Raw genomic sequence first — 72,089 nt, 5'->3', positions numbered from 1 at the left:
GCCAGTCGGTGACCACCATCCCCACGGTGGGCTTCAACGTGGAGACGGTGACTTACAAAAACGTCAAGTTCAACGTGTGGGACGTGGGCGGCCAGGACAAGATCCGGCCGCTCTGGCGGCACTACTACACCGGGACCCAGGGCCTGATCTTCGTGGTGGACTGCGCCGACCGCGACCGCATCGACGAGGCCCGCCAGGAGCTGCACCGCATCATCAACGACCGGGAGATGCGGGACGCCATCATCCTCATCTTCGCCAACAAGCAGGACCTGCCCGATGCCATGAAGCCCCACGAGATCCAGGAGAAACTGGGCCTGACCCGGATTCGGGACAGGAACTGGTATGTGCAGCCCTCGTGTGCCACCTCGGGGGACGGACTCTATGAGGGGCTCACATGGTTAACCTCTAACTACAAATCCTAATGAGCGTCCTCCACCCGGCCCCGGAAGGAGAGGAGCGAACCATTCATAGGATTATCGCCGCCGTCACCTCTTTCAATGGCCACTTTCTCTTCTCTTCAATTCGAACTCGGGAGTTACGGTTCTACGGTTTGGGGGCGGGTGAGGGGTTTTCTTTTTTGTTGGTTTCTTTTTCTTTTTTTTTTTTTCTTTTCCGCTTTGCGTTAGAATGCTCTGATGTGACATTTGACATGAACACAAAGTGCTAGATGCTCCTGTTGACTTCCAGCAAATGGGATGGGGGAAATATAGCAGTTCTTGGTAAAGTCCTTTATAATAATGGTTTGATTTTTTTATTTCGAGAGAATCTTTTTTTCCAGTGTATGCTTTTTTTCCTTTTTGCCCAGTTTTCTTATCACCTGCTGTAGATGGCTTATTTTGCATTCATGCAGACTGTGTTGCAAGTCTGTTTCATCTAGTAAACTGAAAATTATTGCTTAATCAAACTGCCGTTTGTCTTTTATATTTAAGGCCTTTTCTCCCTCCCTTCTGAGTTCTAACTTTAACTTAGTAATTTCGAATGTGACCTTTTATATCTAAGACCAGTATAGTAAACTTAGCCCACAGTGGCAAATAATGAGTAATATCATTGTAATATATTCCAGTTGCACATCAGTGTGTCAAACAGGTAATATAAGAAGTTCTTTGAAATGTCAGCTATTAAATTCTGAAGCATACGTCATGCATGAGTAGGGATAAAACTCAAGTTCCCCATTACATAGCTAACTTACACTGCATAAAAATATGAAAGTGTAACTCGTCGAGGACACAGATTTTTTTCACTGCGAAGTTAGCAACTTTGCTGTGTTTTCCCTCTTTTTTAACTTGAAAAATAGACACTTTCCAGGAAATGGAGCAATAACGGTGTATGCCACACACACATGAAATATTTGTAGATATCTTAAGTGACTTTTGGGCAAAACTGGAATATATACTTTTACTATGTTTCAAATGTCTAAGACCAATAGTTTTAAAATTACCAGAATGTTTACTTTGTTCATTAATAAAGCATTTAACAATTCAAATTATATGCACCCTTTACCTAGTTGGAAAAATACACGTTCCTGTTTTCACGTTGCAGCAACTGATAAAGCTGAAGGTAGAAGTCTTTTTTATAGATGAGTGATCCACATCTCCGTTAATTAGAACACTGGAAGAGATGTTTTATAAAAAGGGTATTTAATTCTGTTTGATTGTAGGATTAACTCATGCAAGTAGTAAGTCAGATATCCTGTTGGTTCAATAATACACTTTCTCCTTTAATGAAGGAAATGTGATGGATGAATGATGTGTAGACTTGAGGAATGACAATTAAAGGGGAAGTGGGAGGAAGAGAAAGAACCTACAGATGACGATGAATGTAAACTTATTTTTCTGCAAGGGTAAGCAGTGTGCTCACTGGTGATATCCAGATCCTAAGGAGATTACTTGCTTAGCTGGTTAGGACCAGTAACTAGATTATTGAGACCACTATGATAATACTTTGAACCAAATGTTAATGCTTGGTAACAGAATTGGGGAGCAGCATCTGGTTCTTATATAGCCTTAAGGATTAATTTTAGAGATCCTCAAGGAATTAAACTTAGGGAATTTCAGAAATGTAGACTGCAAAAGCAGTATGCAGGAAGAGGTGGAGTTGATTTTGTTTATGAGGGTGTGTGAAAACTAAAACTGAGCGGGATATCATGGTATCTGGTTGGACAGTATTGGTCCTTCATGCTTTGGCCATATTGTATAATGGAGCTTTTACCAAAGATGTATGAGAAGCATAAGGCTACAAAAAGTCAACTCTTCAAAGTAAAACTCTTGACAAACATTTTACTTAAAGCAGATGAGAAAAGGTGCTATGTTGTAGGCTCCTGATGGTGCAGAGGGATTTTTGAATTCAAAATGCAACTGAAGTATAAAGTTCTCAGTTTCACTTTAGTAGCATATCTCTAGAAGCTGATAGACACATCTAAGAACATTTTAGAACAGTTTAGTTGCCATCTAAGAACACATAAGAACAGTTTAGTTGCCTTTGAAATTCCCAAAGCTCCACCATAAATTTAATTCTTAGTGTTTTAAATGATTACATTTAAGGTACATAAACATGGGTTATACAAATATCAATGCTGTAGTAACATCCAGAAACAAGACAAGCACAAAGGTATAAATGCCTAAACTGGAGGAAACTTGAAACCCTCATGTTAATTCTTAAATGTAGAATTTCTAACTCGTGACAGTTAGGTTGGTAGACAGCCATTTTTTTTGTCTTAAAATAACTGGGGGCATAGTTAAAATTTTATACATCAAGTAATTGCTATTAATTGTTGCAGGTGAGATGTAGTTATTTTTAGTTTATTTGAAATGTCTAACTGAAAGTGGTGGGGGGGTGGGAAGCAAATATTTGAAGTTTGGAAAACCCTAAACCTTTTGGTTAGAAATTGTAATTTTCACTTACATTTTCTTTAAGGATAAAAAAGGTTGATAATTGATGTAGTTAAATTGAACCATAACTATTGGTGATCATGGAGCAGGTAATTACAGCCTGCAGAAAAAGTTATAATCTAAGAATTTAAAAAATAAGATCCTGAAGTTTTTGTTTAATTGCATCAATTTCTGTGTGTATGTGAATTTATAAACTGCAGTAAGTTTTGAATGAGGTCAATCTTGTCTAATATGAGTAAATGAGTCTGTAGACTGTGGTCTCCCCAAACTGAAAAGTACAGTACTTGGAATTGTGCTCTTTATGGTTGTAGTGTTGGTGAAGCACTAATATGCAGAAAATAAAGGAATTACACAGCGCAGCTTCTCACGTTATGTTACTCGTTTGAACTAGATTAAGTGGGACATGTGGTGTGTTGGGCCATGTTTTTCTCCAGGGATATACCGTATAAAGTGGCTTAATTTGGGAGTCACCTAGCTTTTATGAGAACAAAAAAGAGAATCAATTTGGTTCTTGTACTGCTGCTTGTATAAAGAGGTTTTGCCCTGATTTAGTTCCACCAAACTTGATCTGATTTTATGATAACTTAGGACACAAAAACAGTTGAAAATGGTTTTTAAAAACTAAGTTTCTATAGCAGTTTTTACTATGCCACTGTTTTTTCAAAATCACAGTCTTAGCGTTTTTAGGAGTACAGAATTATATCCGAAGAGAATTGGCCTACAGAGTCGTCTTAACCCTTGACAATTGACTTTTGGATTTTGAAGTTTGTGTTTTAGAAGCCGAAGGGCCTTGTCTGATAAGAATGGCAGAATTGTAGCCATTTAGAAAGCAGTAGATGGGGAATAACTTGTTGGATAAAAGGGTTCTTAAAACACATTTCCTTTCTTTGTAAGCATTCCCTTTTGTATCAGCAATTTTTGTGGTTTGATTTTAGAATGTCTTAGTGTGATCTCCAGTATGGTTTAACCCCCACATTAATGTTATCAATATATTTAGTACTGTGATTTTTTAATGGCTATCAAGTATCAACTTATCAGTGATAGCAGTAGAAAATATTTTACTCTTTAGTGAGGTTTTATGTTTTAATGTAAGTTTAGATGTATAGTAGACATAAGCTGAATGGTGGTGGAACTTACTAAGTTTCTGAAGTTACATCCTCAGTACCTTGCCAAGTGTATAGCAGGCTTATGGTAAGGCAAATCTTGTCTCTTTCCTCACAGGTAAAAATTGTAAAACCACATAGTATAGCAATTGAAAATAACTTTTAAGTCTGACTAATCACTGAGCATAATGTATTTGGAATATAACATTCAATAGAATCTAGCTTTTTGCTTTGTTTATATCGAATGGTCAAATAGCAAAGAAGCAAGTAGGAAAGATTACAGTATTAGGAAGTTTATAAAAAGGGAATGTTAGGAGAGGGAGCTATAGCAGAGGCACAGTAACTTTTCCCTGCTTTGCTAAACGTTAAAGTTGCCAGACTAGATTAGTGAGTTGAATGGGCAGGGAGTACCGTGCAGGTGAGATCAAAGAGGGAAAACAGGTCTGTAGAGGGGTTTAGGAATGACAATTGAAATTCGTTATTGACTGAGCTGAAGTAATGGTAAACTTTCAGGGAATTATTCCGTAAGAAACAACCTCACTGTGTGGGATAGTAAGAAAATGCTTTAATTTTGAGCATTTCCCCCCTTTGTTTAAAATGTTTTGTGACTCCATGAAACAATTTTAAAACGAGAAATTGTCAATCTTGTCCTTGAATACCTTTTCACTTGTCAGATTATTTCATTTGGATATGTGTTTCCTCCATAGTATTTGTTTTATAAGTGTGAGGGTGGAGTTATTTATTGAGGCCTACGGGTATGCTTGGCAGTGTTCCAGGTGAAGGAGAGACATCAGTGAAAAAAACAGTATCTGCCTTCATGCAACTTACAGGGGTGGTGGGGGCTGGGGAGGGATGACAAAGATCAGATGATAAATAAAAATGTGTCAGGTGATATAGTATGTTATATGTATAGGGGGACAGGTAGGAACATGTAAAGAGAAGGCCTCATTGAGAAGGTGACATTTGAGCAAATATTTGAAAGAGCAAAAATTAATCAGTGGAATTGACATAGTAACAGAAAGATAATATGTGTAGTGTAAAGCGGGGGTGGGGGAGCTGTGGCCAAGGGCAAGTCTGGCTGAGGCCTGTTTGGGACTGAGCTAAGGACAGTTTCTGCATTTTTAAAGAATGTTTAAAGACTGGATGAAAAAAACATGAATATGTGACAGAGAGAGTATTTAGCCTGAACAGCCTTAAATATTTACTGTTTCGCCCTTTACGAAAAATGTTTGCTGACCCCAGGTCTAAAGGTCAATTTTTACAACATTACCAAAACATACTGGAAATCCAGCAATAAGTAAAAGACATTTTTAAATGAATGAATGACTAATCAAAACTTTAGGAAACAGTGGCACGTGTGATTTTCCATACTTGAACATTTAGTGATCCTTGAGACGTTAATGAGTAGTCTAACCTGCATTTTTTTTCCCCTAAGTAAGTTTAAATGTGTGAAATCAGTAGTTTTTCAGTTTCAATTTTAACATTTAAAATTTTGTGAATCATTTCATTTAAAACATTTCCCTTATTTTTATGGTAGTTTTACTGGTGTTTGGATATAAGTTAAATGTGCTTCTCTGTTAAAGTGCCCTTTCCTCCGGATGACCCAGGTTCATTTGGAACAGGTTCAGGTAACATCATTGAACTCTGGCTTTTATTCAGTGGGTGTTACTGTAATCAAGTCCTGAGTCCAGTGTTTTATATTATGACACTTTGTGAGAGGAAGTGTTACTGACTTGGAAACTAATATGATGCATGATATTTGGTTTCTTCTAGTATTATTCCTCTAACCAATATAAACTAGAAAAAATAATTTACTTTACACCTAAGTTATTTCTTGCCAGGAGAGTTGTTCTACACTACTTATAGAGTAGGATGTGGAATCTGTAACTGTCTTAAATGAGAAACTAAACAAAATAATTCAGCAGGAGTTACGGGAGTAAATTTTATGGAGAACATTTACAAATGGGCTTTAAGAAATACAAACACTTGTAGTTCATGGAGAGATCTATGTGAAACTGGTTATTCATGACCATGAAAGCTGTTTCCCATTACAGCCGAATAGACAGGCCTGAGAAGGTCACAGCAGGTGAGAGGGAAAAACCAAATTTGTTAAGGGAGTTGAAGCAGAGATTTGGATCTTTAGAGTTTCTTCTAAAATGGCAAACCAAAGTGCTTTCTCTCCCTATCTTCTTGTTTCTGAAAGTTAGTTTTGTGAGTAACTCCTAGGTTGGAGCTACGCCTGAAGAGATTAAATTGGGAAACATTCTAAGAATAGTAAGTTAGCGTTTTTTGAATGTTTCCCGTGCGCCAAAGTTAGTGTTTTTTGAATGTTTCCTGTGCGCCAGGCATTGTTCTAAGCAGTTCATGCATATTAATTCTTTAATCCTCACAACGACCTTGAGAGAAGAGGCTTCCATTTCATACTTGAGAAAACTGAGGCTCGAGAGGTAGATGTGAATAAAAGGCGTAGAGCCAGCCTCTGGACTCAGGTAGGCCGCACTGTACTGTGAGTGGGACTGAAGGGAACCAGTGGTTCGTAGTGTACTTGCTATTTCGTGTGTGTGTTTGCCTGCAAAAAACTTAGCTCGAGTGAGGTCCCATAATTTTGTTATTTGATCATCAACAGATTTTGAGTCCCTATATGATGTGAGTCTTCTGTGTAATGGAGGACATGGTTATTAGACTCTGCTTAGGAAGTTTTTTTCCTGTAAAAATCACATGTGACTACTTGATAGATTGTGAGTTTTATAGATCATTATGAAAAATACGAAAAGTTAAGTTTTCACTAAGCTGATTATTTGCATGTTTATATGTAGGCTCCTTTTGATTGAAGAAAAAAGTTTTAGAAAATTTAAAATGCACAATTTGTATTGTGTCTCTAGTTGATAAATTCATAACTACTGACATTTCAGATATTGTTTAAGAAGTGAATTTCTTGCTTTTCAGATCCCATTACGGCTCACATTCTGTAGGTGAGGTTTGCTTAAAGAACACTAGGTCCTCCTGTCAGCAAGAGCCTCGAGTCTAGGGTCAGCTGGAGAGCTTTAACCATGCACTGTGGTGTTTACACCAGGACTTAAGAGTAAAGGTTGATAATTTTGGTAAAGTGCAAAATGCCTTATTTTAAAATCCTATTTTATTTGTCGGTAATGTCTATATGAGGTAGAAATTTTAGGTGAAGTAAGACATAGACATGGAATGTTCAAAGCAAGCAGTCAAGTGTTCTATCAAATTCTAGACAGAGGAGAGAGATTATACCGTGGGCCGGAGTGGGCCAGAGAAGGCCAGTGGGAGTTGAGTTGGACCCAAAAGTTCAGAGGAATGATAGTATTACTATCTACTGCATGCTTATTGTGTGCTAGACACTGTTCTAAGTGTGTTACATGCATGATCTCACTTGAAATGTGTGAGTAGGGGTCTGGCCCCATGGCTGAGTGGTTAAGTTCATGCACTCTGCTTCAGTGGCCCAGGGTTCACCAGTTTGGATCCTGGGCACAGACCTACACAACGCTCGTCAAGCCATGCTATGGCGGCATCCCACATAGAAGTAGAATGACCTCCAACTGGGATGTACAACTATGTACTGGGGCTTTGGGGAGAACAAAACAAAAGAAGAAAATTGGCAACAGATATTAGCTCAGGGCCAATCTTCCTCACCAAAAAAACAATAAAGCATAAAAAAAAATAAAATGTGTGAACAAAAGGTGCAAGGGTAGTAATCTATATGTAGTATTCGGAAGATAGAGAATAGGCTTGTCTGACTGGGGTTGCCAGATTTAGCAAATAAAAATACAGGATGCCCAGTTCAATTTCAATTTCACATAAACACTAATTTTTAGTGCACGTATCCCAAGCAATATTCTAAAACTATGTACTAAAAATTACTTATCTGAAATTCAAATTTAACTGAGTGGCCTATATCTTACCTGCAATCCTATGTCTGACTTGAGTGGTAGGAGAGGAGTAAGGTTCAAAATGGAAGTTGAAAATGACATTTTTAGGCCTCAAAAGCTAGACCAAGTAGATTTGTTTAGCGTGTAATGGGAGTCATTGAATTTTTAAAATATTTATGTAGCAGGAGAGAGTCACAATGTTTAGGACTATTAATCCAGTAGCTTTGTATAGAATCATGTATCAGGATCATGGAGAGAGGCTGGAAGGAAGAAGTCCTTTCAAGAGACTGTGAATAATTGAGGTGAGAGAATGAGGACCAAGTATATCATAGAGAAAATGAGACACGAGTGAGATGAAATAAATTGTGGACATACATTACTTGTGGAGGGAGAAGAAATTAAGGATTTTGATTCCTAATTCTTATGTACAAGATAATGATAGCACCACTGATAGAAAGAAACCAGGATACACAGCAGATTTGAATAGAGACACTTTGGTAATCAGGAGAAGTATCTTGTTTGCAATCTTGAAAAGAGGTTGACTCCCTTAGGCGTGCTCTCTTTTGTAATTATTCTGTCTTAGAGCAGTGCAGTCTGATATAAATGAGTGCAAACCACATATGTAATTTTAAATATTTTAGTGGTCACATTTTTAAAAGTAAAAAGAAACAGGTGAAAACAATTTTAAGAATATGTTTTAGTTAACTCAATATATCAAATTTATTATTTCAGTGTCATCAGTATAAAATAACTATTGAGATATTTTACATTCTTTATTTCATACAAAATCTTCAAGATCCAAGTGCATATTTTATACTTAAAGCACATCTCGATTCGGACTAGCCACATTCCAGTGCTCAATAGCCACAAGTGGTTAGTGGCTATCATACTGGACGGTTCCTTCTTAGAGGGTGGTTATTTCCTCCTAATACCATGCCTACAACTTCAGTAACTACACTGGAGGGTACCAGTTAAGATCATTGGGATATGATAAACCTTCTAGGCCAGAGATTGGCAAACTGTGGTCTATGGGCCAAATCTGGCCCACTGCCTGTTGTTGTAAGTAAAGTTTTATTGGAACATAACCATGGTCATTAATTTGTGTATTGTCTACGGCTGCTTTTGTGCAGCAACGGCAGAGTTGAGTAGTGATGATAGAGACCGTATGGCCCACAAAGCCTTAAAGCATTTACTATCTGGCCCTTTACAGAAGAAGTTTGACAACATGTTTCTAGGCCCCAAACTAAAGTTTCATGAATAAAACACATATTTTATACATTTAAATGAGTTTTCAGAAAGAAAGAATATTGAAATGGTTAAAAGATAATGCATATATCGATTCATGTATTCACCAAGCATTTATGTACTAGGGTTACAGGCACTGTACTAGGCCCCATTAGCAGGAATAAATAAATGTCCTTAATCTTCAAGAAGTTCACAGTCTAGTTGAAAAATAGAGATGTGTACACACCTAATTACAAAGGTGCTATAAGAGACGGTGCGTTGAGTGCATACCAGTGAGGCACCTTCCTATGACTGGGGAATGGGAGGTAGTGAGAAGAACAGAAGGCTTTAGAAGAAGAAATCCATCTGAAGTAAATGTAAAGGATGAGTGCAGTTACTCAGATAAAGAGGAGGTGGATGGCCTTTTAGGCGGCAAACAGTTGTGTGCAAAAGCCAGCTGTTAGCACAGCACCACCAGGAACTGACAGCTAGCTTTGCAGCGTGGACGGGTGTCAGATGAAGATGGAAGGATGGTCAGCGGCTGCATCACAAAGAGCCTTTGGTTTTTTAAGGAGCTTTGGATTTTATAATTTGGGTGCTGGAAAAACTTCATGGGATTTTTAAGCACAAAATTGCATGAGGTTTACATTTTTAGGGAGCTTACCGACTACTGTGTAAAGAATGAGTAAAGACCCCAGGCAGGAAACCTATCGTAGAGTAGGTAAGAGAGAATTCCCAACTGAAGCGACGGCTCTGGTGGCAGAGAGGAGAGAACACGTTTGAGAAATACTTGAATGGCATTTTGCAAAGTATGTTCTGTGGAAAACTGATCCTAGAAGATAATCCTCGGAAAAAAGTCTTCCAAGCTATTTGGGAAATGCTTATATTACATCAGTACGTGGGATGCATGAGATGCATTAGCAGTAGATGGAAGGTTCTTCGAAGTCCTGCTTTAACCCTGCATTTCCCAAACTCATTTGATCACGGCACTCTAATATATATTTCTTAAAACAAATACCCATCACTATCCTATGGAACAACAGTTCCAAGGACTATAGTTTTGGAAACCCTATTTTAGATGCAGAATCACCAAGTTTTGGCCAACTGAATGAGAGGGAACAAGAGGAAAAGTCGGCTTGAGTGACTGCTAATGAAGATTACATTTATAAAGGTATAAGAGAAAAGAAAAGATTTGCAAAGTGAGGTTTAGTACTTTCCATCAGTTTAAGGGGAAGAGAGAGATTACACGCCCAGTTTTGACAGCAAGTTTTAGGTGCCTATGGCATGGACATCTTTACGGAGATATCCAGTAGATAGGACAAGAGACATCTAGTCTACAGATAGAGGTTTAGGAGTTAGCTTGTAAATGGCTTTTGAAACCATAGATGCTAGTGAGATTTCCTGGGAGTGAGAAGAATAAAGGGCAGGGATGGAACACCTCCCTGGGGAACAGCAAAGTTTACGGGGTGGGTAGAATGAGAGGTGTTAACAGAGAAGACTGAGAAGAAATGGAGAGAATATCAATGATGTCGTATCCCATAGGGAGCTCAAGAAGGTTGAAACCCCAAATGAAATCTTTAGAATTGACATTGGCAAGTCATTGGGATCTTCCTTAAGTTTGAGTGAAGTGGTCAGAAATGAGTTTGCAATGAAAGACACAGGAGGCAGAAGAGAAGCTGCTCACAGAAGCATTCCAAAAAGCTGGAGACGAAGGCGTGATAGATGTTAAGGGTCTGATAGTTGGAGGGAGATGCATGTGAATGTTTATCAAGATACTTTAATATAAGAGGGTCATTTAATTTTCAGAACATTGTTCAGATAAGTATTGTGGGTGTTGATTGTGGTCGGTGGACTGGGGAATGAGGAACGGGCTCCCTACCACCAGATTCCCAGAGGTAAAGGAAAATTGAAAAAAAGAATCCATTGGAAAAATGTTAATCTTAATTCCTTTAAGCTGCTCTTTTTGCACAGTTAGGGCTCTCCTCTTGGAAATGCCTATGACGACCATGCCAGAGTAATTCTAGTCCTACTGTAATTACAGGCGCAGATGTGCATCCCCATCTCACAAGTGGAGAAAGTGTGACTTGTCCAGTAAATCACAGCAGTCAGTGGCAGAGCTGAGACTAGACTCAGACTTTCTTTGTATTTATCAGTCACCATAGCCATGGAGTGAAATTTAAGAGAATTTCTAATATCTAGGCATCATGCTAATTAACTTAATCCCTATTTAACTAAAATAGAGAGTTAACAATTTACCATGAAACTTCTCTTAAGATTTGCAAACTGAGGTTTCATACTCTCCGTCAACATCAGTTTTGAACTTTAGGATATTTTCTTCCACAGTGATTTAGGAGTAAGAGGGGAAAAGTCTTTCGGATAACAAAATGGAGTACAGAACTAAATAATAGTACACGTTATTGAATAATTATTGGGTGGCTGCTAGTGTGCTACGGGCTTTACATGTAATCCTCATAACAGAGTAGGAAAATAGGTGATATTACCTCCCATTTTACAGATAAGAAACAATGGGCAAAAATTTAAGTAATTTGTCCAGGGGACCACAGCCCTTAAATGGGACAGCTCATATTCAAACCCAAGTCTTGTTGACTCCAAAGCAATAGCCTTTAGAGAGCAAGGGTTCTAACAAACTGCAATGTGTGTGTGTGTGTATATATATAAACGCGTTTTTAACATCAAATCCAGTAAGACATGGTGGCTGCGATCCAGCAGACGTGTCTGTCATCAATCGGATTTATCAGGTGCTGGTGTGTGCTCTTGGAGACAAAGTAACATTTCGGAGGGGCAAGGACTTATTTGAAATGTGTGAAGAAGGTGCTTCACCTCCAATGACGCAAAAGAGCTGGTGATTTTAAAGAACTCCCAAGCATTCTTCTTTCCGTACCCACGAGCGCCTGAGGGCCTGGGTGAGACAGGCTCTGGGGTGGGGTGGGGCACGTGGTGAGGTGGAGGAGGGCTTCCTCTCTCCTATCCCATGTCAGATAAGTGCCATCAGGTTAGTTTGAACCTTACCTCTGGATGAGGGGATGGTTTGCAAGTTGCCCTTTGTCAACAGCAGCATGAGTACACATGATTTCTGGACTCTTGATAGCTGGCTAGATCTTGTCTTGCCCTCACTTGGAGAGGAGGAGCCAGATGTATTCTGTTTCTGTTGTGCATTTGGCCAGGAGTTAATGGGCGTGTGTAGACGTGCCTTTGGCATATTCGCGTTTATTTCCCTCCTTGTGTCTTCATGGGTCTCAACTTTGTATTAGGTAAACTCATGAACTTATTCTTAAGGAACTCAACATTTGGGGTATGTAAGTATTTAAAGAATACGAGGGAAAACAAGATGAAGCACAGACTTATTTTCATAAGTTTGTGCAGGGTGGCAGAAAAATACACATTTTAATGAAATCATCTTTGTGCCAGTGACAGTCTGACTGTTCATTTTTAAGAGGTGGAAAAAAAAAATCCCTGAATTTTTTCAATAACTTTTAGAAAAATCCATGTAGCATGTTTCAGTTTGATCTGCTGTTAATTGAATTACATAATAGGACTTCAATACCAAAAGTGTATAGAAACTAGTAGAAAGACATAGTTTATTTAAAAGATTATGATGTGGTAGCACAGGAAATCTAGCTCTCTAGTACCAGAGGCTTATTTCCCCCTGTACTGAATTAAAATTGGAAGGGGGAGGGGAGGGCAAGGCAGTGTCGAAGCCAGGAGGTTGAATCATCTAAGGAAATGAGTCAGTGCCTATGAACCATAACTTTCCTTTTTCTGAGGCCTTAACTTTGAGAGCTTAATGTTGAATTATTTTAAAAATCTTCTTGCTTTCGATCAGTAAATTAAAAATAGAAGTGTTTGTTTTTAGTTTTGTTTTAGAAATCTTTTAATATTCATATTTGGGATTCTTCATTCTTTGGAAAATATTTAGAAGAATTACAGGGATATTAAAAGCAGTAGTTATATATTTCAAACTAGGCAAATACGTAGTGATTTGGTAATATGGCTATACGTCAGTATCTTTGTATGTATATTTAGCTCTAGGTAACCAATAGTGATTCTTAACCAGGTTTTAACACAAGATTTTTGAGGTTAATAAGTGATGACTCATTTATGGACTTAAGAGGACAAACCTGGGACGCTGGTAGCTATTGTCACATCGTATTTCTTTCTATTGATACCCTTGAGTTTACTCCCAAGCCACGAATTGCTTCTTAGGAACATTGAGCCCATAACTGAAATGAACACATTGCATTATGGCTTATTTTTGAAACTCTACAAGAAGGTCAAAATAGGTACGTATCTTAAAGTAAACACTGGTACTATTACATGAAAAATTCTTAGCCTTCTGTGCTTGATTGCTTATCTTTATGATTCGAACTTTTTTTTTTTGAGGAAGATCAGCCCTGAGCTAACATCTGCTGCCAATCCTCCTCTTTTGCTGAGGAAGACTGGCCCTGAGCTATCATCCGTGCCCGTCTTCCTCTACTTTATATGTGGGACACCTGCCACAGCATGGCTTGCCAAGTGGTGCCATGTCTGCACCCAGGATCCAAACTGGCAAACCCTGGGCCGCCAAAGTGGAACGTGTGAACTTAACCACTGTGCCACCAGGCCGGCTCCAGAACTTTTTAAATAAAATTGGATTGCATTTTTAATTCTCTTCAATTCATGAACAATAGTTTATTTAAGATAGTGAATGTATTTCACACAAGAACGTAGTATTTAGAAACCTGCTTGAGGATTCTCAAGTCCTATCATTGTCATCAAGGCAAACTTGAATTATAGAACGAAATATTAAATTTTTGTTTTCATTCTTTTTTACTTATGTAATAATAAAGTAGTGGCAGGTTGGAGAAAATATTTTAAATAAGTGCTAATAGATACTCTTATTGTTCATAGACTATATCATTGAATAGAGTATAGATTTTAGACTAGTCTGATGAAATTTCTAAATTACAGTTACCTGGGTAACTGGTCTTCTCCTTAGTATTGTTGGCAGGGCTGTTGGTTCCATGTGCTTAGATGTGTTAATTTGTCTTCTTTCACACCTATGGTGATTTCTAGGCGTTTTCTTTTTCTTGCTGCGTGTCCCATCCTACTAAAATCTGAAGTATATTGCCTACTGGTACACCTCTGAGTCCATGTTGCTTTGCTGAGCATCAAAATAGTGATTTAGGAAACTGTGATTTTGGGTTCTGGATTACAGTGTCAGAAATACTCGAGGAATTAGATCTGGAGACCTCCTGTGTACGATGCTCTGAATGCCGTTCATAGCATGGAGGGAGGACTGAATGGAAGAGATCTCCCTTTTTTCAAAGAAGTCATATAAAACACTTCCTATCTTTTCACAGACATTTTTAGTTCCCTGCCTGACAGGATTAATTTGGGTAAGAGCGTAAGGTTTTGAGTCAGAAAGCCCTAGCTTTGAATCCCCGTCCTGCTACTCAATTGCTAAGTACATTGGAAAGTTTATCTCTTCATCTGTTTTATTTACTAAAAACAGGAATGGTAATGTTCATCCAGCAGGGTTTCATCACTAAAAGTAGTAACTTTTGAGAAAGTCCCTAGCATAATATCTGGCATGGTAAGCACTCAGTAAAAGTTCTATTTTCCTTCTTCCTCTAGTTCAATAATTTTAAAAAAATTAAAGCAGAAATAAAATACAACATTTATGATAGCATCATTGAAATATTTAAAGATGAAATTATATGACTAGGATTTGTATTAGAATAATCTGGGCGTAGGGAGTGGAGTTATAGATGAAACAATATTGACCATGGGTTGGTAATTGTTGAGTTAATGGATGCATGAGTGTTCATTATTTGTGTTTGAAATTGTCCATAATAAAATTTTTTAAAAAATTATGCCATACATAAAAAAATAGTGAACAAAGTCTTTCTCAACGTGATAGGGAACCAAAGTGCTGATGTATTGTGCCTCTTTAAAGATGTCCAAGCAGGCATTGTTAGTTTAAGAATGGTGGTAGTTTTTTTGCTTCAACTACACAAAATGTGTAGTCACCAATTCTTTGAGTAAGAGGAAGGAATTTCAAGAGGGAAGCCTGAAAAAATCCTGAAGAGGTTTAAATGCTTTTGTCTAATTATCTGAGTCACTGCTCAGGGTGGAGGTTCTGTGGCATGGCTCCCAGCCAACATCACTTTCAGCTGGAAAAAGAGAGCAGTTGGTCCGGGAAACATAGTAGCTAAAATGACTACTGTGACGCTGGAGGCAGCTTCACACCCAGACATCTTCTCTGTTGTCTCAGGACAGTGATGAAGATGTACTGATGTTTCCTCTTCTGAACCATATTAATTTTCCAAGAATGAATGTGTACTGAGTTACAAACATAATTGAAAAATTCCTGAGAATGAGCAAAAGTGGACCGCGTATTACTAGGGATGTGGTTGCTCTATATGGCATTGAGATGCAGAGGAAAAAAAATGTATGACTTCTTGTGTTTAATGATTGAAGGCACATTGATTACTGCAGAAAGCTAAAAACTTACTTTTTAAGAATCCCCGCAAATCCTGTTGGGATGAATTCTAGAAACAAACGTATTTGAGAAACGTTCTTAGAAAAAAGAATTGCCAGTATATATTTAAACAATTGGCATTCATAACATAGGATCATAATTAGATTAATATGCTTAGTACTTGAATCAAGCTTGATGTCCTTGATCATTAGCTAAGGGCTTATTTTTAAATAACAAAATTAGAAGTCAAGTGTTAATTTAGAGAGAACAGGAACTTTCACTTTCCAGTTTGGCATTTATAAAGTAATTGTTTATTTCTTTAAAGCTTTCTCCAAGGATGTTGGTATCCTTACCAGAATTTGGTTATAGTAAGTTGATATTTAAATAACTTTTCATTGAAGTCTCAATTCAAGAATTGCCATCATTCAACAATGACATCCACCTGTAGAAAATTACTATGAAAGAGGCATAAGCCAAGGGCTGTGGGCACCCAGAGGGTTGATTTAATTCTGCTGGGGTTGGGGGTAGTGAGGGAAGGAAGAGACCCAGAAGGGAACTAACATAGATTCAAAATTTACTATTGTGGGTACCAGCTCCTTTCATGTACTTTGTTTGTTTTGCTACAACTGCTTGAAGTTACTTGAAATTAGTCGTTCCAGAGTCAGCCTGCCTGGTTCTCATCTGGACACATAATGGCGTATACTACCATGAGACCTAGGGCAAAGATTGCATGGAACGTAATTATACTAAATAATTGGTTTTAATCTGGAATTTAAATTTAACTGAGTGTCCTTTATTTTATCTGGCGACTCTACCACTGGGGCTTAAATTAGTAAAATCTTAGAAATTACCTAGAACAGGGCTGGTGCTTGTAAGTGCTCAAAAAATGTTAGTCACTATTTTTGGAATTATCTCATTTTATAAATGATACAAACTCAGGTTAAATAATCCGCATTTGTTTCCATAGATAAAAAGTAGTTTATCTAGATTGTAAAATCCTGCAGCCACTTTAGAAAAACAGTTTGACAGTTCCTCAAACTGGTAAGTGTAGTGTTACCGGATGACCAGGCAACTAGATCCAGCGGCACTCTAGGGGAGCGGATGGAACCGGGGTGCAAATGCCCAGAGGCGGGGGCCCTGGAGCCATGTTAGATGGTGTCTACCACAGCGTGGAACCGTTCTCTGGCCGCATCAGCGCACAGGCTCCTTCAGCACTCTCCTCTGAGGGGCTGCCCATCTCTTTCTAGAGGGAAAGCAAAAGGTTAATATATAACAATTTGAGAACTTAAAACTCTTTTTAGTTGCGGTAGAGGAAAACTAAATGCTTATAGAATAACAAACATATTGCTATTGAAGAACTGAAACTCTCCCTTTAAGTAATACAAGTTGTGTTTTAATTAATGATTCTTCTAGACTCTGTGAACTTCAGAGAGAGTAGCTGCTGCAAAAAGCCATAATTGTCGAATAAAAGTTTGTCTAGACATCACAGCTGGCTTTTTATTAGATACGTATTTGACCTCTCAAGTGACTGTTATTTTTTGTGCATAAAGACTCATGAATTAATTGGCTATAAGAGTATGTTATTGTTTGAAAATATATAATGTGAGCATGCCCATGTAGATCAATTTAGAATTTTTTCTGAAGCAAAAAACAACAAACAAACAAGACAGGAAATTGCTGCGTAAACAATTGGGGGCTTATCTTCTCACATAGTTTTAAGTCCAGACGTCATCAGTCCTGGCTTTGTGTAGCCAAGGGATGTAATCAAGGACCCAGCAATCTGGGTTTTATCACGCTGCCAGCCTCAGGTGCTGACTTTTTGATTTAGGACCCCCTGATGGCTGCTCAGCTGTAGGTATCTGTGCCCATTTTTAAGGCAGGAAGCCAAAGGAAGCGGCACCATTGGCCAGAACTGTGTCACGTGGTCTCTCCTAGTTCCAGAGGAGGCTCAGGAAACAAGCACTGAACTTTTCCAGCCTCTCTAGTGGAAAAGGACAAGGATGAAAGGGGTTGAGAACGGCTTTTGAGTTAGCTTTATCAAAGGGAATCATGGTCAAAAAGTTGAGAAATATTGCTTTAAACGTTCAATAGGATTTGGATAAACTGAGAGAAGGAGATTACAGATTAGGGGTATAACATGAACCAAGGAGGGGATGCACACTGTGGGTTGATTCACAGGACACTGAGGAGCCTGGCCCTGTTGAGAAGTGATGGAGATTGAGTGTGGGGCTTAGCTTGGCTGTAGTAATTGGTAGGGCACCTCTAAAAAGTTTTAGGCAGGGAAACCATGTATGAAGAAAGGGATGAGAAATATTTGGCAATATGAATTATAGGAGGTGAGCTGGGAGGTAAGGAAGCCACAAAATTGCTGTGATAATGCAGTTGTGAAATGCCAGTTATTGAGGTTGAACCATATGTAATTCCAATATCCAACCACTTTTGACCTACAATATGATTAGATTCATTCATGTTTGAGGCAATGGTAGGACGTCCAAATGGAAAAGTCTGGTAAGTGAGTGAAGATAGAGGACTCAGATTTTCTGAGAGTAGAGTATAGGAGAAAAATGTGAATATCTAGATAAAAGTAGATACTTTCCATCCTATATTTCCTGGATGATTTCATTTCCTTTCAATGCTGAAGCTGTCACTTGCTGGTGGTCTTAACCCTCACATTTATTTCTAAGCTCCACACACTTATATTCAACTGGTCACAGGACATCTGCCCTCAGATATCTCAGTGGACTCTTCCAACTCACCATTTCAGGATAGGGATCATTTTTCTTCCTTCCCTTTGCCTCATCTCTCTCATACTTGTCTCAAATTCTTTATCTCATTTAGTGATATCAACATCCAACTAGCTGACTATGCTAAACATTTTGAACTTGCCTTTGATTGATGCCTCTCCTTACCCCCTACTTCCTTTTGCTCATAGATCTGGTCAGTTCTGCCTCTTGGATCCATCCTCCTCTCCATCTCCACTGCCGCTCTCTTAGCTTAGGCTCCATCACTTCTCACCTAGATTACTGAAATGCCTTTTGCCTGCTTAGGTCTTAGCAGTGAAACATCCAAACTGCCACCAAAGGGATCATTTAAACCACAAATGTGACCTCATCTCTTTCTTGCTTAACCCTTTTTAATGACTTTGAGTACATAACGAACAAAGTTAAAACTCATCACCAGGGTTTAGGAGAACTCTCCGCAGCACTCACTTTGTCCCCAGCCTCACCCCTTATACCTCTTTGAGCTCCCCTAATTCCTCCACACCAAACTCCTTGTCCTTTTCCAGATATGCCATGCCGTGCTGTAATTCCGTGCCTCTGCGTTATTGTCCCCTTAGCCTGAAATTGTCATGTCCACGTTTGAACATTTTGGTTATCTTTCAGCAATATCTCCTGTGGAGACTTCTCAGATGTGAGTCACGCCCTTGTTTCTGCTCCCAAGGTAATTCACTCAACCATCAGTGGCGCACTTATCACATTATATTGTCATTACTCAAGTGTTTTTCTCTGCCTCAAGGACAATGTGTTCTTGCTGCGTCGTGGTGTCCAGTGCAGTGGCTGGGTCATAGTTGGTGCTCAATATATATTTGTTCAGTGCATCACCATGAGTGTGGATAAGTTGCCCTCAGAAGAAAGACTGGGACAGGGGAGCAAAGACTGCTCCGAAGGGAGTGCTCATAATTAAAGGATGGAGAAAACAACAACAAACAGAAGATCAATCAGTGAGATTAGGCAAGAATCATTCATTTACCATGTCACGGAGCACCGTTCTGGGTGTGAGAAAGTGTGCTGGTGTGTTAAGCTAATGATAGGTTTGATTTGTCTTAGCTTTATCTCCAGGTACATCCAGGCCAGATACTTAAAGCAGAACTTTTCCCTGTTACTTTGATTTGTAGTTTCACAACAACTCCTGTAAGTACTGTCATACTTTTTTGTTTTTGTTGAGGAAGATTAGCCCTGAGCTAACATCTGTGCCAATCTTCCTCTATTTTTGCTTGAGGAGGATTGTCCCTGAGCTAGCATCTGTGCCAATCTTCCTCTATTTTTTATGTGGGACGCTGCCACAGCATGGCCACCGACGAGTGGTGTAGGTCTGCACCTGGGATCTGGAGACGAGAACCCAGGCCACTGAAGCAGAGTGTGCCGAACTTAACCACTACACCATGGGGCCGGCCCCATGTCATACTTTCTTAAAGGTTCTCAACCTATAGGCTTTTGTACTGAAGTACAAATTAATTTTAATTTGGTGAGGAGACATACGGAGGGAAATGTCTGAATCCCCAAATCCCAGGAGTAAGTTCCTTTGTAGGCCCTGGCCAAGACGACACAGTCCTTTCGTCGTGTTTTGAAATCATACACACTTTCTGGGATGTCATTGCCCACACTCAGCGTTGGTCTCCTTAGTATACTCAGCTCCCAGAGAGTGAAAGTGAGCATGATGTTCCATCCCTTCTTGGGCCACCAACCACAGAAGGGACATTATCATGTAAAATCCAATTAGAGGCAAAACTAACAACAATTGTGCTCCAAATATCAATCTCCAATTGTTTATAACCTAGTGCTTTACTCCACTATATGTAAAAAAAAAAACCTGGAGTTTTTTGTGTGTGGTTTTGTCGTCTACTGATTGACTCAACATGCAAACTACAGCAACACCTGCATAGAGTGTTTGCGTTAGCCTTCCCATTCCGCCTGCTGTTCAGGTGATCACTGTGTTTATATATCCCGTTCCATGTTTCAGTTTTTACTTCCTGTTGGCCTTGACTCCCGGGACGCTATAAACTCTGTTCCTCTTGGGTTTGTGCCGTATATGTTTGATTATTTCCTAATCCAGTTTTCCAAGTCATGGCCTCACCAGACTTCTTCTCCCTTTGCTAGCCTATCTTACTGCCAACATCTGCTCTTGATCAAGCCCCAAGCTACTCACAATAGATCCTGGCTTGTTTAGCCTACCCAAAGTCATCCTCTTGAAATTTTTTTTTCTTAATTTTTTTCATTCTTTTGAATTTTCCTCTTTGAATTTTAGTTTCTCTAGTCTGTCATCAAGGTTTCAAAGTTGTGAAAGTAAGCCATGATCTTTATGAAAAGTTTGGAAAATACAAAAAACAAATGGGAGGGGAGAGGAAAATAATCTCTAATTCCACCACCCACAGAAAACTACTAACATAGATATTTCTATTCTTTTTCAATTTTCTCTTAGCATAAAACTATATTTCCCCATGTTCTAAACTCTTAAACATAACTTGTAATGGTACCACAAGTTCCAGCAGCCTCAGTGGTCTAATAGTTAAGATCTGGTGCTGTCACCATTGTGGCCTGGGTTTACTTCCCAGTCAGGGAACCATACCACTGTCTGTTGGTTGTCACACTGTGGCAGCTGTGTGTGGCTGTGATGCTGAAAGCTCTGCCACCAGGATTTCAAATGCCAGCAGGGTCACCCATGGTGGGCAGGTTTCAGTGGAGCTTCCAGACTAAGGCAGTCTGAGAAGAAAGACCTGGCTACCCACCTCCGAAAGAGTTGGCGGTGAAAACCCTGTGAATAGCAGTGGAGCATTGTCTGATATAGCGCTGGAAGGTGAGAGGATGGCACAAAAAGACCAGGAAGGGTTCCACACTGCTGTCCACAGGGGCACCAGGAGTTGGGATCCACTCCATGGCACTAACAACAAACTACACGTTCCACTTTTAAGATTACAATGTCATAATTTTCTGTTAGAATATTGACTTAAAAAGACCACTGACACAATACCAAATTGCTTTCTAAGAGGATTAAACCAATGTATGTCCCCAACAGTAGTACGTGGGTGCCAATCTCTCTGCATTTTTTCACTATTGAATATTATTACGCTAATTTGATAGGCAAAATTTTCTCTTTAAAGATTATGAAGAACCCTGAAAAATACCACCAATGAACTCTTAAAGCTTGTAGAGCCAGAATTTTGGAGTCAAAGGGAGCTCATCAATAATCCTGGCGTCCACACGGAGTTCATCATCTATTTGCTCTCTTTTCACTTAACTAGCTTGGAATTCAATAGACTGATAGACCAAGAGTGTGGGTTCTGGAACATCTTTATCCCAGAAAAGGCCAAGTTAAGTCAGAACCATTCTAGTTTGTTCCCTCTCTGTGGTTTTGTGTTGATTTGGCACACAATGACCACCAAGGTTGGCAAGCAGAGGAAGATCAGTCTGAGAGATGGCTGAGGTGCCTATTGACTGAGGGTGGAGAAGAGAAACCAGCTGATGATGGTGTAAGGCAGACTCTTTTCCGAATCAAATTTAAACTTCTGTTATGGCTACTTCCAAGAAGAAGAAAAGTAGCTGATGAAAATCACATGCTTCAAAGCAGGTGGTCTTAGCCAAAAAAAGAAACCCTTGAGTGATGGAGATGCAATGCTTAATAAAGAAATGCTTTAAGTTGCAGATATTGCATTGTCTGGTTTTAAATATAAAAAGAAAACCTCACAAACCACAAGTATTTTATTTTTCATAAATGAGCCTTTGTGTTTCTCACCACTAGCCTATGCTTTGGGTTTAGTATTCCAGAAGGATATTGTTTCTCTCTCTCTCCCCTCTATTGAGTGCCTACTGTAATATAGTGGTGCCCAAAGAGACCAAATCCTGCTCATCTGGAGTTCATAATTTAATGAGGGCAGACAGTGAATAAGGAAATGAACAAATGGATATTTTGGAAGAGTGAATGCTTCCATTAAATGGTCATGGGAGGCCTTTCAGAGGAGGTGCCATTTGAACTGAGACCTAAACATGGAGAAGGAATGAGCCTTGGGGAGATCTGGGAGCAAAGTGTTTAACAAGGACACGGCAAGTGTAAAGACTGTGAGTTGGGAGAAGGGCCAGCACGTCCCCACTATGCAGGAGCTTAGCTTTGGGACTGGGAGAGAGGTCATTTTTTTCACATAAGGAAGTATCCATTTATTCCTGTTTTCGTTGAGAGTTTTTAATCAAGAGGTGTTGTGGCATTTTTATCAAATCATTTTACAGCATTATAGGGATGATCTTATATGATTTTTCTTCCTGGATCTATTAATATGATGAGTTATATTAATAGACTTTCTAATATTAAACCAAATCTTCATTCCTAGAAGGAAACCCATTTGGTGTACTATTTTTTTAATGTGCTGCTGGATTCTGTTTTGCTGACACTCAATTTAGGCTTTTTGGCATTGATAATCATTAGTGATGTTGGTCTGTAGTTTGTTTTTTTGGACGTGCTTTGTCATATTTTGGTGTCACTATTATATTCATTGATATTATTATAAAGTAATAGTTAATAATGACATTATAAATTAATTATTAATTATATTTAATAGAAACAATTAATTATTATAAATTAATATACAAAGTAATACTATTAATAGTAATATTACAAAGCAATAATTTACTTTGTAAATTATTAATAGTTAAAAATTTCCTTTATTTTTCTATGCAGGGGAGCAGTTTAAATGGCATCATCAATGTCTTTAACAATTTGACATTGTGGTTCTCAACCTGGGCTGCATATTGGAATCACCTGGGGAGTTTAAAAACGACTGATATAGGGGCCGGCCTGTGGCCGAGTGGTTAAGTTCCAGCACTCCACTTCGGCGGCCCAGGGTTTCGGTGGTTCGGATCCTGGGTGCGGACACAGCACTGCTCATCAGGCCACATTGAGGTGGTGTCCCACATGCCACAACTAGAAGGACCCACAACTAAAATATACAACTATGTACTGGGGGGATTTGGGGAGAAAAAGCAGGAAAAAAAAAGATGACAACAGTTGTTAGCTCAGGTGCCAGTCTTTTAAAACAAAAACCAAAAAACTGCTGATACGGCCCAGAGATGCTGATTTAATTGCTCTGGGTCACAGCCTGGGCTCCTAGGTGGTTCAAAACCTTCTCAGGTGATTGTAATAAGTAGCCAAAGTTGAGAACCCTTGGTTTGGTCGAATTCCCCTGTGAATCCATCTGGGCCGTGTGCTTTTTGAGTGGGAGACCTGTTTGCCCACTTTCTCTGCTTCTCTATAGTTGGTCTGTTTAGATTTTCTGTCTCTTCTTGGGAAGTTTAGTTAAATTACACTGTCTTAGATAAGTATGCATATCATCAAGATTTTCAAATTTACTTGAAAGGTTGAGCAAAGTCAACTTTCACAAATGTTTTAATTTCTTCTGTATCTGTGACTAATTTTCCTTACTTTTCATCTATTTTGTGTATTCAAGATTTCTCTCTTTTCTCCCCCTTGATTTGTTAGATAAGGTTATATTTGCATTTTTTGTTTTTAAAGCACCGGCCCTTGGGATTTATTTCTACGTTTCTCTGTTTTTTAATTCATTAATCTCCACTTTTATCTTTATTGCTTTACTCTGTTTTCCTTAGAAAAGAAACAAACAAGAATAAATAAACCTTGGGGCCGGCCCGGTGGTGCAGCAGTTAAGTGCACACGTTCCGCTTCTCGGCAGCCCAGGGTTCCTCGGTTCGGATCTTGGGTTCGGACATGGTACTGCTTGGCATGCCATGCTGCGGCAGGCGTCCCACATATAAAGCAGAGGAAGATGGGCACGATGTTAGCTCAGGGGCAGGCTTCCTCAGCAAAAAGAGGAGGATTGGCAGCAGTTAGCTCAGGGCTAATCTTCCTCAAAAAAAAAAAAAAAAAAAAAGAATAAATAAACCTAACATATTGAGTTGTCAGAGCTTAAAGTTTTCCTTTTTTCTTTCCTTGTTATTTGGACACAACTCTCATCTAAGGCTGTAAGATTCCCTGAGACCACTGCTTTTGTTGTACCCCTCAGCTCTGATTTGTGATGTTTTCATTGCTGCTCTATTTCAGATATTCTGGCGTGTCCATTTTTATTTCCTCTTTGATCCAAGAGTTGTCTATTAAGGAAAGTTGACACTATCTTTAATCCTCTATTTCTTCAGCCCATATCTGTTAATTCTCTACTATGAACAATGATGAGATTATGAAGTTTCCTCTTTATCTGCCTTCCCTTCCTTTTACCATCTAATTTCAGTTTATTATCTATTATCTATATTATATTATTATGCAAAAGATTACATTATCTTTTTTGGTAACTGTAAATTACGCCTATATTCTCATAACTGACTTAAAGAAATCTTTTGGTGACAGCTATAAAAAAAATAGAGGCATCAGTCTCTTTCACTACCTCCTACCTTTTCCCCGTTCCCCTCTCAACTTCTTAGTCAAATTGTTTCCACCTTGTCAGAGTTTGTAGCATTTGCATTTGGTTCTGTGGATATATTGCCCGCTTTTGTTTTAGTTCTAGTCCCAGGATTAAATAGATTTAATGCTCACATGCAGTTCTGTGCTGAAGTTTTTCCATCTACGTCTTGGGTGACTGAAATTTGTCCTCTGAAAGATTCTTCAGAAAAAACTCGTGGGAACAATATTTCCTGAGTGTTTGCATGTTCAAAATTGTCTATTGCTTTAAAGTGAATGATAGGTTGGAATATACACTTTCCTTCTGGGCGAATTTTCCAGATGTTGCTGTGCTCTCTGATATTGAACATTATGGAGAAATCTGAAGCTAATCTTATTTTCTCCTTTATAAATGTCTTCATTCCTCCCCTCCGCCCACCTCTTCCACAGTGGCTGCTCAAAGACTTTCTTTGTTTTAAAATAATCTTTCATCTTCAAAGTCTGGAAAACTTACTATGACCATTCTGAGTCAAGATCTGTGGGACACAGCATGCAATTTCAATTTGTAAATTCAAGTCTTCTTTTATTCCAGTAAAGTTTTCTTGAAATATATCTTTAAGGGTTTGTTCTCTTCCATTATTCACGTTATCTTATTTTCAGGTCCTCTTATTTTGTGAGCTGCATTGCCTACTCCTGCTTTCATATTTATAAGTTTCTCTCTGACGTTGTTTCCTTCATCATGTTTTGCACCTTCTTCTCGTCTCTGACTCCTCTGTTCCATGCTGGAGCTTCTTACTGTGCCTTGCCTCCAGTTTCATGCACATCTCTACCATGGTTTTAGTTTCTTTTTCATTCACCTCTTTCCTGAGCTCTGTCAGCTGTTTCGTCTCCTGTAGTCATCTCTCTCACCCCTCTCTGAGTTGTTGTTTCTTTCTTTCATGCTTGTTTTCTAGAAACAACTGCTTCATTATATTTTTTAAAAAATTAAGGCAAAATACATGTTCAAAATTTTCGTCTGCTCTGAGGTGGCGTTTTCATGTTGACTATTCATCTGCTTTGTTTTTCTGTTCGATTTTCATTTCTTTCCTTATACCTTTGTTGGTTCCTTTTATTATTCCTCATCTTTGAATGAGGAGCATTTTCAAAGGTTGACTATTTATTTACAGGAGGTTTGTGTTTTGAAGGGGCCAACGACGCCTTCTACATCAGAGAGAATTTTTCTTTGGACCCGGGGTTTTGCGGATGAGATGTTTGAGCCCTTTCTTCTCCGCAGCCAGTGAAGACAGGCAGCTGCCGAGCTGCTTGCACTGTAGTCTCTTTCCTCTCCTCATAAACATACGAGTTCTTGTGAATGTTATAGTTTAGTCCCACCTTCTCTCTACTCAAAACCACGCCAGATCCAGGGAAACTCATGCCACCAGCCTACCCATCTGTCTTAGAAGCTAGGGCTGCCATAACAAAGTACCACAAGCTGGGTGGCTTAAACCAGCCGAAATATATTCCCTCACGCTTCTGGAGGCTAGAAGTCCAAAATCAAGGTATTGGCTGGGTTGGTTCCTTCTAGAGGCTCTGAGAGAGAATCCGTTCCATGCTTCCATCCTAGCTCCTGATGGCTGCTGGCAACCCTGGGTTTCTAGGCTGGTAAATTCATCACTCCGATCTCTGCCTCCACCTTCATGTGGTGTTCTCCTCTCTGGTATCTCTGCATCCAAATTGGTCTTGTTACAAAGACATCAGTCGTTGGATTAGGGCCCACCCTAAGCCAGCATGATCTAATTTTGCCTTGATTACATCTGCACACTCTATTTCCAAATAAGGTCACATTCACAGGTACCAGGGGTCAGGACTTCCACATATCTTTTGGAGAGACACAGTTCGGCCCATATTACCACCGTATTCCCCTTGACGGACAAATGGAGGCACTGATTTCTCACCTCAGTGTACGCATCTTTCGGTTGAACTGTCAGGCGCTTTCTGACACCTGCAGACTTGGATCCCTCCCTCGGCTCCTTTTCATGCCTTTCTCAAACTCCACTGCTTTTGGCACCCCTTCCACCTATTTTGCAGTTAGGAGCCTCCACTGTTTTAAATTCTTAATTGAAGGTGGGGTTTTTATTCCTGTCTCTCGTTTCCTTTGTTTTTTGCTGGGTGGTGTCTGAGAGATGACGGAAATGTCAATTTTATTTGACATCTTCAAACTGGAAATGCCTTGGGTCATTCTTTAGGGGTCACTGACACACTGAATTGAGCCAGAAAGGAATGTACACTATTTTTAACACTTACGTCAGTAAAATAGTCTCCTAGTTTCCTAGCCTCAGTCAGGCATGCCAGTTCCACCAACCCTGTCTTGACGGTAGGAAATAATAGAATTTACTTATGTGGGGACTTTCCTAGGGATCATATTGAGCTGATGTGAAGTTGTAGTTATTTTTTACTTTTATATGACAATCAGTGGCACACTTCTTTGAGTATATGATAATTAGAAAGTTAATATTGATTTTTCTCAGGATATAACAAGTCTATTTGTGTTGTATCTTTAGAACTAGGTAGTGTTGAAAAATTTTTTTTAAGCTTTATTTTTGCTCTAGTTGAACCTTTCTAAAAATGTTCATTTAAAGAAATTTAAAACTATTCTGTCAACTTAAGACATTCATTCCAGGAATAACCATCACTTCTTATATACAGAATACCTTAAAAATTCTTAGCCCCTAAGATGTTCCTGGCATCTGCTGATTTATTGAGATTTACTTATAATACATTCTATTATAGTCTACTAAATAATTGATTCCATTAAATGCTAATAACAGCCTGACTTTTCAAGTCTCTCCACGCTGATCGGTTTTGAATTATTACAGCTTCAGCTGCAGAGTGATGCTCGTGAATGGCGGAGTCAGCGGTTCCGTTCTGCTCAGTAGTGGATGCACTTGACATACAGAACTGCTCAGAATTACAGAACACACGAAGCAGCCGGTTTAATGATTTCTTTGCTCGGGACTATGAGAGGTAAAATGTAGTTACATAAATGGTATTTGTCAAGGTTGACATTTGGGGGAAACATTAGTCTGCTTTTTGAATAGCAACACTCCTGGGCTACCATTAACCTCATCCTGCAAGGGCCAGTGTAGCACAGTGTTCGAGAATGCGGACCTGGAGCCCAGCCGCCTGGGTTCAGATCATGGCTCTACAAGCTGTGTGCGCCTGGGCGATTTCTTAAATTCTCTGCGCCTCAGTTTCTTCTTCTGTAGAAGAAGGGCTGGTCTTGGAGTAAATGGGTTAACGAATGTAAGGCACTTTGAACTGTGCCTGGCCTGCCTTAAGCTCTGGGTGAGCGTTAGTTATTTTCTTCATTTACTCCCTGGACCTGCAGGCAAACCAGCAGAGTAGCAGCTACTGACTACTTACTAGCCTGGTGATAGGTTGGTGTCCAGAAACAACTAGTGAAATAAGTCACTGCCTGGAGAAGTTGCGTGTGAAGGATAGGCGCCAAGCTCAATATCTGCCAGACAGGAAGTTGCGTTCAAGAGATAAAGTGCCTCCGATCTCCAAGAACAGTGTCTGGCGTGGGGGTGCTCTGCGGCTGTCTGTGGGATCTGAGCAGTTAATGACACTGGGTCAGAGTGGGGACATTTAAACCCCTCATTCCAGCAACAGAGAAGGAAGTGTAAAGTACCGAACACCAAGGAAAAGATAGTTTCTAATGGGAAGAAATCAACCTGTGACTCTGTAAGCAAATAAAAATTGCTGGCCCAGGAAATAAGCATCTGAAAAAATGAAAGAGATTAAGTTACTGTAACTGGTCTGTTCTGTGACTATATTAACTCTTCTGAGTAAAACTTTCCCCTCCCTTTTCAGGAAGCACTTATGAATTTTTAACAATTAGAAGTTCTCGGCAGGGGGCTGGCCTGGTGGTGTAGTGGTTAAACTCATGTACTCCGCTTCGGATCCCAGGCTCGGACCTACACACCACTCACCAAGCCATGCTGTGGTGGCATCCAACATATAAAATAGAGGAAGATGGGCACAGATGTTAGCTCAGGGCCAATCTTCCTAAAGAAAAAAAAGTTCTGGGCAAGGTGTGTGGCTTCTACTTCTATCTGTGGAAAAGGCTGAGATATGGCACTGGGATTGTCCACCCTCTCTCTCTGACCCCAGCACCACCCTCCTCCCTTCTCCCCCAGACCTCAACTCCCTGCTCCTCCTGAGCTGTGTCGCTTCTTTATGAGAGGACAAAGACCTGTGAAGCTGTTTTGGTGCAGGAAACAGGAGGCCTGGGGATCAGATGGAAAGTGAGAGCCCTGTCTAATGGGGTGGGTGGTGCTATGAAAAGCACAAAGGCTTGGAGCTGTGGATGAGCTGCCAGTGGAGGCCCAGAACCCACAAGCTGGGTGATCTTAGGCGTGTTACTTAACTCCTTTGAACCACGAGTTCCTTATCTGTAAAATGGGGTTACTATCACCTTCTGAGGCTGTTGAAAGGATTAAAGATAATCTATGTAAAATGCTAGGTACAAAGTAGGCCCTGAACTAATAGTTTTTCTCATTATTAGCTGAAGACAGAAGCATCTGACCTGATACTATTTAAATCAGCTTGGTATTTCCTGTCTCCAGCAGTGAGGTAAAAACTAGAATTTTTTTTTTTAATATACATACAGAGTCTGTTCAATATAGAATAATGGAGGACCTAAATTTTTAGAAAATCATCTATATCTCAAATGATCAGAACAACGTGGCCACTTGCTCACAATGAAACAAATGAGTTCTGGTGTTGGCTGAATAGTGGCCTAAAGTAAGATTTAGACTCTACGGGCGGAAACTCTCTTCTTCAGGATTCCCGGAAACAGCTGCTCTGGTGTGGTGTACACAGGAAGTGCTGAGAAATGCTTGTTAAGTATTTCACTAAAGTGCACTTTATACATATTTATACACACGTACATTTTTATAACTCATTTCTGTACCTTTGAGAATGAATCTTAAAAGAAAAAAAGTAGCGTAGCAAAGCTTTTGCGAGGGTAGTCAAGGCCGGGCTTGGCATTGATCCATCTTTCGCCATTTATCCAGAACTCCTAGTGCTGCGCAGAAGGAGCAGCCTGGGTGGGCAAAAAGACGGCAAGGGTCTCAATAGGTTCTGTTAGAGCTTGAACTTCAAGCAGTTTTTTTCTACCCATATTGTAATTTTCTTCAATGAACGTATTGCTTTTATACTTTTAAACCCTGATCTTTTCTCTCCAATTAGGGACACACAAGCATGTATGTATCCTCCCCCTACCCCGCCCCGTCCCCAATACACACACACACTTTTACAGATGCATCCTTGGCTAGGCTGAAGCTAAAATAAATCATTAAAGATGAGACTGAAGGCCTGAATGAAGGGTTCTCGTTTCATCATTCTCTTGGGGTTTAAGTACTGATGTGTCAGAACAACGTCTACGGAGGGTTGATTTTCATGTATACAAGCTGACCTTATGACCCATTGTTTCATCCATAGTCTTGAATTTTGATATTGGTTAAGGATTCCAGAAAATAAATGAAAATATTATCATAGAACAGATTTGGATTTTTAAAATAAAGTTACCTGAGCATATAGTGTAGAGTTAAATTGTTTTTGTGTTGGTTATCTATTGCTGTATAACAAATTACTCTAAAATTCAATGGCTTAAAACAATGATAAACATTGATTATCTCATAGACTGTGGGCCAAGAATTTGGGACAAGCTTAGTTGGGTGATTCTGGGGTCTCTCAGGGTCTTCCAGAGTTGCAGTCAAGAGGTTGGCCGGTGCTGCAGACAGCGGAAGACTTGACTGGGGCCAGAGCATCCGCTTGCGAAGTGGCTCATTCTCATCATCGGCAAGTTGGTGCCAGATGTTGGCAGGAGACCTCAGTTCCTCACCGCGTGGTACACAGGGCTGCCGTGTGTCTTCATGGCACGACCGCTGGCTTCCCTCAGATCCACTGGTCCTAGATAGACAGCGTGGCAGCCACGCTGTCCTTCATGACCTAGCATCAAAAGTCACGTCCCGTCATTTGCACAGTACGCGGTTGGTTACTCAGGTCAGGCCTGTTCATTGTGGGAGGGGACTACACAAGAGTGTGGATCACTGGGGTCACCTTGGACGCTGGCTACCAAAGTTCTACAGAGTTTGGTACAAAAAATATCACTCACATGTGTGGAGTAGAGATAGTGGTGGGGTGTCTGGGGGAGATTTCCTTCTCTCCTGAGATAACCATTTTCCATTTTTAGCCAACTCTTTGGTAGGCTCACTTTTCGTATAGACTTCCCCTCTCCTTGACTTTCTCTCCCCACTCGCCCCATCAGTGTGCCTGTTTCTACGATGCTCTCCCCACTCTTCTCATTCACATTCTAGTCTACTTGAATTTGTGGAAAGGAAAAGTGTGGGGTGCTGATGAAGGGACTGTGGTGCCCTTCTCTGAGTAAGACGCTCAAGTCTCAGGGGACAATTTCTCTGGAGTGGTATCTAAAATAAAACATTTACAAATTTAGACAGTGTTTAAAATAGGGATGTACAACTGGTTCATTGCAGAAAGAAAGAGGATTTATTATCTGTGTAATAAGGACATTTGGGCATCGAGCACTAATGTGACCCATTACGAAGTCGGATTTATCAGCGATTCCTGGCCTCAAAACTACCACCTAGGGAAGAATCAAGATGCATTTAGAAATTTGTAGAGGTAGTTTGATGATTGCGTGTTGTAAAAGAATAGCTACGTAATCCCCATGTGAGCTTCTTAATAGGTTCACGTTTGCCAACTCTACAGGGCTAGTGGCTGCCACCAGTGCCCGGGAGGACCCACTTCCTGTGATGGTGCTGTCCTTGAGAGTCCACAGGATGGCTCCTTGCTCTGAGGGCTGTCTGTCAATCAGGCAAGGAAGAGCCATGGAAGGGCGGACTCTGGGCACATCTAGAGCTCCTGTGTCTTCCTGTAGCAGTGCTTCAGTCTCCTCCTGACTCTACAGCCATCTATCACTGTTGCTGGGGTCAACCTCCACCTCACAGTCACTTCCAAGTTTTCATTCCTTTAGAATTGCTGTGGACCAGGAAGCAAAATTACCAAACATGTTTCACTTAAGTCTAAAAAAAGATATTAACACTATTAATAAAACAAATCATTTAGTGATGCTCAGCAGTATTAAATGAACGCAGCCGCTGGGACCACCTGGGGTCTGGCTGCAGGTTGGAGGGAGTCTGCGGCTGGGTAGGTCTCGTAGAAGAGTTGTGAGTTAACCCAGGTAAGATGCTGACCCGCTGGTACCGAGCTACTTATGCAGAGTGACTCCAACCGAAGCCTCACTGGGGCGTTCCAAGAAGGCAGATGCCCAGTCCCTGGTGTGCGAGTGGGGTTCGGGGATGGTAAGAAGGGCCCCGGATTCAGTCAGTCTAGCTCCTCCAGCTTACCCACTGTGTGACCTTGAACAGATTACTCAAGGTCTTGAAGCTTATTCTTTAAAGTGGGAGATGAAAGTATCTAGCACATAATTTTGTTGTAAGGATTAACGAAAAGTGTAAGGTGCTCAGCACACTGCCTGGCTCACAATAAGCTTTCAAATATTAGCATTTATTAAAAACACACGCACACACATTGGATCCTCACTGCATTTCACCATGGGAGCCCATTTTTAATAAGTAGGACACTTTAAAATGAGAATCCTCTTATTTTTTCCAGCAATTAAAACTTCTCGGTTAAGGAACAGTTTTACAGCAAGGATGGGTCTCATGGAATAGCACTTGGGATATGATTATGGGATGGAATGTATCCACGTATGCATGCATTGAGGCATACAATAAGGCTTTGGGAGATGTGGGTTAACATAGGAAGCGTTTCTTTAAAGGTTAGATTTTGACCCGAGTTTATTTTTTTTAATTTAATTAATTAATTTATTTATTTTTGAGGAAGATTAGCCCTGAGCTAACTGCTGCCAATCCTCCTCTTCTTGTTGAGGAAGACTGGCCCTGAGCTAACATCCGTGCCCATCTTCCTCTACTTTATACGTTGGATGCCTACCACAGCATGGCTTTTGCCAAGCGGTGCCATGTCCGCATCCGGGATCCAAACCGGCAAACCCTGGGCCACCAAGAAGTGGAGTGTGCGAACTTAACTGCTGCGCCACCGGGCCAGTCCCATTGACCCGAGTTTAAAGGGCTAGAGGGGAGGATATCAAGAATTTTAGGCAAACATCACAAGAAGAAGGAAAATGATCATCTAAATAAGCTAGGCAGAAGCTGGAGAGGGGTGAGGTTAGGTGTTTATTGGTCGGGAAGCTGTCAGGGAAAGAACTACATCCCATGTAGCTTGAGCAAAAACAGGATTTGATTAGCTCCTGGAAGTGAAGGCCAAGCTCATTTTGACTCTAGGCAGGGCTGGATCCAGGGCTCCAGTGGTGTGGTACGGGCAGGCCCCTGCCTCCACCTGGCAGACAGATTCTGTCCAAGTGGCGGGCAAGACTTGTATTCCTTTAGCTCAGTGACCAGGGAGAAAGCCTTTTCTGAGAACCTGAATTTCAAAGAGGTCTCTGGCCTGACCTGGGTCACAGGTCCATCTCCCAGTCCTTGTGTCCTTGGAGGAATGGAGTGTGCTGGGGGAGGGTCAGCTGATGGAACCACATGGATGGTTCACTACCACCAAGAGGAGTTCTGTCCCAGCAGACAGGGCAAAGGATGCTGGACAGGCAGGGGAACGTGTCCACAGCAGGTAGTGCTGTGCCTAACCTCCCCACACCATCTGCCAACACCCGAGCGGTGTTCTTACCTTTTGTTTCAGCTTGACAACAGCCCCCTGAACCACAGGGCCCCCTGAGGTGATTGTGGAGTCACGTGACCACATGAGTTCCTGGAAACCCCATCTTATAGCAGATGTCACGAGGACTAAGTGTAGACAGTTCCTTTGTTCCAAGGGATTTGGAGCCGTGACAGAGTTCATTGAATACAATGTCGGCAGAGCAATAAGAGTGAGGGTACTGCTCTGCAGTGTTAAACGAATGCAGCCTCTGGGACCACCGGGGACGGCTGCAGGTTGGAGGGAGTCCAGCGCTGCGTAGGTCACCACAGAAGAGTTGTGAGTTAACCCAGGAAAAACGCTGACCTGCTAGTAATGAGTTACTTGTGCAGCTTCATTTCCAGTGTCTTTCCCATGTGCCATATGTGGTCTTCAGGTCAATGGAATACTATTCTTTATCCCTAGTAGAATAATCTCATGAACACTTTTAGAGAATTGTTTATTTACAGTAAAAATTAGCACATGTCCTGTGCTTGATGTGCATGCTTCAAAGAGTTCTGGGTGAGGAGGCACGTGGGGCTGGGGCATGGACCGGTGGAGAGAATGAGCACAGATTACTAGAATGCTTTAGAAATCCTTTTCTGCTTCAGATAAGTGGCTAATTAAATTTGGGGTTGGCTACTGGAAAAGTGCCAATTATGGAAACGAGCATCTGTTGATCACACTTTCCTTCGGATGCTTGGCTCCTTACGAGAGCCGGTTGGAAAGAGAGCAGGAGCCGCTGCTAGCGCCACGACAAGCGGGCCTGGCAGGAGGCGTGATTCATCATGTTTACTTTCAGGCTTTCATCCTATAACAAGACTAATTCAGTAGAACTCAACTTCCAGGGAAAAATGGACCATTTATTGTTTTAGATTCGGGCTCAGGCACAGCAGGTGGATTTTCCAAATTGCCTCATCTGACATTTCCTAGAAATGTAAGCTAACGTTATTCTATTTTTTGGCAAGTGTAAAGTTATATTTGAACATTCTACAAGTCAGTTGGCAGGACTGAGAATTTCAAACACTTGACTATCTCTCTGGAGCTTCAGCTTGATTTTGTTGAGTGATTTTTAACTGTGAGACAGTCAATTTTTAGATCTGAAAATCATCTCAGAATATTTAAGTCATTTGCCAAAGGCCACTGAATAATATGCACACTAGAGCTGGGAACTGGTGAATATTGACTGGAATCCAGTTCTTTTATATCTCAGAGTCACTTGTACAAAGTGACTGTGATTTGCCATGTGTGTGACTTTGTTTGGCACATGGAATAAGTGAAGATTTTTGACATCCATCTTCTCCTTATGGTTTTTCCCCCTGGTGCTTCCAGGGCTTGCTTACCATGGTGTCTGCTCACCCTAAGTGAGCATGGAAAGCTGCAAACCACATTTACTCTTTTTCTAGAAGCAAACTTTCCTGCTGTGTTGGGCAGATCCAACAGGCAAATCCACTTTGCCAACAGTGATGCCATAGTGCAGATAATGATATCCTTTGATCTTTTCAGTTGGAAATGGTAGGCCTAAGCAAATTAAATCCAAGCGAGTGCCATCAGTTAATGACTTCTTAATTGTTAGACATGCCTGATCTCCACCAGTTGTCTCTAAGACATCACTTTAATTCACTATTTTAATAAATTTTTCTGTGTTCCTTTGGGGTTTCTCTATTCAATGATACTTTAGGCTATTTTTCAGTGTTTTTGCTTGCTTATTTTATGGGTGTCACAGATTTCCCCTGTACAACTCTGTATCTTTGGGGTTATATGCTATAACTGTAGTCTTTTCTTGTTTATAGAATTTCCGATATTTAAAATAACTCTTAGGTTGACAAAAGGCAGGCATTTTCGGGGGGGGGGGTTCAGGTTTGAGTCGATGAGTTTGGGTTTAGACTTGTTTATTCAGTGCCTCTCATACCTCACGCACTCAGAAATGGTTTGGAACTCAGAAGAGACCTCAGGGCTAGAGACAGATCTTTGAAATGATTGGTTTATAAGTAATATGTGAAACCATGAGAATAGATGTGAACATCCAAAGGAGAAGGCACAAGCTGACAAAAAGCTAGTATTAAGGGCAGTTGGGTAAGGTCTTATGACTGGTGGAGAGAGAGGAGGACAGTGCATTCGAGGAGGTTGGCAGCGAGAAGTAGAACTGAGGTTTTTTCAGGGCAGAGAGCATTGACTGTGTTTCTTGGGGAGCAGAGGAAAAGGGGAGTTAGTGGCGATGGAGACACTGAAGAAGAGAATGGGGCCTGTGAGTGGCCTGAGGTTTCAGGGTGGTGGAGATGGCATCAGGTGGGTCTGGGAGGAAGGAGGTGAGTGAAAAGACAAGTTAGGAGGTAGAGAGGAGAGAAGTTGAGGGAGCCATTGGTCCTGATGCTCTCTCCCTTCTCAGTGAAGCAGGAGGCTGGGCCATCTGCTGAGCACAAAAGCAACACTGGTGGAATTTAGGAGCATCTTTATACATTAAAATATATGGTGCACCTAGATTTTGTGGAACTCACATATTACATTTCCATTTTGGAATCTAAATCATTTTTCACTTTCTTCTGAAGGCTAAAGTATCATGATCAAGAGCCAACGACTTATACCAAAAGCCATGGAAGTGTGAGGGTCTCGTCACTGCTTGTAAAACTCATCCTGGGAACTTCTGAGCAGCGGAAGGCTTCCCTTCAGATGTACAACTTGGTCTAACATTGCAAATCTATGCAGATCTGATGGCCGGTAAAGAGCGATGGCCGAGGACTTTACGCTTTAACCAACCTGATAAATTGACTCACTCTTTGAGAATGCTATCTTCTCTGGAGATAGAGTAAAAACTCCTTGGGGGAGGGAGGTCCCTTGAGAAATGTTAGTGTTCCTGAAGTAATAATAGACCAGAAAGCCTCTTATTATGGGATGAGTGTGACAGCTAAGAAACGGAAAGAAATACATGTGAGTCATATAAAAGCCTCATTCCACGACCTTCAGCCGTTGTCAGTCATATTTGGGAAGACGTTGTGAGGAACTTCAATAGTTTATATCTTGTATGATGCTTATAAACACTCTACTTTAGCTTCGCCTCTGATGAAACAGGAGACAAATACGTAGCTTTACTTTCCTCCTCAGTTTTGACAAACTTGCTGCTCTGTGAGGCAGACACGCCTTTAGCAGCGTGATGGGCAATGAGGAAGGGACGGGGAGGGATGCAGGCTTCTGTGTCTCAGCGGAGCCCTTAGAATTTTAAAATTTGCTGTTTTCCTTTGGGCTTCTCACCTCTGCCCCAGGTTTCCCATTTCGGGGCCTAACTGGGAGTGAGCCCAGAGCAGGCTTGCCCCACGCAGCCATGGAGCTCAGCAGGAGTTTGCCTGTTCTTGTCCAGGCTTCACACCGCACCCTGGGGTTGGGTACAGTGGCTTTCAAAACCTCAGGTACAGCCGGCTGGAACCTGTTTCTTCTTGGCCAGTGGCCAACTTTGAGGCCATGGTGCTGTGACTCTCCAGGTCCTGCTAATTGGCACCTTCAGTTACACATGGGTTAGGGATGCTGGAGGGTGGCACAGCATAGGGGGCACTTCATCTTTCCTTAGGACAACCTAACACCGTAAGACCCTTAAAGATACAGTGAACGAAGTGAACAAATTAAGGAAAATTAGAACAAGAAGAATTGGGAAGATTTTGCCTCTGTGTAAAATTTCCCAACTTGTTCTTCTTGAAAGAAAGTAGCTAGGAAGCGTTTATTAAGCGTTGGTCATTTATGGCTCATAAGCTCTTTCTGAGACTCTGTACCCTCTCTGGCGCACAGCTGTGGGTGTGACGTGCCCTCAGACTGCATCTAGTTTTCCTTTTCCAGAGCACATGTCTCTGTCAGCTCCTGGATCCTGATGAACCTCTAGAAAAAGGAGACTCTTTGGTCGGACACGGACCCTGAGGCTGTTTCCCTCAGTGCTGCCAGAGGTGCGAGAAGACTCTTTTCCTACCTGAAAGGAGCACAGCTGTCTGCTCAGTGGGTCCATCGTCCATTGCTCGAAGCTGGAGAAGCAGCAGGAGCATCCCAGATGGGCTGAAACGCCCCGGCATCGTCGTGAGGCCCTCGGCAGCTTCCTCCTGTGCGCGTGAACGGATCTGGAGATAGTCTGTGAGCGTCTCCTTTCCTGTTTTTATCAAGTGTTCTCTGTTTTCTACGGAATCTTCAAACACAGCTTGTGTCTTATTTACTGTTGGATGTATTAAGGACAGCGTTTTCCCACTTCTGAAGAGCTTAAAAAACAGGCCATATTCCTATTTTTCTGAGAATTTAGTTCTGCCTATAAGTAAGAAGACAAAAATAGCCTCCTAAATCTACGGTCCTTAAGTTGACCTTCCTCCTAGCTTTATTAGGAAACCAACAGGACAGTGTGCATCAGGGTGGGTCAGGGGTGAGAGAGGAGGTGAAAGGTTGCTCTGACTTAGGTGCCTGGCAAGGCTTTCAGCCCCTGAGCCTGAGGACTTGCCGCAGTAATCTAACATCAACAGAAGGAGCATTCCAGGACCAGAGAGCAGGGCCAAGTACATGCATGAATCAGGGCCATGGGTTACAAATTGATCTGGAAGTGAAACGATGAGCCTGCACTAAGCTTTTACAGCGCTGGATTCCAGGAAATAAGGTGAATGCATCTCCAACGTAGTTAATTTCAAGCTGGAGCTTTCAGAACTTTGACCCCCTTTCTTCTCCCTAAGGGGTTGGGAACATGGTGGACGTTTGTCTGGTTCGTTCAATCTCTGCTCAGCATCCCTTGCCATCTGGAGGGAGTTCCCTGTGTGAGTTGTGTTGGGGAGATCAGTGCTCTACACTGTCAAGGGCGGGCGGTCCCCGCTCCTGCCCCAGACATCCAGGGGCGGTGCAGGAGCCAGGCCCAGCCAATCAGACCCTCCTCTCCGGGACTCTGAATATCAGGGAGTGAAGCAAGATTCAAAGATAATTCAGCAGCCACTTGTGGTGATGGCGTCATCCTGTGGGCAGCAGTGGGTCACCAGCAGGGACACGGCCTCGGCTAGGTCCTCATGCCCATCCTTTCTGGGTTTCCAGGGCATTTCCTAAGCCCTGTTCTCCAGTCCTCCCATCCATCCTGGGGACTATTCGATGACCTTCCAATGCGTTCCAGCTTAGAAAGCGTTAGCTGGGGCTGACCTCTGTTGCTTGCAACCAAGAATTAAATGTGGCATCTGATGTTTCTGTGCTCAAACCTAAAGAAGTGTTTCCAGTGCTGGAAGCAGGCAGGGTATGCCCCTTCACAGAAAAGCAGCTGTACTTAAGAGATTTTAAGACAAATCTAGAGTCAAGGGTTTCTGGCACATTCCAAAAGTAGACACAACTAACTTCAAGTAGAGAGAAATTTCACTGAGTATGGGCTCTAAATAGTCAATATTCGCGGGTGTGAATCACAGGCCGCAGACCTAGGTGGCAAGAGATACTGCATTTTTTCATGTATTTAAATCAACGTAATTTCAACTTCACCTTTTCCTACATAGCAAGAAGGGAATGCATCCCCAGGCACACTGGACTGCCCCAGAGCCCCCTGACCCCAAGGGTCATTTGGAAGCCCAGGGTCTCTTAGTGCCAGGATGTGGGGGAGGCTCTCTGGTCATCAGTCACTGGACTGCATTGGTGACTGGTGAGATACCCATTGTCCTGGCAAGTGCAGTCCCTTAGGACCTGCTGGCTCTGTTTTTCCCTGTGGCACTTTAAGCATGGAGATCTTTGGCAAGGCGGATGCCTAGAGTCCCGTCTTCCCAGACACACCAAAAGGTAAACCTTTGAAGATTTGGTCGCCTCCGTAGGGCACTCCTATGGATGTGGCTCTGGTTCCTGATGCTGAGGAACCCACAGACCTCTGTCCCTCCCTCCTATCTCCAGGAATCTTTTAGTCTGACGGACATTCCACTGTCTTCAAATTTCCCTTACAGGACCTCCCCCAGCACAACCACCAAATACACACACACAGACACACAAACCAATTAACTAATGAATGGCATAAGCTTTTGAAAATCAAAGTCAAGAAGGAAAATATCTCACAGGTAACTGATGCTTTCTGCTCTGTCACAAATCTGCTCTCTGCTCCAAGGAGAGAAGGGAGGGGGTCGCTACACGTGGTGGGAGGGGAATAAAAACAAATTAATAGATTTTTCAAAGTTTGTCAATAACGTTTAAAATGAACGAGGGGAGAAATAAAATAGAATCCTGAAAAGCTATCAGCTGCCAAATAGAAGGGTTAATTGGATTTGTATTTGGTGTCACTATCTTCTGTGACTCCTTAAAGTTTCCTGAGACACAATCTATTCTGGTGTGAACAGTGTCACTCCTTCCTTTCTGACCCTAACATTCTAGAGTCAGGAATGAGGAGTGTTTCTTGTCTACATTCTGTGAACCAAGTCAGCAATTCTATCTGTAATTAATATGGGACTTCTACTCCAACTGGAAACACATATTTGTGTTACAAATTAAATAGCATATCATCTACAATCAAGCTTCTTACTGAGTCCCAGGTTCCAAGTGCTTCTTTGAATAGAATCCGTTTACTATTGACTTTCCAATCTAGGGTAGCAAGGCGACTTGGGTGAGGTATCTCTGCAAGCATGTGAGCCTAATAATTCACTGGTACATTCAAACTAAGCATACGCCAAAATTTTTTATTCATTATAGGTGCTGATTCCAAAAAGCAAAGGATCCACATTTTGGGAATTTACACGTCTAGTTCATTCCACACATATAAGGCTGGATCCCGGTGAAATTGGTGAATCACTAGGAGGGAGGGTCAGATCTGCATAAAACCGTAACCACTACTGAGTCACAGAAACTCTGATTGCGAATGGGCTTAAACAATAGTGAGGCTTATTGTTCCACCAACAAGGCCAGACTTAGGCTGGGTCTAAGATTGGCTAATCCAGGAGCTCACTGACATCATGGAAGACCCAGATCCTGTCTCTTGTTCCTCTCTGCCACCCTCTGTGCATTGGCTCCTCCACTTGTCCCAAGACAGCTCAGGCACTGCCAAGCATCTAATTGCAGCAAGATTTCTAGAGTCAGAGGAGGGGAATGGTTTCTTCCTACTTATCTCTTCTTAATAGCAAGAGAATTTCTCCCAGAACTACACCCCGATCCCAGCAGATTTCTTCTCATGTCTCCTTAGCTAAAACTGAATCAAGACCATTCCTTCAAGGCTTGACCCAGGGTACCCTTTTCATGGCACGAGGCCATGGAGACCAAATCTGGGCTTTCCCAAGGAAGGAAGGGGTAGAGTAAACAAGCAACCAGTAGTGTAGATCCGCCAACTTATCCCCCAAGAGCTTATAAATGGTTTGTAAATGTGTTTTGTACATTTCCGCTCCTGTGTTTCTTGAGCTCCTCTACAGTGCCTGGGCTCCAGGGGTTACCTCAACAGCCGCCATCCCTCCCCTTACAGCCTCAAGTGTCTTTTCTCTCCAACCTGCCCCTGCCCCCCATCACGTATGCCCACTGCATGTCCCAGCAGCCTTCTAATTCCCTATGTAAGGAAGTGGAGAGAATCCCTTCTTCCACTGACATGGCTAGAAGAGAGCTCAGAATTCTGTTCTTCATTCATTCACTTAATATGTATGTATTGAGCATCTCCCATATGTCAGCCTGGCAGGATGCTAGGTGCTGAGGATACAAAGGTAACTAAAGCATATCTTCTGCCCTAAAGGAGCTTGTAGAGGAGACAAGTAACTGGGCAAACCATCCAGTAGGGTGGTTGTCATAGAAACCACATTACGATAAGTTGAGGCTTAGGGAATTATTGATAATGTGGTTCAGGGACACTGTGGGACAAATATGCATTTGCAAGGTGGACTGGGAACCAAGCCACATTGCTGGTGTTTCCAAATTACTGGCTTAAAAAGTGAATTTTGAAGAATAATCAATTCACAAATTAGAGGCAATATAAAGTGTTCCCTATTGAGAGGAAAGCATGGGGGGAGGGGTTTAGATTCTTCAGCTTTCAAAGTTTTCGTGACTTTGTCATTTAATAAGATTATATTAGAAATATCTCTTTTTGGAGTTTAATTAGAAGTAAATATATGACGTTAAAATATTCTCTATGAACTGCTGAAAGTTTCATTTGAACTTTCATCAACTTTCAGAAGAAACAAAATATTTTAGAATGAGCCCCTTAATGATCTGGTCTCTCTTACTCGCGAGTCCCATCACTTATTTCTGAGGGTTGTCTAAGGAGCCAGGGAGACGTTGCATGATTCAGAGGCCACTATCTGAAAACCATCCTGGATCCGAAGATGCTTCCCCAGCTCCTCTTCAGACTCATCCAGTCACCGTCTCCCCATCTTGTCCTTTGCTCTTTTCGATTCTCTGTGCACATCCTCCTCTGGAGAGGGCATCTACTTAGGTGATGCTCCTGTCATGACCAGGTGCATTATGCCCAGATTTACATTTTGGCTCTGTCTCTCTTCCAAGTGCTAATCTCACATTTCCATATGACTGACGGATATTTCCAATTGGGTGTATGGCTAGTAATTCAAAGTCAGTACTCTCAAAGTCATTACGCCCTCCCTCACTGGCTCCTTTTATTGCTATTATTTATCCAAGGCCAACCAGCTCAAATCCCATCTTCCCTGTGAAGCATCTTCTGATTACCTTTCATTCAATAAATAAGTATGTATCAAGTGCCACTTAGGGGACTCGACCTATTCTAGACGAGCGTATACAGCGGTTCCTGTGGGAGCTATATCGGACAACGAGAGACGAATCATCTCAGCTAAAACTGATCTCTCGTCTCTGATCTTCTACAACTTTCATTGTCTATATAATAAAGACACAGCGCTAACAATGGCTCCCCTTGAAGAGAATTTGCTGGGGCTGGGCCTGTTGTAAGCGCTCAGCACATAATAACTCGTTTAATCTTCACACCATCCCTGTGAGGTCGCACTTACAGAAGAGGAAACTAAGACACAGAAATTGAGGAGCTCATCCAGGATTACCAAGCTGGTAAGTGATGAGTTTGCTTTCAGAGACGTATAATTGCAACAAATTCTGTTTGGGGTAAAAATAAAATATTTAAGCTTAAAATAATGGGAGTTTTAATACATCTACTTTTCAGTTTTCACTACTTTCTCAACTACGTTAACGTCCCGGAAAAAAATTAACCGTCAAAAAATACACTAAAACATGTATATAGGATCGCACTCTCTTCCTTTTGCCTGAGGCTTCAACGTGACGGCACAGCATCGTTGCAGCCTGCCTTTATTTAAACTTCTACTATTTTGTGCGTCGTGAATTCTTTGCATTAATTTTGATTTTTTAAACTGTTATTTATTGTGATTCCAAGGTTGATTTGGGCACCCTCTCAAACTGTGTGCTGAGGTGAGCATCTTGCTCCAGTCCTGGCCTGGAGTGGTCGAGCTGGCATTCTCCGGAGGCAATCTGGCTCCAGGTCTGTACTCTTGACCATCACAATACTCACGTCCTAGAACTGTTGATTTTTGTATCTCTGTCTACATATCACTGCTCTTTCCAATCAAACTAAGAATGCCCTGAGGGCACAGGCCATGTTCTACACTGCCTCCTTGTACTCCCCACGCATCTGGCATGGTGTTTGGCACATAAGGGTGCTTGATAAAGGCTGGCTGGAGGGGAATCAAAAGAGACTTTTCCAGTTTGCTGAAATTTACCACCATCACAGCTACTTTTACCACAATCTGTAGTTTTGCTTGCTTTATTGCAGTTTCCCTCTTACATATTGCCTTTTAATTTTATAAAAGTAATTAACTGAGTAATCTATCTCATTAAACATGATGAAGGAACACCTGTTAATAAAAACTTTATGAAAATAAAATTCTTTCTCCACTCCAAGGTTTCCTTTTTAGTGAAACTTTTTCGGAAGTATATGGCCTTTGGGAAAAAAACCTAGAAGTTTTAGTTTTGTAAGCGAACAGATCAGTGCAGTAAAGAGAGAGTAGAGTGTTCATTGACATAATTATCAGCTCTTTGCTTACAATGTGGTAGCTTCTGAAGAACAGCAGTTCTGTGATTCATGCTTCCCGGCAAACCTGGAGCCCCGCTCACCACCTCCCACAGCCTGCCGTAAAATCCTCCCCAGCTGTGGGTGTGCCCAGCTCAGTGCAGCGATGCCACGCCTGGTGGGTTATGTTTGCTCCAGCACTCCTCTTGGAGTGACAGGAGGAGGTGCGTAATTTCTCTCCTGCTACCAAACTACTAGAAATGTGGCTGATTTTCAGAAGGTGGGGTCACGATGAGTGCAGTAATGTCTTCAGGGCGCATTCTATGCAGCCCTTGAGAGCTCTCCTCAGGGTGGGAGTCTTGAAGACAAAATAAAGGAAATGCATGGCACCGGGGAGCAGTCATCGCAGGTGACTTCAGGAGAGCTCCTCCTGCCAGCATTGTCTTCGCCAAAGGGCCCTACACCCTTCTTGCTGTTCCACTCCTTGCTGGATTGAAAAATATTCAAACCACCTTGACTTGTTTGTCTGTATGTTAAAATCCTCTGAGCAGGTTTTAGAGTATTCCATACTTACCTGTCTGTTTACTGATTTTACAGAATAAACCGTGACCTCCTTGAAATTTGGGGATCGCATGGATGCCCCCTTATGATCGCAGGTTCTGTGAGGAATAAAATGCTGCACCCAGGCGGACTTGGAAATCACGCTGTGATAACGATACCAGACGAAAGATCCTGTGATCACCAAAACTCTGCAGCTATTAAAATCTGCCTAAGGCTTGTCCTGCTTTGAGGAAACGAGGTAAGGAGGACTGGATAGGATTGTTCGTCTGCTCTACAGACAGTTTTGTTGAACCTCATCCTTCCCATCAGATCCGTGCCCTGAAAATCCCGCTCTATCCCTGGTGCAAACACAACCTCATGTATTTTGGGGGAAGAAGAAATATTCCTGGAGAGCATATGGATTTCCCAGTGCAGCCCTTAGCTACCCCGGGGGCACCTCCATCTTCATCCCATGGACCAACGTAGACTGTAATGGATGGCAAAAACTTGAAGCTTAACCAAGACTCAAGCCCACCATCACTTCTATTTTAATAATCTGAGCAGGGAAAATAGTTCAGCAGGTTATCTGAGTTAAACTGGCTAGAGACGGTATCCAAAGATGCAAGTAGCAGAAGAGTTGGCACCAAGTGAAAAGGAGGGTTGCCAAGGTGGACGGTGGCAGGGCCAGGGCCCAAGTCCTGGAGCCACGTTACCTGTCTCAGTCCTCAGGGAAGGGAGGAACGTTCTGAAAACAAGGCCGGGCAGCCTGAACTTCATCTGAGCAAGCCAAGCTCAGACGAGGGCACAGCAGAAGTCAACAAGCATCCTCTCTACTCCTTCTGTATCAAGGCTAGTTCTTTTTTTTTTTTAAAGATTGGCACCTGAGCTGACAACTGTTGCCAATCTTCTTCTTCTTCTTTTTTTTTTTTCCCTCCCTAAATCTCCCCAGTACATAGTTGTATATTTTAGTTGTGGGTCTTTCCGGTTGTGGCATGTGGGATGCCACCTGAACATGGCCTAATGAGCGGTGCCATGTCCATGCCCAGGATCCGAACCCTGGGCCGCCGAAGCGGAGCGCACAAACTTAACCACTAGGCCACGGGGCCAGCCCCTCAAGGCTAGTTCTATACACAATGGCAGGGGTCTTGAAAGTTAGAGACCTGAAGGTTTGATGTTGACTTCTAGTCTTAGATTTAGATGTGAAAAGGTCAAGAACGTAACAGATGGGGAAGTCTGGAAGGATGTGAGTCAAGGAACACAAATTGAAAGCCCATCATAGGGCCAGGGGCTGGCCCGGGGTGGAGACACAGACACGACTGGATACAGTGCTGCCCTCCCAGGGCTACGATCTGACCAGTTCGGTGTCTCTTACATTCCAGCCACCTCAGCTTTCCAGGACTGAACGGTGTCAGATAATTGCAAGTACGCTCTCAGAACCACGTGCTGAGATGTATGGAAATTGTCACTGGGAAGGTCTGCAGTGACAGGACTCTCTTGTCTTCCCCAACTTCAACTGTCTTCCAAACATCTTTGTGTCACGCATCTTCCATGCGGTGTTTCTTCAATACCTGCCATGACTTTTCTCCTGCTGAGTTGGCTCTACCACACATTTGTCTCCCCAGAGAGCTAATTATCAGCCTCTATTTTAGTGCCTATTTACAACGAAAGCTTGTGTCAAGAGCAGCATGCATCTATATAGATATTGCCAAGAGTGTAATTCTGGAAAGCGAGGAAGCAGCACTCTTGGATATGTTCTTCATCCAACAACGATTCAGGGGAGTTGACGTGGGTCTGGTCAGGTCAGTGCTGGCCAAGTGGACAGCTAATAAGCGTTTATGGACAATAACCATCATAATAATGATGAAATGACCTAGTACAAGTTTGTCTGGACATTCTCTATTTATATAAAGAGGCAGAGGATGCTCCGTGCTCGTCATGACGAGAGCTCGGGCTGCAGCAGCCTCGTAGGTAAATTCGTTCCTTGACAGACCCATGAGGGTTTCACTAGCCCCTCTCCATCTTGAGGAATGAGGTTCCTGATGGAGCAGTGGCTCAGATTATTTGAGCATTAGGTCTTAAGTTTTCAACTTTTAGTCACAGGCTTCCTCGCTGATGTTACGATCTCTTTTAGGCCTTGGTCTCTGAGGCAGTTCTGGATTTCTGGGATGCTGTTATCACTTTTTCTTCTCCATCTCAGGGGCAGGAGGTGGAAGGGGAAAAAGAGAAATAGTAACAGTACAAGTGTTTGTGTATTTACTACGTCTTGGATTTTGAAGAAGAAACTCAGATCTTCCAAATGGCCTTTTCTCATCGATTCAAGGTCACCAGCTCTATAGAAATGCTCCTCCTGGAAGACAAAACAAACGAAGACTCTGTGTTCAGAGCTTCCGTGCCCTTCTGTGTTTATAGACGGAAATATCTGTGGGATTCTGTGACACCGCATCTTGCTGCAAACCCTCCTTCTGCCCTCCTTCCGTCTTGAAGCACGTTGAGCATTTATCTCACTGACGGAGGGGAAGGTTGAACCTGCTTGACTTGTTCTGACTACTTGATTCAGGTTTCAGTCAAACGTGTCTACACCCTGCTGGGTGTGGGAGGCGGTGACTCACCGGGAGAGAGGATGTGGCTCCATGTTCTTGTCTAGGGGTTGCAGGATGATTGAGGAACTTTTCATCCAGGCTTGGTGCCATTTCTTCCTTTTCTTGTCTTGTCTTGGATATTTACTTGGCTACTTGCTCCCAAGGAGAACCAGTCAGCTGAGTCTTCAAATATTAAATTAATTCCTCTTTCTGCACAAGTGACCCAGCAAGTTTTTACTGGAAACACAGATTAGTGCCTGAAGAAGGATGGGGGTGGGGAGAAGAGAGGCTGAGTTGAAAAGGCAAAGGAACCTGTGGAAAACAGCTTTTCTGTTTAATTACAAGTTTTATGACGCTTTTCCATCGTCCGTGATCTTTCTGCATGAGTAGATGAAGAAAATATTTTAGTGAGAATAGCCTCACATTAATCAATTTGGCCAAGAAGCTTCCTCTTTCCTGCTGCAGCACCATCCGCTCGGCCCATCAGAGCTCTGGCCCTGGCCACCTGACTCCCGTGAGGAGCCCTGTCCATGGAACACCTCCTCCCTTCGCCCTGTTTCAGACTGAGGACTTGCTGGAGTTCTAGTGGCTCCAGACGGAGCCACATGGCGGTATGACTATGGGGAGAATCCGGCTGAGTGGAAGCAGCTGTGGTCAGGTGAAGGGTGGAGCCTGGCTCCTCGAGGCTGTCAATCAATGCTCTCCTCCTTCTCAGCGCTGGCTCACCCCTGTGTCCTATTTCCAACCTGCAAGCACTTCTAGACCTGGATATCTTGCTTACACTTCTTAACCCAAACTTTTCTTTCTCTTTTTTAAAAGGCAGTATTACTAGTTTATCAAGAGTTAGACCCCAGGGTATTCAAATCAGATATTTTGGGTAGTGGGTCCCAAACCCAACTGTATTTCAGAATCATGGGAGCAAGGGGAAGGGGAGAAGTTGGCTTAGAAATACATATTCCAGGACCAGATGGCTTTACTGGTGCATTCTACTAAAAATTTAAAGAAGAATTAACACCATTTCTTCTCAAATTCTTCCCAAAAATGGAAGAAAAAGGATCACTTCTTAGCTCATTCCATGAGGCCAGAGTTACCCTGATGTCAAAGCCAGAAAAAGATACAAAAGGAAAGAAAACTACAGACCAAGACAAAAATACTAGCAAATCAAATTCAGCAACATATTAAAAGGAGTGTATACTATGACCAAATGGAATTTACTCCTGGAAATCAAGGATAGTTTAACATAGGAAACTCAATGTACTATATCACATTAATAGAATGAAGAAAGAAACCCACATGATCATTTCAACTGATGCTGAAAAAGCATTTGACAAAATTCAACACTTAATGACAATAAACTAGGAATAGAAGGAAATTTCCTCAACATGATAGAGGCCATCTATGAAAAACCCACAGCTAACACCATACTCAACGGTGAAAGACTGAAAGTTTTTCTCCTAAGATCAGGAAAAAACAAGGATGCCCACTTCTACTCAACATAATGTTGGAATGTCTAGCCAATGTGCTTAGATAATAGAAAGAAATAAAAGACGTCCAAATTGGAAAGGAAGAAGTAAAATCATCTCTGTTTACAGGTGATGTGATCTTATACACAGAAAACTGTAAAGATTATACACACACACACACACGAAACAGTTACAGCTAATAAATGAACTCAGCAGTTGCAGGATTCAAAATAACATGCAAAAGTCAGTTACATTTCTATACACTAGCAATGAAAAATCTGAAATGGAAATTAAGAAAATGATTCCATTTACCATGATGTCAAAAAGGATACAATACTTAGGAATAAATTTTTAAACAAGGAGGCTAAAAGTTGTACACTGAAAATTCCAAAACATTGCTGAAAGAAATTAAAGAAGACATAAATAAATGGAAAGACATCCTGGGTTCATGTATTGGAAGATTTACCATTTTTAGGATGAAAATACTACCAAATTGCTCTACATATTAAATGCAATCTCTATTGAAATCTCAAGAACATTTTGTTTTGCAGAATAGGAAAACTCATAAAATTCAAATAGAATCTCAAAAAACCTGGAATAGTCAAAACAATCTTTGAAAAGAAGAACAAAGTTGGAGGTTTCACACTTCCTGATTTCAAAACTTACTACAAAGCTACAATAATCAAAGCAGCATGGGTCTGGCATAAAGACAGATGTGCAGACCAATGGAATGGAATAGAGAGCCCAGAAACAAGCCTTTACTTATATGATCAAATGATTTTTGACAAAGGCACCAAGACCATTCAATTTTTTTCAACAAATGGTGCTGGGAAAACTGGATATCCACATGCAAAAGAATAAATTTGGACCTTTACCTTATACCATATACAAGACTCAACTCAAAATGGACCAAAGACCTAAACTTAATAGCTAAACTATAAAAATCTTAGAAGAAAACACAGGAGAAAGTCTTCATGCCATTGGATTTTGTAATAATTTCTCGGATATGATACCAAAAGCACAGGCAAGAAAAGAAAAGCAATAGGCAAATTGGGCTTCAACAAAAATAGAAACTCTAGGACATCAAAGGACACTATCAAGAGAGTGAAAAGACAACCCACAGAATGGGAGAAAATATTTGCAACTCAAATATCTGATAAGGGACTAATATTCAGAATATATTAAAAACTCCTATAATTCAACAACAACAAACCCAAAACAACCTAATTCAAAAATGGGCAAGGGACTTGAATGGGCATTTCTCCAAAGATATACATATGGCCAATAATCCAGTAAGCATGAAAAGACACTCAACATCATTAGTCACTAAGAAAAAGCAAATCAAAACCATAAAGAGATACCACTTCACACCCTTTAGGATAGCTATTACCAAAAAAACCCCAGAAAATAACAAGTGTTGGCAAAGTTGTAGAGAAATTGGAACTCTTGTGCATTGCTGGAGGGAACGTAAAATGGTGCAGTTTGATGGTTCCTCAAAAAATTAAACATAGAAGTACCATATGATCCAGCAATTCCACTCCTTGATATATACCCAAAAGAACTGAAAGCAGAGACTGAAATAGAAACTTGTACAACAATGTTCACAGCAATATTATTTGCAAAAGCCAAAAGGTAGAAAGAACCCAAATGTTCACCATCAGACGAATGGATAAACAAAATGTGGTATGTACACATAACGGAGTATTATTTAGCCATAAAAAGGAATGAAATTGGAATACACGTTATAACATAAATGAACCTGGAAAACATTATGCTAAGAGAAATAAGACAAACACAAAAGGACAAATATTGTGTGATTCCATTTATATGAAGTACCTAGAAAGCAGGCCAGAGGTTACCAAGGGCTGGGTGGGGTGGGAATGGGTAGTCATGTTGATGGTTACAGAGTTTCTGTTTGGGATGATGAAAAAGTTTTAGGAAATGGGTAGTGGTGATGATGGCACAACGTTGTGAATGTACTTAATGCCACTGAATTGTACACTCAGAAATGGCTAAAAAGGTAAATTTTATATTGTGTATATTTTACCACAGTGAAAAAAAATTTTAAATACACATGCCACAGCCCCACTCTTGAAGAGGCTGATGCAGTACACGTGGGATGGGAACCTGGAAGCCATATTTTTTTAATGCCTTCTTGTCTTTTTCTGGCATATTCAGGTTTGAAAACTTGTGATTTAATCTCTGGCGGCCTTTCCAAGGGGACTGCTCCCAGCCTGTGAGGAAATGGTCACCCTCTGTGTGAAATACGTGTGTATTTTTCGTAGAGCTAAGTGTGTATTTTTTGTAGATCTACAAACCTTTGCTCCAGATGCCAATCATTTGAAATATTGTAACAGAGACTGCTCCTGCAATTAATTTTATTTGTCCAGTAAAAAATTGAAAGTTGTATACATTTTTCTGTTGCTCATAGGATCAGTTGAGCAAGAAAAGGCAGAGTTGAAACTGACAGTATTAAGATGTTATCTCTCCCGCTGCCTGTTGCAATATTCTTCCTCAGACTCCGGAGGAAGATGGTGGGAGGGGACAGGCAGAGGTGGGACCAGAAGAGTAGAGAATCGTAAACTCTTCCTGGAGAACATCCTGAGAGAGGAAGTCGTTGCCTTGTCCTGGGTGTGGCCGGCCTCACCTTCCCCGAGTCTGGGGGCTGAGGGAGGGCAGCGGCCAGCAACAGCCATTCCTAGGGATGTTTTTGCATTCCAGAGGAGGGCAGCTGGCAGAGGGAGTGCCCAGTCTGTGGGAGCCAGGCCCGCCCCACCCTTTAGGCGGATTTGTTAATTATTGAAAAGTGCTTCAGAAGCACAAGGTCTGGGAGACTCCGTGTGCCCTTGCTTGGGCCTGTGTGGGAGCTGGCATTTCTGAGATGCTGAGGCTCTTCCGGGAGGCTGCGGAACAACCGCGGCTCCTTCCAGTGAGGGGCAGCCTTTCTGGGTCTGGGGCAGAGACCGTCCCGGAGAATGCTTACACTGTGCATTCTATCTCAAGAGAGAAGTTAACTTTATTCTGTGACAGGATTTGTAAAATATTTAGATAAATGAGCTGCACGAGATTTTCGTTTTGTTTTCTTGTTTCCAAAATTTTTGTGGTTTTTACAGTTTACATTCGGGTCATTTATACATAGACAGCATCATACGACATGTTCTGTTTGGGACTTACTGTTTTTCACTTAACAGGCTCCTGGAGCTCTTTCCGTGTCAGTACATAGAGGCTCGCCCGTTTCCAGACTGCACAGCCGGATCAGTTTCTTCACCTCCTAGTCTATTGAGGGACACATGGCTGGTTTTCCATTTTTCACCATTACAAACAGTCCTACAGCAAACATTCTCATAGGCAAGTTTTTTGTGTATACGTATAAATATTTCTGAAGGATGCATTCCCAGAAGTGGAATTTCTGGACCAAAGGGCATGCACATTTGAATTTTTGTTAAATAATACCAAGATTCTCTCCAAAAATTATGCTCCAGTTTACATAGCCACCATCATACTCATCAACACCGGACATTATTGATTTTTTTAAAAAAATTGCCAGCATCATACACAGAAAAAACTATGCCATTTAAAATTGCATTTCTCTGATTTACCCATTAGGTTGTGCATCTTTTCCTATGCCTATTGACCATTTGGATTTTTTTGAACTTTTTTCTTGAGGTGTATAAATACAGCAAAGATACACAAGTCTTAAGTGTGCTGCTGACTGAATTAACACAAGGTGAACTCCTCTCATAAGCGCCACCCAGGTCAAGAAATAGAGTATTATCAGACCTTTTCCCACCTCCCCCAGAGTAATCCCCATCCTGACATCTAACCCCAGAGATCAGTCCTGCCTGGTTTTGAACTTCATATAAATGGAATCATACCACATGCACTCTTTTGTGTCTGGTTTCCTTCGTTCAACATTATGTTTATGAGTCATTCGTGTTCCTGCCTATAGCTGTAATATATTCATTTACATTGCTCATTATATTCCATTAAGTGAATATACCACAGTTTACTTATTGATTGACATTTGGGTTGTTTCCAACTTTTAGCTATTAGCAAATAATGATGCTATGAATGTTCTTTTGCATGTCTTTTAGAACACATGCGCACACACTTCTGTTGGGTATATATCTAGAAACGAAATTTTGGAGTCATGAGCAATGTTCTGTCAACCTGGCCAATTATATTTGTGAATTTCCTATGAATATTCCTTGTGCATTAATTATTGGGTGGTTTGCATTTTATTATTGATTTGTATGTGTTCTATTTATTCTGGATGTTAATTATGTGTTATGTCTGTTGTAAATATTTTCTCCTAGTCTTTATTTATATTGCCTTTTATTTCACAAAGTTTAAAATTTTTATGCAGTCAAATCTGCGGGTATTTTTCTTTATGGTTTCTGGGTTTTACATTGTGCTTAGCAAGTCCTTCCCTATCTCAGGATTGTCAAATATTCCCTTATGTTTCCTTCTAATACTCATTTTATTTTGATTTTCACATTAGGCTTTTTAATCAGTCTGGAATTTATTTTGTGAGCATGAGAGACAGAGGCTAACACGTAGGGGATGAGTAAAATTATACCATTTGCTGCCTAGATTTTTTTAATATTTATTTTTTAAAATCTCAAGACAGGTGACAAAATCGAAGAGCTAAGAAACTGCCAAGAATTAAAAAATTTTTTTTACTTCAGAAGAGTCTTCCCTAAGTAAAGTCTGAGTTAGATTCTGAATGGGGCAAATGTTCTAAATCAGTGGTTACCACCCAAAATGCCATGTGTGTAAATGGCATTGACTATTTATTCGTCGACTACGTGCTGTGGAACTGGAAGGTGCGGTTCTCGTGGACTTCTGTGTCTAAGAGGAGGAGGACTGCCTTCTGGATCTCAGGGCAGCCTGACTGCATTCTGGCTCCAGGTTCTTGGGGCAGGAAAACCACAGCTGCTTCCTCCCTCCTGAGGATCCCGCTCCTCCCAATCTGAGAAGATGCCCCAAATGGACTACGAGCACTGAGCTCGTCCCCGGCATGGACTGGGGCCCAGTTGCAAAGCCCCAGGGTCAGCTTTTGGTTTAGACATGACTCCCTCAGGCAAAGCTACCCACCTGAGGGAAACTATCTTTCCAGCTGAGGGGGTACTGGTTGTAGGGTCACACATGGGAGAAGTGTGTTTGACCTCAATTGTGCTCCTCCTGGGTCTGAAATGGAGCACTGGCTTGTCGCGCCTGCACACTGGCTGTGTTGGCGTGCAATCAGTTGAGCGTTCGCAGACTCTCCAGTTGCTCACAATGTGAAGCTGTTTTGTTCTGCTCGCCCCTCCTCTTTCCTTTGTCCTTACACAGTTTTGGGAAGGCCGATCTCTTGTGATTTAGCTAAGATTTTATAGGACTGGAGCTTGGCTCAGGGCAAGGAGAAACACCCCCCTCAGCTTGGCAAAGAGCTGGGTTGTAGGTTGGTGAGCTGAATGTGCGACTGTGAACTGTCTGAGTTGGTTTGCTGGGAAATGGCTCTGCTGGCCGAGCTCCAGAAATGTAATCAAAAGTGGCCTGAAGTCACAAGTTTTGCTGCCTGCATTCTTCGTTTCACAATTTAAGGGTTTGGCTGGTGCCTGTCCCGAAAGAATGAAATTTTCTACTGCGTGTAGCACATGACACAGTGTGTGTGTGTGTGTGTGCGCACATGCAGTGCACATGGGCTTGTCTGCACAGGCATGTTTTACAAATGAACTGTTTATACCTACTGGTAGGCAGTGATTAAAGAACACAGTGTGTGGAAGATTTTTTCTGATTTCAGGAATCGCATATCTGAATTTGTGGGTTAGTGTCTTTGGAGAAATGTGATGGAGAATCTTGCACAGAAGTGCAGCTGATGCACTAGGTACAGACTCTTGCCTCAGAAATGCATGAGGCTGATTTACTGAGGAGAATTCAGCCTGCTGGCTTTTGGAGGAACAGGTGTGTTTGACCACACACTGGGGAAGTGAAGACCTGAGTTTTGCGGAAGTCAAATCTGAGGCCCTCAGCGGCAGTTATTTATATCAGAACGGTGTGTACTGAAAGCTGAAGCCTTTCGGCCACCGCCGTCCGGGAGCCTGTAGAGAGAGGAAGGGCGTGCACTGAGCCTGGGTAAGCACCTCCTGCCCCAGGAGCGTCTGCTGCGGCTCGGATCGCTGGGAATCCGCGCTGGGCTCCACTGTTGGCAAAGGGTGCTCACCAGCTCTGCCTCCAGCCTGCCTTGTGGATGAAACGGCTCGCTTCCGATTGGTTGATAGATGTGACTTGATTCTTGCTTTTGTTCCCAAGATGCCCTCCCCCGTGTGAGCAGCTTGGTGTGTGTTTGGGGGGGAGGGGAAGAACAGTGCATTTTCTCTAAGGTCAAAATAAGGACCTCGGACCCTAACGACCACCCCAAGAACACATCAGGGACTCTCGTGTTCACTCTTACCGTAGATGAAGTCTCTCGTGACCAGCTTCCATCTTTATGTCTCTTGAGTTCTAAAGGTCTCCTCCCCCTCACGCTCTTTTGGTTACGGGAAATGAGTGTGTTTGGGGACAAACATGTCAGAATTATGAGGGAGAAACTTGGCAGTGGAACAAACCACATGATATGCTTGACGAGACTCGAGAAACAATACGTCTCAGATTTTCTGACAGTCTTCAATTTTTGGTTCAGGAATGTGACCCAGAAGCCGCAGAAAGGGAGGCACTCCTGCAGCTTCACTAGGATCATTAACAGTCAGTCTTTACGAAGGAGTCAACAGAGGCTATTTCTGCACAGAAAGATGAGACGTCCGTAGGAGGAGAACTCTGTCCTGCATCCACCACGGGCAGGTGGAGACTGAAAACGGAGGACTTGTGGTTGTTTGCTTTAAATCAGAAGACCAAGGAGTTAGACGTCCAAAGGCAGAGGGCCCAGAATGATGGAGCCGTAGGAGAGCTGGGCGGTGGGATTCACGAGCACATTTGCATAAACACTGAGATTGTTCTGGGCTCACCTAATCCCAGTCCTCGGGAGCTGCCTTTTACGAGGGTAAACACGGTTTAATAGTGAGCAAATATTAGTTCTCATAATGAAACCTGTTGAGCTGAACAGGAAACACTCAAGGGAGCCTGCAGGCCTGCAGCGAGGGTGCTGCAGGAAGGCACGGTGCGTGGCGTCCCCGTGAAGACAGGGGCAGTGGGAAAGTTCTGAGCTCGTCAATAAGCCACTGGCCCTGGGAGAGTGTGAGAGGCAGCTGGGGTGTCGGCATTTTGCTTATTGAAGGGAGGAACGCTCCTCACAACTCTCTCTCTATTTATTCAGGACGTGGTATTTGCAAGACTACACCATCTTAGGGTTTCAGTCTGTTTTCAGCTTCAGCCCAGGTCTCACCACACATGTTAGAGACAGGCGGTTCCAGCACAACTTAAGAAGGAAAGCCAGCTTGTCTTCTAAAATCCAAGTTTGCGCCATGGGTGCGTTTCTTCCTGGAGGGAGCCATGTGACTTCTCCCGTCACACCATCCCGCCTTCCTCTCATTCCTGCCCGTTCGCATCCCTCATCCTCATCCTCAGGCTCTAGTGGGAAGTGGGGGGTGTGGCTGCTCTGACTCTGCCTTGAGCTTCTTCCAAACCAGAGTGGAGACAAACGGGTGTGTAAGTCACCACAACCTATGGCAAGAAATGGCACATGCCGCAAGAGAAAAATAAACAAAGTGCTGATGGAAAATTCATTTTATTAGGGAGATATGTTTGTGCTGACGTTTGAAATGAGCCTGAAAAATGAGTAGGATTGTGACAGACGGAAAAAAGTGTCAGTGGCATTATTACGGTATTGACGTTTAATGACGTCTAAAGGAATCTGAATCTGTACAGGACACCAGGAGCTTTTGTGGTCCTGGCCTTGGCTCGTTGTTTTGCTGGCAGGAGCCCTCCAACTATCCTTTGGGGGACCACCTGGCTCCCACTCTCAGCCTAAGTGGTTTGAATGGGGCTGACCCTGCCCTCTGGCCCCAGGCTTAGGCATGTGACCCAGACTGGCCAATGAGAGAACCATGTTCCCCTAGGCACAGGGTTTGGTTCAAGGGTGGGCGGGTAACCCAAGCTGGACCAGTCCTGGAGCTTTTTCTGGAACCTTGGGAAAAAGGCATCCTCTTTCTGCTGGGGTTGCTGAGCTGGTGGGTTGTAATTAAGGAGGCTGCAAGGGGCTGTCTTGTTACCACGGAGGGAGAACCTGGGTGATGGCGAGATTCCTGAGCACCTGGATCCGGTCGTGCCTGAAACTCTACTGTTGGATTTTTCAGTCACTCAAGCCAATATATCCACTTTTTAATAAGCCATTTTGTGCTTTTCCCTTGCAAACAAAAAAAGTTCTAACCAACACAGAAATGTAAAATGATCTGCTTTAACAAACAAACAAACAAACAAAAACCTGTGGGGGTCAGAGGTTGCAGATTCACAGAGCAGGTTCCTAGCAAAAAGGAGTCTTCCTGTCGCTAACATTTTCCAGGCCAGCCTCCTGGGCCCCAGTGACTAAGATGTTGGAACCTTTCTTCCTAAACCCCTTGGTCTGAGGCCGCTCACCATCTAGCTGACTCCCATGTGCTGGATGTTTTTCCATGAATCAGAAATGAAATATGCAGCGCTGTAGCCACAAAGTAACGCAAACGGCTTATTCATTTGTCTCTTCGTTCCCTGCGCCTTGTTTTTTCTGGGTCACACGTTCTAAGTGAAGAGCCATGATGATAATCCTGTTTGGCTTTATTGACAGTTGAATAGATTATTGAGAAAAGCCTTTTAATCATCAGAAGCAGATTCCCTGCAGAAGAATTGCAGAAAGAAGGTGGGACCACTGCCTTGAGTCCACTAACTCTCTGCCCTTCAGGAAAAACTCTGGGCTGTTTCAGTTAAGCGCCACAGCTGGAAACGCAGGAAGATAATCTCTTTTCTTCAGTGCTTACTGTGTCCTTTGTACCAAGAACAATAGTTTGCCTACATTCTGTCTTGATTTTGCCAACTAGAGGTATGTCCTCATCCTGTTTTATGTTTGGGGAGTGAGGCAGACACCGCCAGTTGCTACCCAACACCCATTTTCTCCTTGTTTCCTGCATGGAGACAGCCCCAAGCAGATACAGCTTCTAGTTTAAAGTTTAGGCTCTCTGGGCAATTACTGCAGACACTGATCATTTTGCAAACATTTTGTCATTTCTCTCCTGCAGCTATGGATGGCCATGATATGGTTCTGGCCACGGAGACTTGAATAGAAGTCTTCTGGGAAAGTGTTGCTTTCCTGATAGGAGCACTGCCCGGTCCTCCTTGTTCCTTCCTTCTCCCTACCTGGAATGTGAGGACGAGGCTTGTGGCGGAGCAGCCATGTTGTGACCTCGAGGCAACCACAAGGAGGACAGCCATATCTGGAGAGTGGTAGAACGGCAAGATAGAAGGAAAGTGGGATATTCTGAGATTGCAAAGCCACTGCTTCTGCCCTGGAAGGCCTACTTTCAGCTTGTTAAGTGAAAAAAATAAACCATTATTTGGTTAACCCAGTGGGCTCGGATTTGTATTACAGACAGCTGAATGCAATCCCTAACTGACCAGGGAAATGGAGCTGAAGGGGTTTAAGGGACTTGCCTGCAGTTCCTTACAAAATGATGCCACAAAGCTGAAGAAGACACAGCACGTACCCTTGAAGAGTTCAAGCCGAGTTTGGGCATCAGATACATAAGGAAACAATTGCAATATAATGTCATTGGTGCAATGATAGTGACCTGCCTCAGGTGTCATGGGTGTGTAGGAAAAAAACAGAAATGAGACAAAAGGGGAAAGGAAGTTAGCCAGGCAGAGGAGAGAGGTGGGCAAAGAGATTACAGTTTGAAAAAGGTGTTTAGGTGCGCCTAGCACGGCGTGTGCAGAGCCACAAGCTGGCGTGAGTTGTTGGGGCGTGAAGTTGAAGGAGGGCAGTGGTGAGAAATGCAGCCCCATTTAACTCTTGCTGCATCATGAGCCACCCCCAAAACTTAGTGGCTTAAAACGACAACATTTGATCATTCTCATAATTCTGCCATCTGAGCTGAGTTCAGCTGGGTAGTCCTTCTGTTCATGGACTATCTGCTGGGGTTGGAACACCCAAAAACACTTTTTAACTCCCGTGTTTGATGCCTTGGCTGGGTAAATGGAAGAGCCGGGGCTGGCTGCCGTTTCTCTCTCTCTGTCTCTCTCCTCTCCATGTGGCTATCTCTGGCTTCCTCGGAGCACGGTGATCTCAGGGCAGTTGGGTTCTTACATGGCGGTTGGCTTCCAGTTGAGAGAAGCTGCCAGTGCATGTGAGGTCTGGGCTCAGAAGTACCCGAACCTCACTTGCACGGCACTCTGTTGATCAAAGCAAGTCACAAGGCCGGCCCTGATTTAGGGGGAGGAAGCAGCTTCAGCTTCTTGATGGGAGGAACATTGCGCATGTGCAGGGAGAGATGCGTTCACAGTGGTCATCTTTGGAGACTACCTGCCCAGAAGAAAGAAGCATGCAGAAGGACAATCTTGTCTGCTTGTCAGGTAGGTTGACCCAGACCCAGGGGGTTTGCCCTGCTTCCTATTTGGGATCTGAGAGGAGAATGCCTCTCAGACTGCCCCGACCCATCAGAGTAAAACAGTCATGTGATGAGGCACAGCGAGGGCTAGAATTTGGCTTCTCTGAACCCCCTTCAGTTTCTGTGGGGCGTGGACTGGACTCAGAAGTCCCATATGTCATAGGAGATGGCTGGCTTGAGAGTCAGAGGGTCTATCCTGGGTGTGCACGGTGAAAGCCCACGGCAGAGGCTGGAGGGGAGACTGGCGGAGGACCCAGAGTCAGAGGGCAGGGGATGCTGAGCAGGCTGAGTCCAGCTGGGAGAATGACTGAGCCTTGGCCCAGCCAAGACCCCAGAGGAGTTCCCAGCCACCCTGTGGCAGAAATCACCCAGGATCTGGAGGACATGCTATGGTTTTAAGCACCTCGTCTTCTACCCTCACAACCCCCACCCGTAAGGTCACAAAAGACAGCACCCCTCCCTCCAGTGAATCCCCCAGTTGCCATGTCGCATGTGGGAGAGCAGCGTGGGGAGAGGAGACACTGCAGAGCCCAAGAATGTGCCTGAGGGACGACCGTGTCCAGATGACCTCCTCGTGGCATTTCCTGGACTGCATCCAAAGTTACCCCACAAGAGAGGCTCAAAGGAAGAACACTAAGTTACCATGAAATAAAGGAGCCGTGTTACATAAAATTACAGAGAAATCGCAGGAATGATGACAAATGCAGGATAGCAGTTACCTCTGTGGGAGAAGATGGGATGTGCGAGGCCACAGGAAGCTTCGGCTATTCTGGTAAGGTTTTAGGCTTAAATTTCGGGAGTGGGTACCTGTGTGTTGTTATATTCTTTCTGCCTTTTTGAGGGTTTTAAATAGTTCATAATGTAATTTTTTAAAAAGGTACACTTCTGAATAGAACTGTGAGCCCCCAGTGCCTGGGTTAGGTCTTGAACGTGTTACATGGGAATGAGGACATAGAAAGGGGCTCGAAACAGGAGTCAGAGCTGCTTGCTAGACAGATGGCCCTGGCTGGATTTGAGGAAGACAAGAGTGGAGGAGGAGGAGGCGGCCACACTGATCCCGCGAGAGGTAATGGTGGCCTGACCTCCCAAGTGATGCCCGGGGAATTGACAAGACGGGGTGCGGGGTGGGCGAGGCTTCTGGTTTGAGTGAGTGGGGCTGGGGAACCCCCATTGACTGAGATAAGCGAATCCCGGTGGACCGTGTGTGTAGATGGAAAAACAAAGAGTTCGCTTAGGACAGGGTGGGTTTGGGGTGCCTGTGGGTCGTCCTGGTGGAGATGACTGGCTGGAGCGGGGGTGCATGAGTCTGGACCCCAGAGAAGAAGGTAGGGAGCCCCCAGCACTGACACAAGTTGGATCCGTAGAGGTAGTGACACGCCCAGAGGGGAGCGAGTGGGAGAGCAGAAAAGAGGACCAGGGTAGACTGGGCCCAACGTCTGCTCAGCCAGAGAAAGGGATGCTCCCAGCTCTGCAGACACGCTGTGCCATCTCCTCTGTGAGCAGAAAGACCACTACCCCCACCAGCACCCCCACCCCCAGCACCCCTGCAGCGAGTTGCCCCACCCTGTGGTGGCCCCGTCCCTCCCTGCCCCTGTCCGTTCCACTCTCCACTTCCTGTCCAGGTTTGCCTGCCTGCTTTCCTGGGGCACTGCTTTCCTTTCTCTCCAGGATTATTGAAAGGAGCAGAGAAAGGCTTCCGTCCATAACCAGATATGAATTGAAGTCCTCGCCCGGGAGGTAGAAGGCCCAGCAGCCCGCCTGGGCCTGTCCCCTTCCAGGACAGAGCCTGGCGAGAGCCCGGACCTGGAGCCTCCTCTGAAGGCTGCGGTCTTTCTCTGGGAGAGTCTTTGTTCTGTAGAGAACAACGAAGAAGGTGACAGGAGGAGAGCCGTGGAGGGGCAGCTTGGAGACCCCGTGTGCCCCAGTCCCCGTCTACTCCCTTGGCTGCTGGCGGCCCGCCCTCCTGTGTGCGCCAGGCCTCTCCTAGCGGACTGCCTCCCGCCCTCAGCTCCAGATAAGCTTCAGGTAGTCTTGTAGCTCCGTCAGCGCCCTTGATTTGAATTTCTAAACTCTGGGCTCTGAGGAAACCCTGTAGGTCTGACTAGCTGCCACTTGATTGGTATTTTTCTCCCCTCGACCCCTCCCTCTCCTGAAGAAAGAATACAACATTACTTCCTTCTAGATGGGTTCATTGGCAATAACAGGAACACGCACAGGCTGGTCAGGTTAGAGGGAGTGTGCATGAGAGGGGTACAGCCTGGCCGGACCCACCCTTTGGCCTCCCACCTCCCTTTATTTTTTGTTGTAAGAAATACAAGATGGCGTCAGCCTTCCTCTGTCCCTTTGACAACCTAAATGTCTCTCTTCTACCCAGACCCTGGAAATCTCTTCGTTACTTAAAATTTGGATTCTGAGGTGAAGTTTCGATTCTGAGTTGGGCAGGGAACTGCTCTGAGCTCTAGGGAAAAAGTATGTCTGCCCCAAACTGGAATTGAGAGAAATTGGGAAACGGCAGACAATGAAGTTGCATTTCAGAGGTATCAGCCTCTCAAAGCATTTCTCCGAAAAAGTAGGTTCCAATCACGGAATGAAAAGGTATTGGCGAGAATGTTAGAGGGTTTTGGTTTCCTAAGACGGACCCTATAGTCAAAGGTCATGCAGCTCCGTAATAAGATAAGCAAGAAAGGAAGGTTCTCATGTAGAAAACACACCAACAGATCATTCCAACGGTTGTGGCACCACCTCTGAGCCCTCCGACTGGCTCTCAGAGTGATGGACTCACCGGCACCCGGGGGCTCGCTCGTACAAACCATAACCTTTTTGGTCTTAAATACAGGCTGAGAAGGCGAGGCAGGTGCAAACAAGCATCTCCAAGGTCACGACCTTCCCTTGCACCTGTCACCGCGCTGGCACAGGACTGTGCAGGGGAATCAGGAGGTCCCTCGGTTCCTTCCTCTGCCTCCAGACTTTGAACACGGCCACTTCCGGCAGCAGGGCAGCCCTTCCCTCTCAAGGCTCCTCTGGAAACCTGCCCACTGCTTTGGATTGTGGCATCTTGAGCATCTGACGGTTTTTGATGTGCCTCCTAGCTCTCAGGCCACCCACTGCTACTACTCCTATTCTGGGCTTGCCCTTCTAGGGGTGCAGCCCTGCCCCAGACCTTCCATCTGTCCTTCCTCTGGGCCAGGGGATAACAGCTGGCTATTGGATCAGTAACCTGGGAAAGGGCGCGTAGCGAGGTCCCTGAGTCGAATGTGGTACTTTTCCCAGGTAATGTATTTGCATTTTAATAGGAGTCCCCTGGGTGGAGGGAGAGTGTTAATTTAAAGGGATTTTTCAGGCACTGGAACAAGCTGGTGTGTGTGTGTGTGTTATGTGAGGAGAGAGAAGAGGAGGAGGAAGATCATGGCTGCCATTTATCAACGCAGCAAAAAGGACATAGAAGAAACCCTTTGTCCCTCTCATCCAGCGATGACACTGTTAATATCGTGGTGTATATCCTCCCAGTACCTGGTGTGGTAGAGATGAATGAGCATCCTCATCTCTGGCAGTCAAATTGAGACACTCAATTCTATAAAACTCACAAGCTGCAACACAGTTTCTATGTGTGCCATTTGGTAACACACTCCTTGTTCCAGAAATCCCACCTCTAGGAATTTATTCTAAAGAAAAATCTAGAATAATAATACCATTAGCTACCATGTTCTGAATTTTAATTGTGCACCAAGGGTTTTACACACATTGGTTCATTTGATTCTTGCACCAAGCCTGCAAAGCAATAATGTCACCCCTCACCTGAGGCTAGAGAAGGAAAGGACCTTGTCCAGGGCCCTCTGTAGGAGGTGAGTCAGGAGCTGGGGCCCAGCGTGGACGAAGGGACCCCAGGAAAAGGCATCCTCCACCTGGATCCCCTCAGAGATGAGTGCAGCCATTGTACCAGAGTCTCCTGTCCCCTTACCTCCCTCCCCAACTCCCCAATCCCCCAACCCCTCCAACCTACCTCCGCATCCCCTCTATCCCTCCCCCCGCCAAATGTGCAAAGGCCCTGAGTGGGAGGAATGTGACCAAAAGTCTTGCCCTCATCCTCAGGGGTGGGGGGCAGCGGGTGACAGTGCCGCGGTGCCTCCCACCTGCCTAGTTTCAGCTCTTCTTTGACAGCTCCTTGTCCAGGAAGCCTTCGCTCCATCTCAGACAGTTCGGTCTCTCCTTTGTTCTCCTGCTGTGGTGGAGCCACCGCACAACAGCTCAGAAGATGTTCTGCGGCGTCGTCACAGTGTTTCGCACATGTTCCTGGGATCCCAGTCAGAATTCTCTGGGGAGCTGTGAAAAGTGCCGATCAACGGAATCTGATTCCCTGGTGCCGAGGTTCAGGACCTGCGCCTCACGAGCCTTTCGTGGGCTTGGAGCACACTTGAGCGGGAGAGAAACTGCGTGGCTTACCTGCCTCCTCAGAGCAGGGACTCTTGCACTGTCCTTTGTGTCCCCTGGCATTGAGCACAGGGATGTGCAGCCGACACAAGTGTGTGTGAATTCAGTGCAGAGACACATTTCTCAGGAAGGAAAGTGGAGTGGGGGCGGTGGACGACGTGGGATAACTGGGGAGGGCGTGAGTGGGAGCCCGTGCAGGAGAGCGAGAGAGGTGGGAAGTCTTAGGCTGATTTGGGATGCCCGCTCTGGGGGTCCTCTGAATGCTGCCAATAGATAGTCAGTGAATGTCTTTTCCCCTCCGCTTTTTCCGCAGACACATACTTTAGTCCCAGAAATTATTTTTGAAACCTGAACTTTCAATGCCAGAACGAGTAATTGCATATAAAGTGGGTCACAAGGAAGTGATAACTAATGCACAGGCTATTTTAACTGCTGAATCAGAAATTTCTAAGCTACATTATGAAATATGCAGGAAGGAAAATAAGCAGATGATAGGAGTGGAAGGAATCCTAAAATAATGTTTTCACAAACAAATTCTGGCCCAACATACGCCTGAGCGGTGGGAGTAGGGGAGCTCCAGTGACACACAATGAGAGTTGAAGAACTGGAATGAAATTGCCAAGCTGGAATTCTTTCTGAACGACATAGGACCCCTGAGGCACGTGGCCCACACCCCACAAACCCACAGCCTGCAGGACTTCGGCCGTGTCGTGGGGGCACCTTGTCACTGCTTCACAGCACAGGCAGACAGGGCTAAAGAGAGCAAAGACAGACAAAGCCACAAACAAAATGTAGAAATCTTTTCTATTGGCTATTCCTCAAACAAATAAAACCCATCTTTTTGGTTCAATTTATTTCATAGAGTTTTTTTCATTGTGGTAAAATATGCACAACTTAAAAATTACTATTTTAATCATGTTTAAGTGTACAATTCAGTGGCATTAAGTAAAATTCACAGTGTTGTGCAACTGTCACCACTATCTATTTCCAGAACTTTTGCATCATCCCTAGTAGAAACTCTGTGTCCAATAAGGAGTAACTTCCCATCCCCCAGCCCCTAGCCCCTGGTAACCATTGTTTTACTTTCTGTCTCTATGAATTTGCCTATTCACATAAATGGAATAATACAATATTTGTCCTATTTCACTTAGAGTAATGTTTTCAAGTTTCATCCATGTTGTTGGACGTATCAGAACTTCATTCCTCTTCGTGGCTGAATAATATCCCACTGTGTGGATATACCACATTTTGTTTATCCATTCATATGCTGATGGACAGTTGGGTGTTACCACCTTTGGCTATTGTCAATAATGCTGCTATGAACATTGCTGTGCCAGTTTCTGGTTCAGTCCCTATTTTCAGTTTTTTGAGTACATACCGAGGAGTAGAACTGGTGTCGTAGGGTAATTCTATGTTTAACTTCTGAGGAACCACAGACTGTTTTGAGTGGCTGCACCATCTTACAGTCTCAATAGCAGCTCACAGAGTTTCTAATTTCTCTATATCGTCATCAACACTTGCTATTTTCCATTTTTTTGTTTTTTAAAAATAATAGCCATCCTAATGGGTGTGAAATGGTATCTCACTGTGGTTTTGACAGATTTTTAAACGGAAATCATACTGAGGACACATATTATAGGTAATTTCACGTAGTTTAGGTTTTGAACAGAAACTAAGAATCATAACATACTGAAACTAATACTAAGGATATTTGTAACTCATCGTATTGTGCACAGTCTCTTTTTGTTTATCTTATTTTTGGTGTAAATTTCTAAAATGTCCTCCTATGTTCTTATCTTGTGTATTAGTTAATTTTTCTTCTTGATATAAGTTCCAATTTTTTTTTTTTTTGAGGAAGATTAGCCCTGAGCTAACATCTACCGCCAATCCTCCTCTTTTTGCTGAGGAAGACTGGCCCTGAGCTAACAGACGTGCCCATCTTCCTCCACTTTATATGTGGGACGCCTACCACAGCATGGCTTGGCAAGCAGTGCCATGTCTGCACCCGGGATCTGAACTGGCGAACCCTGGGCCATCAAAGCGGAATGTGTGCATTTAACCTCTGCGCCATGGGTCTGGCCCCCAAGTTCCAAATTTTAGCCAGTGTTCTAAAAATAACTTTTGTACATGACACTCGAAGATCTTTTAATCTCTGATGACAATTGTTATTACTACTGGCATCCTATTGAACCAGCCCTTGAGGCTCAGCAGATTCTTTTGATCCCATTGTTAGCTTAAGCAGCATATTGTGGTCATTTGGAACAAAGATGAGATGCTGTTTCTTTGAAGTTGAGTGTAGTCTTTTCTTAAAACACTTACTGTAGTCAAATGGCAGATCTAATGTATTGAAATGCTCTGTTAAATCTTAATTTTCTTTGAGCATAACCAACACAACTGATAGGGACTTTTCATGAATACTTGGTCACTGAATATTTTGACCCATTGTGCTGGGTGCTGGATACACACCGGTGACAAAACAAACCTCGTGGCATGTGGTAGAAGTTTGTAGAACGGGATAGTCCTATTCTTTCTGTTGCCTCTTGACTGATAACCTAAAGGATAACTTGTAAAAATTCAGGGAGACACTTGGCCCAGGACCAAATTGTACTCACTGAATTGATTTTTAGACATGTCTTTCCCAAAAGGATTTGAGTTAGCTTATAAGAGATACAGTACATACAATAATGCTCCTATACAGAAAGATAGGATCAGTAAGGAAATAAGGAAAGTGGCAATGTGCTAGAGCCCTAAGTTGCACATGTTTAACACGATTACTGTTATGTAATTACTATGCTACTATGTTTGACACAAACTCCAGGAATGTATTTGCTTGGAAACAATTCATATTGACTTAAACAAATAGAGGCTCATTTATCTCATATGACAGGAAGCCCCAAATTTTGCAATCCAGGGCTAATACACAATTCTCTATCAGGGACCCAGGTTCTTCATCTTTCTGCTGTGCCATCCTTAGCATTGATAAATAAATGAAAAGCAATAGGATATATTGGAGTATATGGGGAAGTCATTTGGTATAAAACTAATTCGGCCTGATCTTGTTTTTCCAAAAGAGCCTGACGTGGCCTGTTGAGCATGCATTGCACATCTGTTTTAAACATTTACCATGCCCTAAAGACAGGAATGGTGCCCTTAAAGATAGAGATGTAGCTTCCCCCCGTATCGGCATTTCCTTTAGGATAAGCATCTCTTCTTGGAAACTAAGGATTAATTACTGCTGTGCTCATCTTGTGACCACTGACCTGCTGACCACTGACCTCCTGCGACATCTTGTGACAGTAGCAAAGGAGATGTTCCTGTCATACGTCATGTATGCTCTTTGTTCCCAGGTGGTACATAGCCATGCTGCACACCCCATTCTTTGTTGCCCCTCCTCCCTCCCTGGCTACAGTCCTCAGACTAGGCTTATAATAAACTCGCCCCAATTTTGATTTATGGATTGACTATGGATTATTTGCATCGACAGCATACAGACCTTCATCCTCATGCCGTCACCTTGTAGTCTCCAAATGGTTGCTGCCCCTCAAGGCAGGAAGAAAGGAGACGGGCAAAGGGGAAAGAGCTTTTTCCTACTTTCCTTTTTTATTCTGAAAAGAATATCCTGTCAAGAACTGTGAAGCATCTGAGATTTCATCCTACTTGCAAGCTAAAAAGTTAGCCAAGTTAGCCTGTCGTGGCTCCGTGGAAGCTGGCAGAAGACATGCGACTCCTGGGTCAGGGACAATGGGCTTTATTATAACAGGGCAAGTGGCATGAGCATCAGCATATCTGTGGCATTCTCCTTGTCCTCAGGCCCCACAGGCGAAATTCAGAGGCCAATAGGAATGCTTGTATACACAGGGGCTTGCCTTACAGGGAAGGAACCCTGAGCTTAGGGACCCCAAATCTTATGCAATGGGCAGAGGCAGGCCTGCCCTTTGGTCTGGAGTAAACGTTATTTCTGTCTCCCAAGGTTCTAAGCAAGCCTCCCCTTCGCTCTAGAGATAGTACCTCTGTTTTCCAAGGTGTTGCATGCCATTCAAACATTCTTGGGAAGACAGTCTGAAACACAAGACAGCCAGTGTTTCTGCTTGCAAGGTATACATAAATGTGAGAGACCGAGGAGAATTGTCTCCCAGCAATACCCTCTCCAGGGACGTCTGCCCGTGTGTTATTGGCCGGAACCCCATCGCACGGCCACCTCTAACCGCAAGGGAGGCTGTGAAATGGAGTATTTCCTGCTGGGAACATTGCTGCTCCAAATAAAACTGGGGTTCTGTTGGTGAGGAAAGGCAAGCGAGAGATGATGCTCCACAGGAGCAAAGCGAAAACCGTGCCCTCCTGCTTCCGTATGTGACCACTGTCCTTTCCCACTGCATAACACATTTTATCACACTCTATTTACTCAGCTTGCCAGAAATAATTTGTACAACTTAGACAGAAGAAAACTCCCAGTCAATCGCCATTTTACAAATTCCAAATAAGCTATCAGTAGAGCAGTACAGAGTTTTAATGTCACAACTACAGAACATCTAAGTGTACAAGCCCATAATTCCTTAGAATTCTCTCTATTTTAAAAAATCTGTAGTAGTTATTTTTACAGGTCATTTTTGAGGAGGTGAGAAGAACAATTCTTTTAATTTAAGAAAATGTTTGTGTCATGAAATTTCTCCCGATCTTTGAGTATCATCTATAGCCTAAAGTACGTGTTCTCCTTTGCGAACAGATAGGTGTTTGGTAAGAGGTTTATAAATATACCTTTTCTGGCTTCATTTATTTTAGGAGATTTTTGTCACCTCCTGACAGTCATTTGGGGCTGATAACGTTACCGTGGTAACCAGGCTCCAAAATGCTGGTTGCCAGTGATCATTGATCCTCGGCCCCTCAGTACCTTTCACAAGAGTGCTCCCCCCGGACCTGAGGGGGCTTTGCTGGGAGCACATTTAGGTCAAGGAGTCCACATCCAGCTCTGTTAGGGGCTATCAGAGAAATCTCCTGGATTTTCCTCCGAGGAACCAAGAATCCTGGCTCCACCGCGTCACCCTGGCTTACGTTTCCACTGTAACAGACGGGGCAAGTTTCTTTGTTTCCTTTTCAGCTGCATTGTGGGAGCCCAGAAGCTCAGTCAGTGCAACACGTACGGCACTGAGGGAAAATTCCAGATGTGCACGGACTTGTCTCCCCCAGAGGCAAAGAAGTTTGCAAACTACTTTTCAAAGCTCTTACTACATGATTTTGAAATAAAAATGTTTCTCTCCTGAGAGGGAGGGAGAGATTTTAATCTGGGCTGTGCACTGGGAACGTAATGACTGATCCAAATCAGAGTCCAGGGGCATCCTGGGGGCAACGATTGGCGAGGCTGCAGCAGGGCGGTCGCCGAAGGAGCTGGCCCCACTTCTCCACAAACAGGGGAGCCTCTCCACTCCAGCCAGGTCTTGCGCGTGAGAAAGGGGGGGCTTGTTAGAGAGAACAGCTTGGAAACTTTATTCTCCTTGCCAAGAGCTAATGGACTGTCTTCAACGTGCATGAAGATCTGTTCTGCACGGTGGGCAGCGAAGCCAGAAGGAGGCCTCCGCGGACCTAATTTGGCATCAGCCTACCTCGGTGTGAGAGGCCTGGATGCGCTCATTTTACTCTCTGCTGTAACTAAGAAAAACAACAAAAACCCTGTGAAGGTTCATTGAGACAGCAGTCGGTCACAAAAAAGGAATTTGAACGAAGATAACGCTGGTTACATTTTATCCACATGTCCCCAAAGCCTGTGTGCCAACAGTTGAACAAACATGACAAATTAAAACTTAACCAAATCAGCGTAGACTCTGTATGATTCAAAGAACCCACAGACACACAGACACGCACACACAGATGTCTTTGGATATCCCGAGAATTGAAGGATTTCAGGACCGAGTGAAACGTGTCACTCTGTCCTGTGTCTGAAGAGGCAAGCGTGTGTCTCAGTGACGTGGGGGCCCAGGGAGGAAGTGCAGTGGGAGGAACTGCCCCCTGTTACCTGCAGAGACCGTGGCCCTTGTGGAGCTCGGACCCTGAGCCAGGCGCTGGGCTTCAGTGCTTAAGGAGGGATTGCATCAGAGGCTCCTTCATAGTCCTCTGAGGTGGAGGCGATCATAATCCCCATTTCACAGCTGTGGCCACTGAGGTGCAGAGAAGTGAAGTGACTTCCCCCACATCGCACAGCTAGTTGTACAGGACCTGAGCCTCTGGTGTAAGATGATGTACGTGGTCCCGCTAGCTTTGTGGCTCACGGTCTTCCGAGCAAAACGCCCCAGCAGGAAGGGGAGAGGAAATTAGGCCGTGGTAACTGCAGGGAAAACCAAAGAGAGGCTCTTAAAGTCAAGGTGAGGACAGGGTCGCCAAGGCCAGGGCCGTCTCTCATCAGCCAGCTACTGGTCAATCTCCCCGGCCTCAGAGGCCTGTCCAGGGTTTCTTTGCTGCCAGGGTCATGTTGCTCAACTCTCTGTGGGGGGCTGTGGCCCTGGAAGGAAGCCAGGCGGCAGAGCCGCCAGGACCTGGCTGGTCTTCTACCCAGAGACAGAGGGGAACGTCACTCCGGGGCAAATTCTCCTTCAGATGACCTTTCGGAGATGAGTCCTGCCTGTTCCAGCGTCTGCCCTCCTCAGTACACCCTCTCCAGCACCGAAATACACGTCCTCTGACAGCCAGCCAGTCCCCCCTGCCCTTGGGCACTGGTAGCCATGCTCTGAGGCCTCAGAGCTGTCCCTATTGCTGCTTCCCACGGGGATCCTGCCACACTGACCGCGGTGACGCCTGAGTGTGCGTTGGCTTACCAGCCAAACGCACCTCTTTTTAGTTTATGCTGCCTGTTTTCCCTGAGAATAAACTCCACTGAATCCAAATCATGCATGAGAAATGGTTGGAACTGTGATGTTGCCGTTTGGAGTTGGAAACGAAAGAAGCAGGGAGGACACAGGCCCCCACCCTCCTTGGGAATTTCTTTACCTGCCCTCTTGACAGAGTGACAGAGCCTCTTAGATCTCAAACCTTTTCTCCATTTACCATTTGGTCATCAAGATGACAAATGCCACTGGCCCTAAAATATGCATTGTTACAACCATTTGGTTTAAAAATATATGGCTAGCTCTATAAAAGGGATGACCAGATCAATTAACAAACTTTCTAAGTCCAAAGTCGAGCCCTCCAGGTTACACCTGTAGTGTCAGGTCTCAGAGCGTTAGTTTCAAACCAGGGATTTAAGGCATAATTTAGCTGATTCTCCGAAGACTTGAACTTAAAAAGCAGCATCCAGTTGGAGATAATTGTCCACATCTGCCTAATGATGCTCCTATTCGAAAAGACATAATAGAATGCAAATTTTGAGCCACAATAGCTTTCAGTTTGTTATTCAAATCAAAGTGAGAAAATGCAAGTGAAAGTACTGGATACTTCTGGAAGGTCTTCTCGTCTGAGGACTCGGGGTCACGTTTGTCAGCATTATCAGACAAGGATTTCATTCTTACTCTTTGTGCTTTTGTGCAGGTGAGGTGGGAGGAGCAGAGGTTTCACCTCCACGAGACAATACCTCACTTCACTCTCGTGTCTGCCTCTGCCTTCCTTCGTGCGTGGCTCGCTGCTGACGGAGGCCGGCAGTGCGGTCCTCGGCGCCGGGAACGGACAGTGAGGGGTCAGAGGCCTTGGGAGAACTGAGAAAGAAACCGTCGCCCTGGCCTCGCCCAGTCACCCGTCCCCAGTCAAAACCACGCCCTGTCACCCACGAAGATTTGGAGACCAGCCCCCACTCTGCTGCTGGGCTGACCACAGCCCTTCTTGCCCAGGCAGAGCCCCCAGTCCGCTAATGCCAGGAGGTTAGAAACTGAGTGAAGGGTGGATCTGTGCTGGAAAGAACAGAGTTCTAGGGAAGGACTGAAACAGAAGAAGGGCGCGTGTGAACGGGGCCCAACAGGAGCGCGACACAGAAGAAGTTCAAACGTGCTGTGAGTTCAGTTGAAGCCAAGACTCTAATGAAAGACTCATGCAGTCTAATGAAAGACAGTGGGCACTCAACGACTGCTCCTTAACCGGATGAATCAGAAGATGCTGCTCAGAGGATCCTGGGTGGGGTGGGTAGGGAACCAGCTTGGGATGTTACGGGTCTGTGGAGAGCAAAACTGCAGCTTGAACCAGGGGTCTCCAGGGAGGAACAGGCACCAAGTGGCAGAACTGGACACAGAAGTGGGCTTGTTGTTAAGTAGGGTGCGGTAAACTTGGTAGCTCCTCTCCCCTTTTCCCTTGGTAACACAACCCAGATTTTAATCAAGGCGCCCAGATGAAAGACTACATTTGTCAGCCACATTCACAGCTGGGATGGCCATGCAGCTATAAGCAGAAGTTGCTGGATGGATCTTCTGTGGATACTCCTTAAAAGGGGCTAGACTACTGACACACTTGTTTTTTTCCCCTTCTCCTTCCCCCGTGCCTTCCTGGAACAAGAAGATCGGTGTGATGGCTGGAGTGCTAGCCACCACATTGGACCATGAAGTGAATTTGAAGATGGAAGCCATATGTTAAAAGATGACAGAACAAAAAAGTAGAGTAAGCCGTGGACTTGATGACTCTGTAGCTCCCTTACCAGGCAGACTTCAGCCTTCTTTTACGTGAGAGAGAAATCAGCTTCCATTTTATTGAAACCACTGTTATTTCCACATTCACCTGGGACATCACAAGCCTAGGGACCTTGGGAAGGCTTTGACTGAAGAGTGAAAAACTAGGGTTTTTATTTGTTTGTTTTTTGGTATGTTTATTTGTTTAAGTTAAATAAACTGTAAGATAAAGGTGATTCAAAATGACAAAATAGAGTCTCTGAGCTCAGTCATAAAAAGGGATCAACAGGTTAAGTATGTTTGTGTTGTATATTTATTCAGCTTAAAAAGAAGCTCTATTTGCTTATGGAATCAAGAAGTCCAAAGGTCAGCTGGGCTTCAGGTCAGGTCCTATATAGCAGCAGGACAAGTCAAGCAAGACCTCATGTCTTTCCATCTCTTCTCTGTCTCCCATGGTACTGGCTTTGTTCTTAGACTGTCTCACTTGATGATCCCGAGATCC

General features: G+C 43.3%; 1 protein-coding gene and 1 long non-coding RNA gene across 2 annotated transcripts in view; both read left to right on the top strand.

Annotated features, from left to right (window-relative positions):
* Window positions 1-3,247, top strand: part of ARF6 (ADP ribosylation factor 6) — a 3,539-nt gene extending 292 nt beyond the window's left edge. Inside the window, exon 1 of the mRNA XM_046654170.1 lies at window positions 1-3,247. This exon is cut by the window's left edge and continues 292 nt beyond it. Coding sequence (XP_046510126.1) covers window positions 1-422 — 422 coding nt within the window. The 3' untranslated portion in view covers window positions 423-3,247.
* A 24,381-nt stretch (window positions 3,248-27,628) lies between these two features.
* On the top strand, window positions 27,629-44,900 carry LOC124236433 (uncharacterized). The gene is made up of 3 exons (XR_006887723.1): window positions 27,629-27,742; window positions 42,819-42,923; window positions 44,049-44,900. It is a non-coding gene; the product is annotated as an uncharacterized LOC124236433 (long non-coding RNA).
* The last annotated feature ends 27,189 nt before the right edge of the window (window positions 44,901-72,089 follow it).

This window comes from Equus quagga, chromosome 2 (genome assembly GCF_021613505.1).
Source record: "Equus quagga isolate Etosha38 chromosome 2, UCLA_HA_Equagga_1.0, whole genome shotgun sequence".
In the NCBI taxonomy this organism is placed as follows: Eukaryota; Metazoa; Chordata; class Mammalia; order Perissodactyla; family Equidae; genus Equus; species Equus quagga.
The sequence above is the reverse complement of the archived record's forward strand: the minus strand, read 5'-3'. Positions and strand labels throughout refer to the sequence as shown.